Source organism: Asterias amurensis, chromosome 13 (assembly GCF_032118995.1).
Source record: "Asterias amurensis chromosome 13, ASM3211899v1".
Taxonomy (NCBI): domain Eukaryota; kingdom Metazoa; phylum Echinodermata; class Asteroidea; order Forcipulatida; family Asteriidae; genus Asterias; species Asterias amurensis.
Window position 1 is genome coordinate 15940031 of NC_092660.1, and position 61416 is coordinate 16001446.

Here is a 61416-nt window from a genome sequence, read left to right on the forward strand (position 1 = left end):
ATTGATTACTGGAAGTTATAAAAGTGAAACTGAGCTGTAAGAACACTCTTGTTAAATGTCTCTTAAATCATCGCACTGTTAGCGCAGATTTTGAAGAGAAAAAAAAAACATAGCTCAAACAAATAAAATTGTTTTCACACTAACGAAAAGAAAAACAAATGGGCTTTGAGGTCATATCATTGAAGGAGAGAACAAAATAGACACTGACAATATGCACTCAACTCAAAACACACGACACAGCATTACATCGAGTTTTACAAATAATACATACAACAACGGTCAACTTTTTATGTACAATAATAGACAACTTACCTTTTTCCGATAGAAAAACAAATCATACAATTTATGATTTCCAGGTTCTCAGTAGCAATGCTGTCACAAAACAGCGAAGCGCTTTTATAACAATCTGCTTTAAAAACTACCGCGTATAAACAGACCGTGTCCCAACACGTCGCGTGACGTCATCTGTTGACTATTAACCGTGAAAGCAAAGCTCGGTGACCGAAGGTCATCGCGGGTACTATACATTCCTTGCTCTATGATTGTACCATATGGACACTGGTCTTTTGTAAACAAACAGAGAAGGGAACACGGCACGGCAGGGGTAACGGATGAATTATTTATATTCCGAATCATATTTCTCGTACAACTCGCGACACTATTATGTCTACACACAAATAACGAGGATGTTTGATTACCCAGTGTGGCTCAAAACTTAATTTAATATCCGTATGAAAACTATTGAATCGGTGTTGAGCTGGATACACACATTTTGTCGTCTTACCGGTGTAAGCTTAATGGGGTTGTTTGTTTGTTTGTTTGTCTGTCTGTCTGTCTGTCTGTCTGTCTGTCTGTCTGTCTGTCTGTCTGTCGGTCGGTCGGTCGGTCGGTCGGTCGGTCGGTCGGTCGGTCGGTCGGTCGGTCGGTCGGTCGGTCGGTCGGTCGGTCGGTCGGTCGGTCGGTCGGTCGGTCGGTCGGTCGGTCGGTCGGTCGGTCGGTCGGTCGGTCGGTCGGTCGGTCGGTCGGTACGGTCGGTCGGTCGGTCGGTCGGTACGGTCGGTCGGTATCGAGGTCGGTCGGATCGGTCTGGTCGAGTCGGTCGGTCGGTTATCGGTCGGATCGGTCGGTCGGATCGGATCGGTCCGAGACTATCGGATCGGATATCGGTTTCGGTCGGATCGGTCGGTATCGGATCGAGATCGGTCGGATCGCGATCGGTCGAGTCGGTCGGTCGGTATCGGTCGGTTCGGTTCGGAATCGGATCGGTCGGATCGGTATCGGTCGATATCGTTAGTAATGGATCGAGTCGGTCGGATCGGTAGATCGGATATTCGAGTCGGATCGGTCGGTAGGTCGGATCGGTCGGTCGGTCGGATCTAGGTCGGTCGGTATCGGATCGGTCGATTCGGTCGGTCGGATTCGGTCGGATCGGTCGGTCTCGGTCGGTCGGTCTGTCTGTCTGTCTGTCTGTCTGTCTGTCTGTCTGTCTGTCTGTCTGTCTGTCTGTCTGTCTGTCTGTCTGTCTGTCTGTCTGTCTGTCTGTCTGTCTGTCTGTCTGTCTGTCTGTCTGTCTGTCTGTCTGTCTGTCTGTCTGTCTGTCTGTCTGTCTGTCTGTCTGTCTGTCTGTCTGTCTGTCTGTCTGTCTGTATGTCTGTCTGTCTGTCTGTCTGTCTGTCTGTCTGTCTGTCTGTCTGTCTGTCTGTCTGTCTGTCTGTCTGTCTGTCTGTCTGTCTGTCTGTCTGTCTGTCTGTCTGTTTGTTTGTTTGTTTGTTTGTTTGTTTGTTTGTTTGTTTGTTTTGTTTGTTTGTTTGTTTGTTTGTTTGTTTGTTTTTGTGAATGATCTTACAAAAACTAATTCAATATCTATTAAAACTAACGTTATTGGTGTTTAGTTTGAGAAACTCTTTGCCGTCGTATCGGTGTAGCGTTGAAGTAAGCTTATGGGTTTTCTTGTTTGTTCAACGTCGTATTAATAAACGCGTTCAATAGCGACGAGTTTTGGCTTTTTAAATTATCTTTTCAAAATAGACGAGGAAACCGTCCGCGTGTGTGTGGGTTGTATTAAGGTTGTAAATGAGAATAGAACATTATCTGTTTAATTAACCAAAATATAATTATGCAAAACTACCTGCCCAGCATTCGATCCTTTCTCGAAGACTACCTCGGTTGTACCAACACTTTGGGGCTCATATTATTTAAAATTTGTGTAGATCACTGGTGTTGTCATTAATTAAAAGTTTCAAATTGTTTGATGTTACTATACTGTTGCGTCGGTCTGTGGCTGCAAATTAAGATTGCTTCACCACCCTTTATTCGTGTGTTATTATCATTATTAGGTAGGCCTAAGTATATTAGTATTACAGTATTATTTATTTGACATTTCCAACACAATATTAAACTATAATTATTATTTAATATGTTACAATTACTCTAATATATGTATACTGTATTTAAACCTAAAAGGAGGGTGTACATTTAAAACTAAAATGAAAGTTTGTTGCGATATTCTCATGGAACATTTTTAGAAACCCTGGATGGAATCAACGCGGGGCAATTTGATTAGTCCGGTCGCTACGTACGTATAATTGGGCCTTCCGCTCGGGTCTTTGTTGGCCGGTCCGACAACTGAGGGCAAGTTCGAACACGATGAAAACGTAGCAGACTCCCGGACTCGTACACTCTTGGCCGAGGGGTGTTACTTACACTAGGTCTTTGGGTAAAAAAAAAAAATGTTAAACTCAAACTTGAAAAAGAAGAAGATAATATTAATAATAATATATCCAAGTTCTTTAATACAATGTATCGTCTTACTGTGATGTCTTTACACTTTGACCTCCCGCTTGCTGTCTGTGCTGGTAAAATAAGAAAGAAAAAGAAGGGGGGGGGTCTTCGTCACACCCCCATCAGGCATCCTACTTACAACAACCCATCCGAGCCATGATCCACAAGACCTGTGGATCATGATCCACCTCTCAAAAAGGAGGTCATATACGCCTCTCATACTACTAGTGGACTCTATTGGTAGTTACTGAAAACAATTATCATCATAAAACCTTTCTTGATTACGAGTAATGGGGAGAGGTTGATAAAATAAAACTTTGTGAGAAACGGCTCCCTCTGAAGTGACGTAGTTTTCGAGAAAGAAGTAATTTTCCACGAATTTGATGTCGAGACCTCAGATTTAGAATTTGAGGTCTCGAAATCAAGCATCTGAAAGCACACAAGTTTGTGTGACCATGGTGCGACAAGGGTGGTTTTTTCTTTCATTATTATCTCGCAACTTAGACAACCGATTGAGCTCAAATTTTCACAGGTTTGTTATTATATGTTTATGTTGAGATACATCAAGTGAGAAGACTGGTCTTTGACAATTACTACACGTGTTCAGTGGCTTTAACTATTAATTGTTTGATCTGTGTCACTAAACAACAAATTTTTCAAAATACAAAGAACAATATTGCATTCAAATAATAGTACACATTTTGAAAACTATTGTTGCTTTTTGGTCACGGTTTAACCTTGTTCTAATCGACAAAATATACTTTGTAGTGCCGTGTTTTTTTTGTTTTTATAAAACCTCGCAATACAAGCAGTTTACAAAATCCATGTTTAAAGGGAAGGTACACGTTTGGTAATTGTCAAAGACCAGTCTTCTCACTTAGTGTATCCTATCATACCTTTAAAATAACAAGCCTGTGAAAATGTGGGCTCAATCGGTCACTGAAGTTGCGAGAAAATATATGATAGAAAAAAAACACCCTTGTTGGACGAATTTGTGTGCTTTCAGATAAGAATAAAAGACTTCTAGCTAGAAGTATTTTATTATTTTAGTGAGAAATTACCCCTTTTTCAAAAACGAGGGAGTCGTTTCCAACAATGTTTTATACAATCAACAGCTCTCCAATGCTCGTTACCAAGTCAGTTTTTAAGTTAATATTTGTTTTGAGTAATTACCAAACATGTACTTTTCCTTTAACTTGTTTTCAGGCGTGTCAGCAGTGGTAGACTTTACCAGCGTGACAGCTTCTGGCCCTTCGGGTTTGCAGAACAACCTACACGTATTCATTGCAAGTTATTTGGTGACTGGTAATGAGACCACAGCAGACAACAATGAAGAGCTCGTTTTTTCTCGATACATACCAACGGGTGTCGGTAGCGATCTGCTTAACTGGACGAACGTTTCGTTGCCTTTAGCAACTGCATTACCAAACGGTGTTATGGGGAAGATGTTTAAAATTCCAAGTGACAATAAAGGTAGCGTCGGTGCGTTCGAATGGACGTATGGCGTGAACTCAGTGAATACGATACGGATGAGATCCACAGGTAAGTGATTCAAATGAACAAAACATATAATTATATCTAAAGTTGTGTCTTTGCCAGCAAGACGTTGCCTTCAAAATAATCAACTCTAGCCTTCATCAAGGAATCAAAATAGTAAACGTAAAATACATATCAAGTGACAGTTTGTACATTCATCTATCCGAATCTTTAGTTTTTCCTAACCTTTTTTTTTGTAGTCCATTCAGGGCGCAACAAGTAAAATACCCCTCAAATTTACCTATATATATTGACCTTTGTTTGACAGTGAATAATTAAGCTAAACTACATCGAAAACAGCACAATTTTTGTTTTATTTTTTTAAGAAAAAATTCACCTCGCCATCTTGGACACCAACTACTCGTGCGAAACGCTACGTTGGTATAAAAACAGACCCTCTCGAACTCCCGTTGTTTCTCGAACAAATCTCGCGCACTTGCTGCGGTTTTATCAGTGCAAAGAAAATTCGGGGTTTCAAATCATTAACTAGGGCGCTGCCGATGGACTGCCATAATTAGTTCGATCTCTTGAAATAAATGATGTTTCTATAGCAATCGAAATCAGTGCATGATTTCAGTGCAAGACGGACCATATTAATCCGTGTTGAGACTAACTAAATGAGCGTCATCTAACTTTCAAATAATATGACCTTTCACGTGTACAGACATCTACCTCTGCAATTGAAGAGGTCGGTAGAATCCGATTGATTTCCGATTGGTCACCGGTCAGCGAATCAGAATGAACCTTGTTTAAACGCTTTTATCGTGTACCTTTTTTGTCCTTTTCAACACTTAAACAAACACCCTTTATAATTTCGTTCGCTTCTGAATCGAAACAATCCTCATATCTAATTACGGTATTGCAGGCTTTGTAACTAATTATTCTCAAAACTTGATGATGTTGGATCCAAAAGTTTTCCAGAGAATTGGAGTGAATGTCGCCAATCATAATATATACGCTTTAATACAACTGTATGTGTCATTATCAGCTGCACCAACTAAAGGGACTTGCCACTGCTTCTGGCAAGCCATATGCCCAATAGTTCGATAAACACTGTTTATCATCGATAAACACTGTTTATCGCCGATTAACACTGTTTTTCGACCGATAAACACTGTTTTCGAGATAAACGTTGTTTATCGATTGATAAACACTGTTATCGAAAAACTATGTTTATCAAGCGATAAACACAGTTTTTCGAGGTGATAAACAAAGTTTTCGAGGTGATAAACAAAGTTTTTCGATTAACACTGTTTATCAACTAATAAACACTGTTTATCGAAATACTATGTTTATCAAGCGATAAATAGAGTTTTTCGAGGTGATAAACAGAGTGTTTCGATAAACACTGTTTATCAAGTGATAAACATGGTTTATCGAAAAACAGTGTTTATCGGTCGATAAACACAGTTTTACGACGACGCCAGATGCCCAATAATACGATAAACAGTGTTAATCAAGTGATAAACACTGTTTATCAAGTGATAAACTCTGTTTATCAAAAAACTCTGTTTATCGACTGATAAACACAGTCTTACGCCGACGCCAGATGCCCAATAATTCGATAAACAGTGTTTATCAAGTGATATAAACACTGATTATCCAAAAACTCTGTTTATCTACTGATAAACACAGTTTTACGCCGACGCCAGATGCCCAATAATTCGATAAACAGTGTTTATCAAGTGATAAACACTGTTTATCGAAAAACTATGTTTATCGACTGATAAACTCTCGACTGATAAACACAGTTTTACGCCGACGCCAGATGCCCAATAATTCGATAAACACTGTTTATCAAGTGATAAACACTGTTTATCGAAAAACTCTGTTTATCGACTGATAAACACAGTTTATCGAAAAACTCTGTTTATCGCCGAAACTGTGTTTATCGAGTGATAAACAGAGTTTATCGAAAAACTTTCATCAAGTGATAAACAGAGTTTATCGAATTATTGAGTATTTGGCGTTGGCGAATAACTGTGTTTAACAAAAAAAAAAACTATGTTTATCAAAAAACCTTGTTTATCAAGTGATGAACAGTGTTTATCGAAAAACTCTGTTTATCAACCCGATAAACACTGTTTTTCGGTAAACCGTGTTTATCACTTGATAAACAGTGTTTATCGAAAAACTCTGTTTATCACCTTGAAAAACTGTGTTTATCGCTCGATAAACAACGTTTATCAATTGATAAACTTTTAAACAAAGTTTATCAATCGATAAACAAAGTTTATCGCGAAAAACAGTGTTTATCGGTCGAAAAAGTGTGCTTATCGGCGATAAACAGTGTTTATCGAATTATTGGGCGTATGGCTTGCCATAACTGCTGGGTAGAACACCTTCATATTATTTAATTGCAAAATTTCATTTTCAGCTTTTGTTCTATTTTCTTTAGTCATCATAAAGTGTGAACTTTCCAAACAAAAAAAATAAAAAAAGTACAAAATAAATGCTTCAAACTGATTTGTACTTTTCGCGAAAACGTCTTAAAACTTAAAAGTTTGTGCTAAATTTCTAAGATTGTGTTGTTATAAAAAAGAATTGTTTGTTTAGCTTCCAAATTCAACTCCAGTTATGTGTTTTTGATGCCATCCTTTTTTTTCTTTGTAAAATATGTCTCGGCGGCACCCTGGCATCTGTATAATATGTAGCCCTCAATTGAAGTAAACCCTCAAGTAACCCTCAAGTAAAGTAAAACATGTAGCCCTCAAGTACGCAAACTAAACCCTCAACCTAAATAAAACCAAATAAACAATGCAATTCTTCGTCTAAAACAAAATGGTTCACTATAACGCACTAAATAATCATTATACATTAGGTTTAAATTAGTATTAAGCTACCAAACAAGTATGAGTCCATTCAATTATAGACACGATGTTTTTTTCTATTGTAGTAAATGGGTAATAGTTATCCTTAAAGGAACACGTTGCCTTGGATCGGACGAGTTGGTCAAAACAAAAGCGTTTGTAACCGTTTTTTATAAAATGCATATGGTTGGAAAGATGTTATAAAAGTAGAATACAATGATCCACACAAGTTCGCCTCGAAATTGCGTGGTTTTCCTTCTACTGTGCGAACTAACATGGTCGGCCATTTATGGGAGTCAAAATTTTGACCCCCATAAATGGCCGACGTGTTAGTCGACGAGGTAAAAGGAAAACCACGCAATTTCGAGGCATGTTTGTGTGGATCATTGTATTCTACTTTTACAACATCTTTCTACCCATATGCATTTTATAAAAAACGGCTACAAACGCTTTTCAAAGACCAACTCGACCGATCCAAGGCAACGTGTTCCTTTAAAATGTAATGTTTATTATGCCATTAGCAACGTGCCGTTAATGACAATGTGAGCTTAATCATTCCGTCTGTTTTGTTTATTTTTTTGTTTATTTTGTGATTAATTTGACATCCACAGCATCCCTTGTACCAGCCTTCGTAAGCCGTACTGTCAACATCGGCGATGATGTTGCTCTGACCGTTACCAGAAACACAGAGGATGGCGAGATTTCAAACAGCAAATGGAGGAAAGACAACAGTGGAGCGATGAACGCAAACATCCTGGACTTCAACATAACCAATGCTAGTACCAGCGACAGTGGTATTTATGAGTGCCATTATACACATGAACGTGGCAAAGGAAACCAGGCGCTACTGAGATTGATTGTTAGAGGTAAGCAAAATGATTCATTTATTTATTTATTTGTAATGAAAAAGAATATGTTGCTTCACATCTCTCCCATTCTACATAATCCCAACTGGATACCCGTTTATTTCATAATACAATATGAGATCATTCTTCTGACATTCAAGGTTCTCCATGGACTAGCCCCTATCTACATACAGAGCATGCTTCAGCCCTGTAGTGTCATCGGGCCGGGTCTGAAGTCATCGGGCAACATGCTCTATGTTCCTCTGACCCGTTTATCCAGCTATGTATGTCCTTTAGTAACATTTCAACCCATCTCTGGAACTCTCTCTGCCTCAACATCTCAAGGATACACATGACATCTCACGATTCCAATAATCTCTTAAGACCCATGTCTTCAGATTAGCCTATAAACATGAGTGAAATTGTATTATTGTTCTTGACCAGCGCCGTTGAATGTCATACAGATAAAGTGCGCTTTACAAATTATGTTTTATTATGATATTAGTATAACTGTCTATCTTGGAATACTTTCACTTAACTCTGCAATACAATACAGCAGACCAGAACACTGTGCATTAGGCAGTCTATGAAAATAATGGCTAATTAACACATTAATGCTGCATAAAATGGACTTTGTGCACCCCCAACACCTTTGAGATGGTATAGAGATACTAAAACAATTCCCCCATACCACGCTTGTCTGCAGAGTATCCATCATGTATTCTACATAGGGCATAGTCCCCACACTAAAAGGGCAATGGTCAACGCAAGTCAATGGGGGAAATCTCCATAATACTATGGACCAGTGCCAGGTAAACCAGATAAGCTAGGTTACTCAAACTCTCCATTATGTTTATCAATCGTATAATGGAGAGAGTCAAGAAAAAAATAGCTTTCTAATTTATTCATAAGAGGAGTAATTAACCAAAACTGTTAATTGTGCCATGTAATCCATGGTTAAACTAGAACCAGACTTCAATGGAAATATGTTAGCAACTTTTTATCTCTAAAACATCAGAGACACAAATAAATAGGCCTAACATCAGAGACACAAATAAACAGGCCTATAAATGCTCTATCTAACTGCATCCGAAGCCCAATGCGATCATCAGGCCTTGGTCAACATACCTTTAGCTTGAACTGCGACGGACGGAATCTTTCACAAAGTAAATGCGAATGTTTTTATAACTGGTAATTCGAGTGAACGTTTAGTCAGCCGTCACCCAAACAAACCCAAGCTCAAAACACCAAAATACGATCAGGGACGACACACCTGATTTTTAAAGACATGTCGTACGTTTCTACTAAAAGGTTCAAGCCAAACTATTTGTTTTACGTTTCGTTTGTTTTATTATGTTTAATAGATAGTGGCCTTGAACTTGTCGTTTGTGATTTAATTTGCTAGTAAGCCTATATTTAGTTGCTGCTTACTTTTGTTCGCACTCACTGATTGGTTTACAGACAATTATATGGGCGCACGACATTGCAAATCTACACAGGTCGACTGCGAATAAATTTCCGCCTAGTGGAAACACGTTGGCGTAATAATAGTTTTTTGCCCCCTCTGTTTTCGTTTAGAATGGCAACTAATGCCAATCGTCTTAACTTCACTCTAGTTATAAGTTATAACTTGAGGCCGGTAACAAACTGTAGCAGAATATTCCCGGCGGTCTAAGAAGCTCAGGCAAATCATCGATTGCTGACTATTCATGTGTCATCGTAAAGTTGATCGACCAGCTTGCGGATTAAATATGCGGAATGGAGGGTTAAATTTTAATAACAAAATAAAGAACAAGTATTTTTGTATGCTGGTTTGTATGCTAACGTATGCAATGTTTTTTAGTTTTTTGTTTTTTTGCTTTTTGAAAACAGGATGCCCACAACATAAATATGGCCTAACGGCTTGTAGCAGCGAGTGTCCGAGATGTCTGAATGGTGGTGTTTGTGATGACGTTGATGGTGACTGCATTTGTCCACCTGGGTTTGGTGGTAGACTTTGTGGAGAAGGTGAGCAGAAAAACAGATGAACATTTTATAGCAATTTTCTTTAAAAAAAACAAAAAACTAATACACCCTAGTGAAACAAAGTTCCGAAAGAAAAATCTTGCAACTTGAAAGGCTGAGCCATATCTATACAATGTTGGCATTTAGGCCTAGGTACCTATATATTAACCTTGGTTAATATACCGTTCATATGTTTCAGACCAAAGAGGTCATATTATGGTATTATGCTAATCAACCTGGTTGGACAACACCAAACTGCTTGCTAAAGTTGTGATTTTTGGGAGAGTTGTTGGAGCCACGTGTTTCCAATCTGGTTGTTTATTACCACCCTGTAAAAAGACCGCGTGATTACACTGTTCTTAAGAAGTGTCATCCATATCAAATAACCACAGTAATTAATTAGGTGTTCATTACGTTGCGTTCAACCGATCACCGTGTTTTTGTAATAAACAGAAACACTATGTCTAGTTGTTGTTGGTATCATGATGCATTAGTAAAAGGACCGAACCGCTTTGGCCAAAAAGGGAGCCTTCGCTGTGACGCTGTTGGGTTGCCTCACAATGGTTCTACCTGCAAAGGAATGCTGTTCTGTTTACCGGATCCATACGGATGCAGCTGTGCCGCTGGGTACCAGGGACTTGAGTGCAAGACAGGTACATTTTTAACCCAAACAATCGGAAAACATCATCAAAAATGTGCCGTTGATAAAATAACATATTCGTAAGCTAAACGCAAACAATATTTGAAACTGCTAAGGCACAACTATAGAATGCAGGTACACTTCGAAGCTTCCACTGCGCCTCCGCGGAGACGGAGTCGCGGTGACGTTCATACGTACACAGTACACTGGAGTTGAGGTCGCGCTCTGTTGCTTAACTATAAATATTTGGCAACCTAGGGGGCACTCTGAAAGATGCACAACAGCGCCCTCATTAGGCTCGAAAATACACAACTGCGCTGTGATGTCAATTTATTTTATACGATAACTCACAAGACCATTAGATGATTATTTAAATAATTATGGGAACTCCGTACAAATAATTAATAACTATTAATATTGCCGTACTACATATTACCCCAAAAGAGGATTATTTCCAAAAGGGAAAAAATTAAAGGCCGAATCCTAATACATTAGAGGATTATTTAAAAAAGGGAAAGAAAGCCCGAATTCCGTACAATAATTAATTATGCCCTAATACACTTGACCCCAATAGAGGATTATTTAAGAAAAGGGAAAGAAAGCCCGAATTCCGTACCATAATTAATATTGCCCTAATACACTTGACCCCAATAGAGGATTATTTAAAAAAGGGAAAGAAAGCCCGAATTCCGTACAATAATTAATATTGCCCTCATACATTTGACCTTATTAGAGGATTTAAACAAAAGGGAAATGGAAAGCCCGAATTACGTACAATTATTATTGCCCCAATACACTTGACCCCATTAGAGGATTATTTAAAAAAAGGGAAAGAAAGCCCGAATTCCGTACAATTATTAACATTGCCCTAATACACTTGACCCCATTAGAGGATTGTTTAAAAAAGGGAAAGAAAGCCCGAATTCCGTACAATTATTAACATTGCCCTAATACACTTGACCCCATTAGAGGATTATTTAAGAAAAGGGAAAGAAAGCCCGAATTCCGTACAATAATTAATATTGCCCTAATACACTTGACCCCAATAGAGGATTATTTAAGAAAAGGGAAAGAAAGCCCGAATTCCGTACCATAATTAATATTGCCCTAATACACTTGACCCCAATAGAGGATTATTTAAAAAAGGGAAAGAAAGCCCGAATTCCGTACAATAATTAATATTGCCCTCATACATTTGACCTTATTAGAGGATTTAAACAAAAGGGAAATGGAAAGCCCGAATTACGTACAATTATTATTGCCCCAATACACTTGACCCCATTAGAGGATTATTTAAAAAAAGGGAAAGAAAGCCCGAATTCCGTACAATTATTAACATTGCCCTAATACACTTGACCCCATTAGAGGATTATTTAAAAAAGGGAAAGAAAGCCCGAATTCCGTACAATTATTAACATTGCCCTAATACACTTGACCCCATTAGAGGATTATTTAAAAAAGGGAAAGAAAGCCCGAATTCCGTACAGTTATTAACATTGCCCTCATATACTTGACCCCATTAGAGGATTGTTTAAAAAAGGGAAAGAAAGCCCGACCGCGCCTCCGCGCCTCCGCGCCTCCACCTTCCCCTTCTTCACGATTGCATCATATGCTCGTCTTCCTAAAGACGCCCTCTATCGGCCATTGTCCACACCGCGTCTCCGCGCCTCCGCGCCTCCACCTTCCCCGTCTTCACGATTGCATCAAATGCCCGTCTTCCTAAAAACGCCCTCTATCGGCCATTGCCAACACCGCGACTCCGCGCCTCCACGCTTCCAGCTTCCCCGTCTTCACGATTGCATCAAATGCACGTCTTCCTAAAACGCCCTCTATCGGCTGCTTCACCTACCTCACCACTCACGTCACACTTTGACTCCCTACGACCCTAACATTTTATCTGCTGTATTCATCAATCGCACTCAATACAATCAAGTAGTAAAGAGCTATTTTCTTCCTCCATGCTACGACCAAGTTACTTAAAACGTTCGTGACCGCGACTCCGCCTCCGCGGAGGCGCAGATAGAGCTCCTAGTGTACCTGTATTCTATAGTTACTCCCTATGTTCAGATCAAGATAGTTGCGTGTATAGGACTTTTAAGGCGGCTTTAGGAGGATATCACTATACTGAGGTGGCACTGAATAAAAACATCGACTACATAATCGCCAGATCAAACCACGCGGACTTAATTACCATGGGTTTAGAATCCCTCCAGAATTTTTATTTTTTTTTATTCGGTGTACATTTTCTGGGCAAAAAGCTTCAATGTACCAGGCGTCGATAAACAGACAGTCAGAATTCGGTTTGTTTTTAGCACTTTTCTTTGGTTCTTTCTTAACTGGTTCAGATTGTGATGATGGAACATACGGTGCCAACTGTGCCCAGATATGTCACTGTGCCGAAGGGGTGTCATGTATTGGAACAACGGGTCAATGTGATGGAAACTGTACAGAGGGATACAAAGGAGATAACTGTCAAGGTACGGATTGTAGCTGGAAATTTGTAATTTAAGAAACAACCAATTTGATATTCAATGTCTACATTAATAATCATCATGTCTCTCTACCTTTTGTTTTCAGTACAATGTACCTCAGGCGAATTCGGTGAGAATTGTGCTCACACTTGCCACTGTGCAGACGGGGTGTCATGTGATGGAACAACGGGTCAATGTGATGGAAACTGTACAGAGGGATACAAAGGAGATAACTGTCAAGGTACGGATTGCAGCTGGAAATTTGTAATTTTAAGAAACAACCAATTTGATATTCAATGTCTACAATAATAATCATCATGTCTCTCTACCTTTTGTTTTCAGTACAATGTACCTCAGGCGAATTCGGTGAGAACTGTGCTCACACTTGTCACTGTGCAGACATGGAATCGTGTAATGGAACAACGGGTCAATGTGATGGAGACTGTGCAGCGGGATACAAAGGAGATAACTGTCAAGGTACGGATTGTAGCTGGAAATTTGTAATTTAAGAAACAACCAATTTGATATTCAATGTCTACATTAATAATCATCATGTCTCCCTACCTTTTGTTTTCAGTACAATGTACCTCAGGCGAATTCGGTGAGAACTGTGCTCACACTTGCCACTGTGCAGACGGGGTGTCATGTGATGAAACAACTGGTCAATGTGATGGAAACTGTACAGAGGGATACAAAGGAGATAACTGTCAAGGTAAGAGGACATGCGTTTTTATAAGTAAGACCTAAAGTCTAACTGCCCTATATATACCTCACGGTATACTAACCTCAAAGACACAAACCGTTGAGAAAAAGAGTATCACTGTTCTTAGTGTGCATAGAATGAGTGTGACGACTAGTTATATAAGATCTAGACATTGTACATACTCGGCACGAAAGGAAGAAAAATAAAAAAATATACGAAGCTAAGTTTTGGCCATTATGAAAAGTGTTTGCGGGGGGGATAAAGGAGAAATGATTTTAGATCGCGTAATTTGGCTAACGGCATAAAGCCTGACAAACTACACGAATCATGAGGCTCTGAGAGATATTTTAGAAAGGGAAATAGTTGAATAGACAATTTACAAGAGGGGGAGGGGGTTGGGGTGGGTTAGGTTATAAAAGGAATTTTCAAAAAAAAAATAATAACTTGAAAGACAACTTATACAAGGGGGAAGGGGGGTTGGGGTGGGTTAGTATGTTAAGCCGGCAACAAGTACTTAACTTCCTCTTTTAGAAAAATAAAAAATGTAAAAGCACGACTCATCAGGTGCAGTATGCTTTGAGGAAGGGCAGGTTTCGTCTCAGTGAGACTGCACGACCTGCCTGTTAAGTATTTTATAATAAATTTACTAGGTATGGAGGGGGTAGGGTTGGAATAAACTGTTGTTAAGTGAACATAAATTGTGAAAAAAAAACACAACGAACGCCAACACATGTTTGAAAACTAATTACGTACAAATCAATAAAAACAATTGTGATGGGCTTACCGTGGACGACTGAGATTAGGTGATACAAGACAGAGAAACGGAAAGATGACCATGACTAGTTGATGATAATTGAAAAGTAAAACATTATTTGAAAAGCGTATGTGCGTTTATTTATAGGGCACGCGTGAGATGTGTGTGCGTATATTTACCATTAATTAAACTTGGTACAAATCTTGGAATTTGTTCTGTTCCCAAAAGCATTTGGATTTCGGCAAACTGTAAATTGTAAGTAAGGGAGGACAAAAAAAGTACTTTGTAAATTTAAGTAAAGGGATGGATTAATATACGTGCCTTGTTCCTCAAACTCAGCCGACAAGAGGAATTGGTATTTTTTAAAGTTATTGTTCTTCAAGCCTAGCCCAAATGCATAGACTTTGCTTATGTGTATATATGCGAACGAGCGTTTTGCAAATGCACGATTCACGGTGTTGTTCTGCACCACTAAACTTTAACCGGTTTGATACTTAAAAACGAAATGCTTCAGCTTCCTAACCGTATACCCCCCCCCCCCCCCCGTTTAGTTGTTTGACGGTTTTCATTTTTGTTCCCCCCCCCTCCCCCCGCATTGGAACATGTCGCATTTCGCTTTACCGTCTGCAACTATCTACAAGCATGCATGCCATTGATATTGTTCGCCTACATAGTTACTTACGACCTTATTGCGGTATTCACATGTTTATATGTAAACCTCATTCAGCCTCCTCGAGTGTCAAAAACAAAAATATGTAAGTTCGCCTAGAAGCTGGTTAAAAGTGAATTGACAGAGTTAACATTTTGTTATTATTTGTTACTAAATATTAAGAGTATTTTATCGTATTTTTAAATATTCAGAAGAACACCACATTCGTAAAAATCTAATGAAATAAATTTAGAAAAGTGCAAACTGTTCACATTGAAGGTCACTGGAAAATAAACCATAAAGGTTCATTAAAGTCACCAGGAAATATAATTTGTTTTCTTTCAAACATAAGAGTATGTGCTTACGAACAATAAAACAATTTTTTTAGTAATTATTTGTCACGATTTATATGTTTAAAAAATATATAAAGTTGTCTGGGGGGCTGACTCCGCCTACCCCTTTTGTGACGTCAATCGAGGCAGACTTTGCCTGCAATGCGTATAGTAAACACACGTGCAAAGTACATGTACGTCCAAGTCGTGAGTTGGTACTTTTCAAAAAGTGTTTTTCTGCATTCAGCAGCAATACACCTGGTCGGCATTGCCGGAAAAAAAACATTATTTTATTTTTTTTGAAACGTACAAACTCACGACTTGGTCCGTACATGTACTTTGCAATTGTGTTTACTCTACGCATTACAGGCAAAGTCTGCCTCGATTGACGTCACGAACAGCGCCCTCTCGGGTCGGGGTCTACTCTTAAATTTGTAAATAACATAATAACTGATTGTTTAAAACTTTAGTTAACTGTTTGTTCACATTCCACTCATCAAAAAACATATATTAGTGACAGAAGCTTTATTTTGAAAAAAATACCACTTCCAGGTGAAGTTAAGGTGTGAGCGAGTTTGTACTAATATATCTCACCATTCCCCTTTTCACATCAATGTTGTTTTTAACAATGGGAACAAAATAATTAAAGTCATTAACTTGTTTGAATTTTTCCTTTTCGTTGCTCATACTTTTGTTTGGTAGGTGAGTCTGTTTTTTCTTCTTCTAATCAAACAAATCGCTTATTAAATTATGTTCCTCAGTCGTGTCATCAGCAGTGGTAGACTTTACCAGCGTGACAGCTACTGGCTCTTTGCAGAAAAACCTACACGTATTCTTTGCAAGTTATTTGGTGACTGGTGATGAGCCCACAGCAACCAACAACGAAGAGCTTGGTTTTACACGATTCATACAGATGGGTATAGATACCGACATCACTTGGTGGACGGATTCTTCTGGTTATTTCCCATCAACATTGCCAGACAATGTAAAGAGGAAGATGTATAAAGTTCCCAATGCCACTACAGGAAGCGTCGGTGCGTTCGAATGGACGTATGGCTCCAACACAGTGAAAACGATACGGATGAGATCCACAGGTGAGTGATTCAAATGTGAATCGAGCATGTGACTAAGTTTTGCATTTACCAGAGGGAAGAACATTGCATGTGAATATATTTTAATAGACTAGAGAATCACTGATATCGATTTTGGCTTTATTGTTATTTGTTCAGCAATTACAGACCCATTTATAATTTGAGTTTTCTAGATAAAACTATTGAACGAATAGTGTAATCTAGATTACAGGTATTTATGCGGGGCAACAATCTCACTGATTCATTTCAATCTGCCTACAGACCAAATCACAGCACCGAAACTGCCTTAATACGAGTTCACAATGACAGATAGTAACGTCATTGAGCAGACGTTGCATAGACGTCTTTTGTATGTCCCTTTGTAACCATAATTGTATTACCATAAGCCGACCATAAACAAACGTCATATTTTTGTTTGTATTACAACCAGTTAGTAGCGTCATTATATTTTGGTCAACCTGTGACATCAGTAGGACGTCATAATATGTACATCAGTATTTCGTCATATTATGGTCAGCTTGTGACGGCAATTTACCGTCACAACATTATTTGCATATTATGCAAATTTTGAGGTCAGGCTTAGATGTGGTTGCATACTGCAACAATTATAGAACAAATTAATCGGTAATAAGATACTACAAGCACATGCTTTGTTTTGTTTGTGTTAAATATCAACAGATTTTGTGATCAATCAAATGTGTGAACTAAATTTGACAGCTTAATTCCAAAATATTAATTAAAAGTACAAAGTTTTAATTACAATCTAACACCCATGACTGGAAAATTCTTGAAACCGATCGGTATATATACACTAGCTGTACCATTGGATAGTATATAGGTGTGGTGACTGGAGGTCAACGAAAGGAGATCTAGTGGATTGTATGTGTGCATTGTATTAGTTGATAATGTTAATAATTAAAAATTAATTAATGTGCCGACGTCGGTTTGTGGTCGGAAAAATTACGTTGTATCATGGTCGATAACAGACGTCCTACAAACCATAGAACCATGAGCCAATCGGGATTTGACGTCATGTTTTGGGAAATTTGCCGACGTCTAATTGACGTTCGTTTATTGACCGTCTGTCGACGTCGATTTGTGGTCGGAAAAATTACGTTGTATCATGGTCGGTTAGTGGTCGGAAAAATTACGTTGTATCATGGTCGATAACAGACGTCCTACAAACTTTCACATAGAACCATGAGCCGACCGTCATCCGACGTCGGGATTTGACGTCGATTTAACGTTACTATGACCATCTTGTGCCTGCTGGGTATAATTGAGTTGCTTTTTTAGGTACAATAACCATGATAGCAAGAATAGGTGCATCATAGCTTGAAATAGGCATTAAATTCCAACATCTGAGAGGGGGGGACATCACCCCTCAGATTCACTAGATTGCACCAGAGAGCATCTACGGGCTAAAAAAAATTCCGGGGCTCTAAAGCGGGCCCCGGACCCCACGCCGTAAATGTTATGTGTCCCCCCCCCCACACACTTCAAGACGGACACACTTCAAGACGGATTGACGCCCATGCTCATTGCCAGTCAATATGTGTATAGTATCCCCCTTAAAGCCATCCGATATTATATAAAGGGTAAACAGCAATGGAGAGATAATGATAGTGTAAACGACTCCCTCTGAAGTAACGTAGTTTTCGAGTAAGAAGTATCTTTCCACGAATTTGATTGCGATACCTCATAATTAGATTTCAAGGTCCCGAAATCAAGCATCTGAAAGCACAAAACTTCAAGGTGACAAGGGTGTGTTTTTGTTCCATTATTATTTCGCAACTTCAACGACCAATTCAATTCAAATTTTCACAGATTTGTTATTACGTCCATATGTTGAGACACACCAAGTGAAAAGACTGGTCTTTGACAATAACCAAGGTGTCCTATGCCTTAAAACGTGAATTCTTTTATTCTTGTTTTGTTGTGTCATGCCGTTGTAATTTTGAACTCCCCAGCAACCCTTCTACCCATTTTTGTCACCCGCACGGTGAACCTCAACGACAACGTAAGTCTGACAGTTAAACAAAAGACACCAGATGGACAGAATAAAGAGAGCAGATGGAGAAAGGATGGCGGTGATGTGGTAAAACAAAATACCTTTAACTTCGATATAAACAATGCCAATACCAACGACAGCGGTATTTATGAGTGTCACTATCAGCATGAACGTGGTGAAGGAAATCAAGCGCTACTGAGATTAATCGTCAGAGGTAAACCGAATAATTTTATATTTTTATTTAGTGACGATTGTATCTTATTAAGGTTCTTCGTGAGTTTTTGCTACAACGTTTTTGTTTAATTACTCACCGGATGTTCATCCACTACCATACATTCAAGAAACACAATACAGAAGCTGATACAACTAACTTTGAACATTGCAAAATAAATTCAAAGGTTGGGATCACCGTTTAGTTTTTCACTGTTTATGCTTTCGCTCAAATTCCAGTCTCGGCATGCACGAGCACTTCGACAACATACTATCCTGGTTTGAGGCTATGTGGATGAGACTTTTTTTTACCAGGGTCAGTCTATTAAATTTCGAACCCCACCCGAGTAACATGCCTGTGATATTTTTTTCACAGGACTCGGGAAAGTACTGAGTATACAGTGCTAACACACATCGGTGTACGGGTAAAACAAACCAAATTTAATATTCTTTATCCCCGATGCAAATTTAACATCTATTATAGGGTCAGTCTATCTAATGTCTTGTTTGTGGGAAGGGGGGGGGGGGCATTACTCTTGAAAAAAACCTCTTCATACCCCAGCTGTGTAATACATTGTAAAATACTTTTTGTAGGGGAGTTAACTTATAACAAAGAATACGTTACTCACTGAAATAATCATAAAGCAATCCCTTGGAGTTGGATCTTTTGTCTAAGATCACGATTACCGTTATACCGTCACTTCACAAAATAGACCATCTCGGTATAACATTGCTGCACATTCATATCAAGGGTGTTAACAACTTTTCCCCTATCAATTAGAACGCAAAAAAGGGAAAATAACGTCCTCCATACAACTCCATCCATTGACTCTGATCTGAATATCATCATAGTTCGATACAAATCTTGGTAAACCTAAAATATTTTTGTGTAACAACGTTTAGCGTGACGTATGATGATCATACGAGGTTTGTTTTCTTCTTTTCTTTTTTTACAGGTTGTCCGAAAAATAAACATGACCCTCCTGACTGTCGCGGCGAGTGCCCGAGATGTCTGAATGGTGGCATTTGTGATGACGTTGGGGGTGACTGCATTTGTCCGCCAGGGTTTGGTGGTAGACTCTGTGGAAGAAGTACGTATTTTTTTATAAAAGAGACGATATTGAACAGCGGTTGATATGACAAAAAAATCCCAAAGCACAACACAACATGAATTTTCAACTGAGTGTAATTGCAGAAGCATATCATAAACCACAGATCTTTACACAACCGTAAAAAGAACTATAGCCACATGTAACTCTTGAGTCAGTAGAGGTCTAACTTTTTAAATGAATTTAACTTAATATTGGACATTGGACATTCACATATATCGGTTTGCACAGCGAATATCAATGTTGTTTTTACGATGTTAGATATTGGACATATCAGCAGTGCGAGGACCCAATATTTATTGAGTGTAAATGATTCGAAGTACGGAAAACCGTGTTACCATGTTGCTTTATATGCATTATACGTAATACCACCATATATTCAATCATTGTTGATGTCTTGTGAATTGTACTTAGTTAAAGGACCGAACAGCTTTGGGCGTCATGAAAGCCTTCGCTGTGATGCTGTTGGGTTGCCACACGATGGTTCTACCTGCAAAGGAATGTTGTTCTGTTTACCAGATCCATACGGATGCAGCTGTGCCGCTGGGTACCAGGGACTTGAGTGCAAGACAGGTACACCTTTAACTCACACATTCAGTAACTATATAACTTATAATATGCCCTCAGAACACAAAATAATCCCTCAATCTTCAAACGGCAGCTCAAAACACACCCCTTCAAATAAATATCTTAAATCCTGGACTTTTGACTTTGGGAACCGGCACCCTTGAATGGCATTTCTTTGTCAGATACTGTGCGCTCTATACAAGTAAGTGCTGTGTATTATTATTCTGTATTATTATTATAAATTCATCAGTTAAACACACAACAGTGACGCCATTTCGGTGAAGAAAGAAAATGCACACTACAACATCTCTCCCCTCCCCGCTGTGTGCTTTAACTTTGTTCGTATCAAGGTGGTTGTGCGTCTAGGCCCATTGAAGCAGTACACGGATGACGTCTCTATAATTGGGTGGAACTGTAGGGGAACGTTAACAGTTCGCCAAAGTTATGTTTAGATAAAACCAGACGGACTTCATACCTTAAGCTGAGAACCGCTTTAAACAAAATGTTTGTAATGTGTAAAACAATATTTAAGTGGTAATAGATTCGATACGTGCGATATGAGCGTTACAAAGCGGTTATCATTAAATAATAATGCGCTCATTTGTTTAGAGCTTTATCTCTGACTCTTTTTTAACTGGTTCAGGTTGTACTGATGGAACATACGGTGCCAACTGTGCCCAGATATGTCACTGTGCCGAAGGGGTGTCATGTAATGGAACAACAGGTGAATGTTACAATGGAAACTGCGCAGCAGGATACAAAGGAGTTAACTGTCAAAGTAAGAGGACATACCTTCAGTTACAATTTGAAAATGTTGGGGAATTCAAACTATGATGTAATGATCTCTTTCCCATACTCTTCAGATTGTATCGATGGCAAATTTGGTGCCAACTGTGCCCAGAACTGTCACTGTGCCGACAGTGCGTCATGTGATGGAACAACGGGTCGGTGTAATGGAGACTGTGCAGCAGGATACAAAGGAGATAACTGTCAAGGTACGGACTACAGCTGTAAATTGGTTATTTAAGAACTACCAATTTGATATTCAATGTCTACATTAATAGTCATCATGTCTCTATTCCTATTTTCCAGTACAATGTGCCCCTGGCGAATTCGGTGCCAACTGTAACCAGACTTGTCACTGTGCGGACGTGGAATCGTGTGACTGCACAACAGGACAATGTGATGGAGACTGTGCAGCGGGATACAAAGGAGATAGCTGTCAAGGTACGGATTATAGCTGGAAATTGGAAATTCAAGAAACACCGAATTTGATTTTCAATTTCTACATTTTCTTAGGTTCAATATTAACTCGGATCCAAACAACTAAACATGACAATGTTTACTTCTTGCGTTACCATGGCTACATTTGTTACCTTTTTGGATTTAAAAAGAAAATTGATTAATTGTAGGCCTATGTATACATCGTATATACTTAACACTTAACACTGATAATTCATTTACAATATTTTGTTTTCGTTAAATGTCCCCCCCCCACCCAACTTTTGGAGGGTGGGGGACACATTATCAAATGTCCCCCCCCCCACCTTTTTGACCACCTTTATCATGAAGCCCAAGTTTTGCACTGTGTAAGACGAAACCCTGTGTCCCTATATGGGCATTAATTCTGTGGGCAAAGGATGACACAATATCCCCTCTCTAAATTGGCCCTAAATTGCATCACAGAGCATCTAAAATGCAAAATTGTCCCGGGCCCTTAATCGGACCCGCACCCCGAGCCGTAAAGGCTTCTCACACGCATGCTCTAAAGAGTGCACCACAGAGCATCTAAAAATACAAGATTTTCCCGGGCCCTTGAGCGGGCCAGGACCCATGCCGTAAAGGTTCTACACTCACGTGCTCACTATTTGACAGTATTTTCCCCAAAAACTTGGTTCATAGAGCCGCACTTGAAGATGCTGTCAACCCAAAAGGTTCTACTGCTGCTCACATTTTTACAGAAGTTGTGTTCCGTTCTGTATGCCTCTTATTGGCCTAAGGTTGCACCACAGAGCATCTAGAATGCAAAAAAATTCCGGGCCCTTCAGCGGGCCCGGACCCATGCCATAAAGGTTTCGCACTCGTGAGCTCACTCTTCGACAGATTTTCCCCATAAACTTGGTTCATATGTCCGCACCTGAAGATGCTGTCAACCCAAAAGGTTCTATACTGCTGCTCACATTTTACACATGTTCTGTTCCATTCTGACAGATTTGCCCCCATAAAGCTTGTGTCTTAGGTCTGGTGATGATAGGGATGAAACGCCGTCTGAGCATTAGAATGCAGAAACAATACTGATATAACGAAGCTATAATTTAGTTGCTTTTTAGGTACAATAACCATGATAGCAAGAATAGGTGCATCATAGTTTGAAATAGGCATCAAATTCCAACATCTGAGAGGGGGGGGGAACATCACCCCTCGGGTTTACTAGATTGCACCAGAGAGCATCCACGGGCAAAAAAATAAAATTCCCGGGGCCCTAAAGCGGGCCCCGAACCCCACGCCGTAAATGTTATGTCCCCCCACACTTCAAGACGGATTGACGCCCCTGATTGCCAGAGTGATTACCAATCGTATGCGTTCCTTTATAAGTTGTTATAACGGTGTTTTTTATTCAACAGAGCAATGTCTTCCCTACGAAGATAAGCTATCGTGCAGTACGACTTGTACAATATTAGGTAGGTTGCACTCATCTGCTGAACCCAGATATGTAGGCTTCTTTCCAACTCGATCTTCCCTATCTGTGATTCTTTTATGATTAAATTTAGATACTCATTGGTCTGATTAGTTTTCTTCCCAATGTGTCTTCCCTATTTTAAACTCTTGTTTTTGTCACATATTTGCTTATGTTTTTTGTTTGTTATAGCGAAATACTATGATTTACTGTTTATAATCTGTTTATATACTGCATTGCCTTTTGCATTATTCTTAATGTAGCTCCTGAGTCCTGTGTCTCTGCATGGATGTATATTAAAGTGAGGCGTGGTCTCCAAGGCCAATGTAATCATGGCATTTAAGGGATTAGTTCATACACTGGCTCATTTTCGCTTATTAAGCAGTGACTGTGTGAAGTGAATTGTATACGCTCTTTACGATCTTATATACACTCGGAATGTTCCAATTGATTTCAGATCCCAACATGATGCCACAACGTCTCAATGTGTCTTCTTATTCTGCTGATGATTCATTCACTCACACATTATCATGGGAACCGGTAATGTGCCCAGCAGAAGGCTTCAGTATAGTGAACTACGTGTACATGTTTGAGGTACTTGGTGGTCATGAGAGCGATGTGGAACCAGTTGCAGTGGAGGGTACATCGGTCAACCTTAACTTGTCTCTTTGCACAAGATATCAAATCAAAGTTGCTGCACAAACGAGTAAAGGCATCGGGAATAACAGTGAAGAATCCTACACGACTAAAACAACGGGTAAATAATCTCTTAAATAAGTCAGTTCGGTATATGTTATAATTATTGTGTGGTTAGTTGTGAGTTTAAGTTTGCGTTTAACCATAGTTTCATATTAATCCTCGCTGACACAATGGCGTGTATTTAGCCCTCAAGGCTCTGAAAGTTGTTCATGGACAAGTACGTAGTACTATAGTAGGCCTACTGAGCTACCTTGTGATCTACAAGCCTGATTATGATACGGTACACGGCAAAACACGAGACAAGACGCTTGATGTGCAAATAATTATTGCTTGTGTAAGTTCCGGCACAATTTTCAAAAAAATAGAAAGTGTAATATAAGTGAGCAGCACTAAGCTTAATATTTCTACAATTTGCAACTTCCAATTAAGCGCAAAATGTGGCTATAGTTTCATACATCTTCTACTCAGGTCAGTAATAATGTTTCAAAACAAAGAAGATTAACGTCGTAGCATATAATTGTCATGGGTGTTATTATAGCCTTCTTTTCTTGTTCTTGTTTGTACTTGAAGTTCCCAATCCTGTAGCCAGTGTAACCGTGTCTCCAACAAGCCATAATCAACTTACAGTATCATGGGATACCGACAATCAGAGTCCTTGTCCTGCCACTGAATACCTGGTGACATATGACCTTATACAACTTGAGCAGTGTGAGGTGGCAAGTAGAGGTATTGAAACATTGACCACAACCAAGACTACAATCACAATTGAGAGACTTGAAGCGTTCTCAACATACAGGGTGACTGTTACATCAATAAACCAAGCTGGGAGTAGTACCCCCGTCTCCAGAACTATGACAACGACACAATCAAGTAAGTAAGAGTTGATATTACTTTGGAAAGTTGTGTTTTCCTTTCTTTCCGTTCTGCAGAGTTTATTTAATCTATAAGGACTGTACCATTTTTCTAGAAAACTCCACTTGTACATTTTTGTTTGTTCTTATTATAATTAATTGTTTACGTGGTTTTCATATTAGTACCAGAAGCACCAACTGTAACTGTCGTCTCAGCATCTTCAAATCACATCGAGTTCGCATGGGAGCTTCCATGTGGAAGAACGGGTGGCAACATAGCAGAGTACCGATACAAGTATAAAAAAGCAACAGACAATGAGTTCATGCAGGCTATCACAACAACGGATAAACGTATAAGGATAACTTCCTTGACGCCATGCACTTCATATGTATTTCAAGTGAGAGCTTTCAACAGCATTGAAAGAGGACCGTGGTCCAATGAGACTAGGCAAAATACAACACAAAAGGGTAATACATGGTATATCCAACGTCATAACAGCATAACAACAATTAATAAAGCATTATTGCAATGCAAAACTATTTATTTTGTTACCAATAATGACGTTATTATAAAAAACCATGTTTATTGTGCGAGCTCTTTACATTCAAAGATTGAGTAGCTGTTCAAAAAAGTGATGTCATCATAACCGCAAAGGGATGCTAGCATTTTTAAAAAGTTATACCTTCTCATTTCCCTTATTCACACAATGCCACAAACAAAACTGTTCGAAAAATTATTTAGTGGAATTCATGTCGTTGAAAAATAAGTTTTGTTGCTTAATTAGTAAAACAGGTTAACCAATTAGTGTTAACCAATATAAATCTTGTTAATAGATTGTTAAAAGTCTTTCTGGATCTTTGGTACTTTTGGTTATTAATTGTGTGTTGCATTGCATTTTATACAGAACCTTTGGGTGTCAAGAATTTAACCGTTGAACCAGACAGCCAAGGTATACTAGTTGCGTCTTGGGAAGACAGAGGAGTTGGCCATAAAAATAAACCGTGCCTTGCTTCTAGTTATTATGTGACCTATGAACTCATCAATCTGGATCAATGTGGGGAGGATGATCAATCCGGTGGCTCATTGAACACTACAGACACAAAAACCACTGTCGAGGGTCTTCATCCATACTCTACATACAAGATAAGTGTAACATCGAGAAATGAAGCTGGTGATGGACCCACGAAATTCGAATCAGCGATTACAATGGAAAAAAGTAAGTCAAATACTTAATGCTTGTTGATGTGTCCATGCTTAGTGTATCTATTCCGTCAGCTCGTCGTAAGAGAGACGCAATGACATCTTTGTTGTTGAAAGATCTGCACATTTTCTGACTCCTCCTTATTATAAATGTGTTAATGGTCTCTTTCGACCAGGTTTCGGGATTGCGCCTACATTCAATAGCAGTAGAGTGACATCTGATACTATCAGCATCACCTGGAACCCCATCCCATGTGGTAGTAGAGGAGTTCGTATCACTGGTTACGGCGTGAGTTTGTCTCGACAAGACGGGCAGAGCAGGCGAGACAACCCAAAGCAAGTGCCAAACACTTCTGTATCTGCACAGTTTGACCAGTTATCCCCCTGTACAGCATACATTATCACCGTAAATACTATACAACTTAGGGGTGAAGGGACATCGTTTAGCCGTGAAATAGAAACTGACACAACCGGTACGTATGACACGGACAGTTCATCGAAACTGATGATTCATACACACAAAAATGAAATCTGCGCAAGCGACTTATGAATGTATCAATAATGAATAACTTAATTATTCGATCATATATATATTTTTGTTTGTTTTTTGGGTTGTTTTTATTTTTGTGCTCGATCCAACCAGTCATATTGAGTTTATTTTGATGTATTGATATTAGTCTCTCGCGTGCATTGACTGTTAATATTTATTATGTTCAATAACCATGTTCCACGCTTTTGTGCATGATCATTCCAAAGTTCCAGGTGTTGTTACTCGCTTGACCATCAGTCGCATTCAACATGATCAACTGAGAGTGGAATGGAGAGTCCCTGGTACCAACCCAGACACTCCATGCCTCGCCACCGACTACCTGGTGACCTATGAACTCACCAATCTGGAGCAATGTCAGGAGGTGGACCATGCCGGTATTTCATCACTGAACACTTCCGATACTTCAGTCATAATAGAAGGATTGAAAGCATACTCTAAATATAGGGTCAATGTTATCTCGCGAAATGAAGCTGGGAACGGAACAGCGACAGCTAAATCAAAGATTACCGGTGAAAGAAGTAAGTATTAATAATTGTCAGAGTGGATGCATTTTGTAAATGCAAGTGATATAATTGTTTGATTTACGTACAACATAAACGCACAAAAACGCAATGATTTATCTTGTACAGATAGTGGAATATACTCATATATATCTTTAATTATTTTAGAGCAATGCAAAGTACATTAAATGTTGGTGATTCCAGCCACACCATCTAGACCATGCAGATTATAGTGTATCATCGTCGTAATGTGACAGGCGCTTGATACCAATGCAATTCTTGTGAGTTGGTTGAGCCTCATCCGACCCTTGTGACTTGATAACATTTTAATTTTAGGTCGCTCATTATTTAAGTTTGGTTTGTTTTTCTGTACAAAGAAAAATCACAAAGAAATGAACGAAATAATAACATTAATGAACCATAAACGACTGCATTTTGATTATTTACATTAGGCCCCCAAGCTGCGCCTACGTTTAATGAAAGTGAAGTGACAGCAAGTAGCATCAGCATCACCTGGATTCCAATCCCATGTGGTAGCAGAGGAGGCATCATTACTGGTTACAGAGCTGAGTTGTATCTAACTGGATACGTAACTGGACACGCCCAACGTCAACAGGGGGTGGATGAAAGAGGAACGTCTGTACGGTTTGTCAACTTGTCTCCATGTACATCTTATACCATTATAGTAACTACCCGCGGATCAAGCGAAGGCACGTCATTTGAGCGGGAAGAGACCACAGATATTGTCGGTATGTACAAAATATAAACATAGATTTGTTTACCGAAATTAGTCTGAAACAAAAGGGAGTAGGAACATGTGAGAAAAGTATTTAAAAACGCATTCCAAACACAGCTTCACAAAAAGGCACTTTGGGAGAATGCCCGAGAATTGTGCTTACAAAGAAAGATACCCTTTGTTGGCTGCATTCGAGACAGAGTCAAACAAATATTCACCACCTACAAATTACGTTGCATGTTATTGTTCTTATAACAGCACCAGGACGACAATTAGGCCTTACGCTGCTTGATTATTTCAATAACTTTGAAAATTGCTTTAAATTTAATATTTCCAGTAGTTTATTTATGATTGTGTGTTATTTATTTTTCTTTCTGTATTGCATGTATTCAAATAGAGTCTCCTACATGGTGGGACAAATAAAATTGAATTGAATTGAATTGAATTGAAATGGCTGGGCTAATTTGCTGCTTCATTTTGCTCTAAATGATGCAATATTGTACAAACAACTTAAAGAAACGTATAACAACATCACCCATGTCTTTATACACTAGCTCCTGGACGAGTGACCATGCTGCAGGCAAACCCAACCTCAGACGCAACCCAGATACATGTTACTTGGCAGAACCCCAACGCTAACAACTGTCCAGTATCTAAATACACAGTGGAATATCAACTCGCCAACAGGTACGAGTTTATTATCACTAAAAACAAGCAAATTTGCAATGCTAAAAATGAGTCGTATATTACTACCAAGTATAACTATGCATTGTTTGTTTCATCTCGGATCTTGATGTATAACTTGAGTGAAAGAACATTTTTTTTTATATATATCATGTAATAACGGTTCCTCACGTACAAAAATGCGTCAGTTAATATAATAATAGTAACATGTGTCCAATAGCTTAAACTCGTCACTGTTCTTTTCTCTCGGAAATCGCAGACGCAACAACTATAAACAGGCGCAGGAACGATATTTCAGAGTAATGCCAGCTACTCAGATTTTTGTTTTCTTCGCACAAAATAACCGATGGCGTGAAATCCTTTATAACAATTTTCCTTTAGTTGTTGCACTAGGAATAAATCCTTTAAAATAATTGTTTTCTTTAAAGGGACCGGTGTGACAGTAAAGTTACCCATAATCGTCAGCAGTGGCTTGATGGCTCCCAGTCAACAACAACCATAGCTGGATTATACCCTCACTCTACATACAGCGTGTACGTCACGCCTTCTAACAGTGCAGGAGCAGGGGAAGAAGTATCAGTGACAGTCATCACCAACGACACTGGTAGGTATATTAAAACTGGTTTGTACGCCTTGATTAAAGGCAAGATGTGGGTTAATGGAGCCTTTACCAAGAAAACAAATCGCTTTCCTTTATTGAAGAATTGCAATTGTTAGTAAAAACAAAATAGCAAAAGGGATGCAAAGGTATGCATAGGGCACGTGACCCTGGAGTTTGTGCATTATAAATATTTTGTTTTTCTTATTTTCATCTTCATTGATCAAGGGAGGAAATTGGTAATGGTATAGTGTGTAAATAAATTATAACAAATGAATTGAACATGTTCAATGTTTACTTGAATGTATTGTTGGTAAATTCAAATGTCGTTCTGACTGAAGGATAAAATCGTTGATGCACTGCTGTATGTATACATTCACGACACTTAGTAATCAGACCATCGTTTGTTTATTTGTGTAAAAAATTGTTCCCAATTATAGCACCTTCCGGTCCTCCAAGAGATGTGGAGTCTACTGATGTTACCAACCAAACCATAGCATTATTGTGGAAACAACCAGAGTGTGGCCAGCGTAACGGAATCATAACCCAGTATCATTACACACTCATTGACAGTGAAGAAGGAGTATTCAAGGAAGATACAACCTCTAGTACGGGGGTAGAGTTCACTGGTCTAGTTCCCTTCACGTCGTACACACTGTCAGTATCTGCAGAGAATCAGTTTGGTTCAGGACCAGTTGCTTCATATACGACTCAAACAAAAGAAGGAAGTAAGTAGTGTAATATCGTTTAATGTCTACAGGCCTATAATGCACTACATAAGACAATGATTGTTTTTACTAGTTTCAGTCACCAACATGTATAATACAACTTTTATACATAGATTACTATGTTTTCTCTTATAAGACTAGATGTAACAACAAATAACATCTCACCCGACTGCCCCTTCCCAAACATTCAAGCCACCTGGAAATATATATTTGTTTTCAAACATTAGAGTATATGTTCCTGAACAACAAAATAATTGTTTTGAGTAATTGTTTTAACGACTTATTATATGTTGAAAACAAATAAATAAAGTTGTGTGGGGGTGACTCCGCCTACCCCTTTTGTGACGTCAATCGAGGCAGACTTTGCCTCGATCGAACATCGAACACACGTACGTGCAAGTACATTCAAGTCTTAGTCGTGAGTTTGTACGTTTCGAAAAAGTTTTTTTCTTGCATTTTTCCGGCAATGTCGACCCGGTGTATTGCTGCTGGATGCAGCAAAACAACTAAAGATGGGGGTCTGTTCGTCAAGTGGTCCGGTCCGACGTCTTTTCCAGCGCTGTGCAGCAGATACTTCGAGTCGTCGTCGTGCTTCGAGAATCCGGAATACACTACACACTTTGACATTAAGAGAAAAGTTCTTTTCTAAAACATAACGCCATCCCAATAATTTGTCCAGCTATAGTTGGGTAGTCGAAAAAGGTACCTGAAAGACGTAATGAACCTAAAGGAGCATTTGCCTAACATGAAAAAAATCATGTATTTCAATTTTGAGGGCATGTTTTTAGCTTGCGCGAATCGTCACTATGTTGTGTTGTCATCGCACCTCGATTGACGTCACAAACAGCGCCCTCTCGTCTCGGGTCGGGCTTATTTTCAAATTTGTAAATAACATGGAAACTAATTTTGTAAAACCTTAGTTAATTGTTAATTTTATAGTGACAAAAGCTTTATTTTGACAAAATACCACTTCCAAGTGACTTTCAGCTGAATGTGAACAAAATGATTTCCCCCAACATACCTGACCACAAGAAACACACAAACACTAATTAGTTACAAAACGATGGTGGCTCTGTCTTAATAGTTGAACCATCCTGGTGTACTTCATGTTTGCTTGGATATTTCTCTCACGTATTATTATAGTGTGTGTTTTATATTAGTATAGAAGTACTGGAAGTATTGTTAACATATTATTTCAGTTCCTCCGCCCCCAAGCAAAGTAACTTTTCCAGTTACGAGGAGCGACAGGATCACCGTAGCGTGGAATGCTCCTAGTCCTCCTCATGGCATCATCATTAGCTACGAGATCCGATATTGGAAGACGGGGAACCAGGCATTGGGAGATACAGTGAGAATCACTAAGCAGCTTGCTAGTCAGTACCAGACGAGGAAGATCTCGAATTTGGAAGGAAGTATAAGCTACTCATTCCAGGTAACACATTGTAAAATTATTAAAAACACAAAACACGATATTATTTTTGGATCCTGTTGAATATATATTTTTTTGTAAATGCAAGTGCAGATTTTGCTATGTCAGATTTTTGGCCGATTTGACACACAAAATTTGATTTAAAATTCAATAGGTATTTTGATGGGGGTCGAAAAAGTCCGCCTATTATTAGTAGCAGTGAAATAAAGTGCTCAAAATTAGTTTTTGTCGGGATCCCGACAATATATCACGTGACGAATTCTTATGTGTTTTATAAGAAACGTTTTAAATTTTTGTCATTTAAATTTCTGACCATTAAAAGTAAAAGTTACACTTTTTTTCGATAGAGCGGGTGATACTCTTTGAAATACCATTCACTCAAAACAATCTATTTTTAATGTTTGGGGCCAAAAAACTGACATAGCATCTTTACCTCTGCGGAGTGCCAGAAGTTTCGTAGCATTTTCACGAGTAAACATTAACCTCAGCAATCAACTTGTCGTGTTTGTCGTGGCGATAAGTCGACTTTGAGAAGCAACATTTTCATGAAAAACCGTCTTTGAGATACAAATTGTCTGGACAAGTTGACATCTTAGTGTCAGTAAGTTGACTTTGAGAGTTAAATTATCAACCCAAGTCGACATCATAGTATTCATGTAAGTCAATTTGCAGATTTAAATCATCTCTTAAGCTTAATATTACTCTTCTGCAAAGACACCTGTTAAATTATAACTTATCCAAGTTTAATATCAACTGCATTCAAACTGAAAAAAAAAAAATCGAAAATACATAGAAGACAAAAGAAGAAGAAGAAGAAAACAAAAATTATTCCTCCACAAAACAACCGTCAACAATTTAACAACCACAGCAAGACATGGACCTGTAAGACCTATCTTCAATATGTATTACGAAATTTAAGCCCATAGACCAGAAGAATGGACACAATCAAAACATGCCCTCATCACCAAATGAATACTGCCATGTCCAAGATTCAAGAAATATCATCTTGTATTTTATTTAAATTTTCACGTTTTGATAATTATCTTCCAGGTCCGAGCTGAGACAAGTGTTGGACATGGTCCATGGAGTGACATCGCAACCGTTACTACTGATCCTGGAGGTAATACTATTACTATTAATTTTGTTTTCGAATAATTTTTTTATTTAAACCCTACGAAATTAAATCGCGCAAAAGTAGTTAGGTCTTTGAAAACAATTTAATTGCTCTATCATGTTCCATAAATACACAAGTTTACCGAACCAACCATGGCCACACAGCATCAGAAAGCCCTAATAAATATGAGACTGTCGGTCAAAAAAGTGCAAGCAAAACAACCCATCACAATACAGTTAATGGGCCTAAAAACAAAGCGGGTCTATACTGACGTAAACGTATCATGCATATTGTTCAAATGGAAATGTATGAAATTACGGGCTCGATGGTGTTTCGTTATATCATGTGGTCCCTACTCATCCGGGTTATGTTCACCAACAACGAACGTATCGCACAGTGAGTTCACCACCCAGTGTTAAGGGTCTATGTACTTTTTGTAGGAAAAAAACACATTGTCTACAGATTTACATTAAACTAACACAGTTTGAAGATAATTATAGTAGAAAGCTTCCCTGAAAATATTACTTACTGAGGTGCTGTAGTTTTTGAGAAATTAGTAAAACAATGTCATAAAAATAATTTTCGTCTCGGTGCACCGATCATGAGACGAAAATTATTTTAGCATGTAAAAACGTACTTCCATAACATTGTTTTACTCACCTCAGCAACTAACATTTTAAGGTACGCTTTCTACTATAATTATCTTCAAACGGTGTAAGTTTAATAATGTAAATCTGTGGACATTGTGTTTTGTGTAACAAAAAGTACCCAAATCCTTTAAGAACAGAAACGGTTTGGAACATCTACATTGTATGGAACACAGACTTTATTAACGTATCCACAACCGGTTTGGTGCAGTTAACTTCCTTGTTTATACGGCTATATCCAATCATGACACAATGCCGACGTGTACAAACATTTGGAAATGAGGAACAAAGTAAAACAATTATCATCTTGACATGCGTTTCCTTTCCACACAGAGCCAAGTCAACCGCGATCTCTGATCGCTACAGAGATAACCCAGACGAGCATCACCCTCAGTTGGGAAAAGCCACAATATCCGAATGGGAAGATCGTACATTATATTGTATGTATACGGTGTTTTACTGTTTTTAGAACCTTCAGACACTGTCCAAATAATACAAATGATCACAGCAGCAGTGGAGGTTGGCGACCAAAGTATATAGTTTAAACGGAATATTTGTCTCGACGCAGTGCTTCATCTCGAAATTAAGTCCTATAAATGCACGCTTAAGAAGACATTATGAGGAACCCCCTTAATATTGCTGTTTTAGATCCTGGTTTGTACTAGACTTGATTCAAGTCCCGTCCTCGTGCGAGAGGCCTCTAAAAGCATACATGCCGCCGTAAAAATGTAGCTACTGGGGTCCCGAGAACAGGTTGGGAATGCAGAACATCAAAAAAAATATTAGTTTTATGAGATTGGCACGGGATTGGGTCTTGAGTCAAGTCTGGTTTGTACCTAATTTAACATCGTTGCTGCTTACCTTTGCATACGTTTGATGGAAACCAGATTTCAATGTCAACACCCTGTTTTACACTTATTATGGAATGTCAAATAGATTTTGTGGATAGTTAATATTTTATTTCAAATAATCATTTTGAAAACCCAAAATCGTTTTATGATAAAAAAGGACCCGATCTTCACTTTCGTTCGTTTGTACTCACACAGTCTACTCATTAAACCACAGGTTGAGCACCGTGTATATGCCCGCCCATACGACCGTAGCTTCAACTTCTACAGTGACTCAGAATTTTGGAGTTCAAAAGTATTGGCTGCGCCTTTAATTACAGTTATCGGCGATTTAGAGCCTTCCACACAGTATGAGGTTCGGGTTCAGGCAGTGAACAATGCCAATATAACTGGAAATATTACACAACTGGAAGTCTTCACTGAATTACCAACAGGTAAATAGTATGGTAGATATTGTTATGTAATGTTTTCACGTTAGAATATTATGAGCATAACATTTTTACACTGTTTGTTTAGTGTTTTGTCTGTGTGTTGTTGCTGTTGCTGTTGCTGTTGATGTTGCTGTTGCTGTTGCTGTTGCTGTTGCTGTTGCTGTTGCTGTTGCTGTTGCTGTTGCTGTTGCTGTTGCTGTTGCTGTTGCTGTTGCTGTTGCTGTTGCTGCTGCTGCTGCTGTTGCTGTTGCTGTTGCTGTTGTTGGTGTTGTGTTGTTGTTGATGTTGATGTTGATGTTGCTGTTGCTGTTGTTGTTGTTGTTGTTGCTGTTGCTGTTGCTGTTGCTGTTGCTGTTGCTGTTGCTGTTGTTGTTGTTGCTGTTGCTGTTGATGTTGTTGTTTCTGTTGCTGTTGTTGTTTTTGGTTATTGTTGGTTTGTTTGTTTGTTGTTGTTTGTGGTTTGTTTGTTGTTGTTATTGTTGTTGTTTTTTCGTTTTTTTTAAGGGGGGGGGGTGGTTGGGTTGTGAGGGGCCATACAAAAGTCTTCGAGCTGAACACGATTGTTTTGTATTTCTGCCTATTTCTCGATCCTAGATCTTACTCCACCTGATAAGCCGGCTCTCATCGGGGCGGAGTCAAGTGTCACACATCTGACCCTCCGACTAGCTAGTACCAACGCCTCTAAATATACCAGGTAAATTGCTTATAAATGGTTATGTCATGAGAGGGGTAAGTTTAAAGGTATCATCATCATTGAAATCTGCGAAAAATGCCGGGAACTCTACCGATGCTTTAAAATGTTTTGCAGGGAATGTGTACTTATCCATGCAGTGACTCAAAGGAGGCCAATGATCAGAACACACTGACATTATTCCACTATAAATAAGGGAATAAAAGTTTAGCGACGAGTTCTTAAACGGCCGTTTAAAGCCGACAGGGTCGTTGCCGTGTGAAATGTCTAAACGGACGTGTTTAAACGGACGTTTAAGAACGAGCCACTACTCTTTCATTCCCATTCATAAATGCCCTTTTGTTAAAAAACGTTGAACAACAAAATTACAGACACTTTGACAGTTGAAAATTTGAAGATTGAACACGCGGAAGCCAGCCGGTTATAAACACTGGTCATTATCAACCGTTTAAACACCCCCACGTGACGCGCTCTCCACCAATAGGAGTAGAGAAACTGTCTGGGGTATTTATGAATGTTGTTCTATACACACTTGCTGGCTCATATGCTACGATATCCTAAGCTGGACCACGGCATTCGTCATTTAGGGGTGTCACTCAACGTGCGCGTCCGTGATTTGGTAAAGAGGGGGCACAACAAATCTGTGTACACATCCTTTGTTTCCAAAACTCGTATGTCAAAATGACAATGGTGGATGAAACAAGATTATTCGAGGTTGTATTACCTAAAGATGTAAACAGCACAAACAAATCGTTTAAAAATGGCAAAACGAACCATCTTAAACATGATAGGCACAATCGTGGACTCATATGCCTGATCTCGAACCGGCCCAGGGTATGTCATCATTGTTTCAAACTATTCTTCATGCTCATGTTTTTTTTTTTTTTTTTTTTTAAGTTCTTACCAGATTGGTGTGAAGAGCATTGCTGGTGATTCGACCTTGACTGGCAAAATATCCAAACGATCTGCGCCTGAATTTCTGCACCACGACAACAATCCATCTGCTTATGTTGCTGCTGAATTACCTGGAAGACTCCCAGAAAAGTTTGTCGTTGGTGACAACAAAACCTACGGCGGGTACTGGAACCCTCCGCTGCAAGAGGGCGCTGTGTACGAGATCTACGTCGGTGCTGTCAGCAGAATAAATGAAACGGTATGCCAAAGCAAGTTACTAAACTATCGAAAAAACAAGATATAGCATTGTGTCTAGCTTTAAAAAAAAAATAATAATAATAATACCTGTTAAGTATTGTTATTGCATGTATTTTAACTTGCATACTTTGTTTTCAACCCAAACCAATTGACAATGTGTACTGACCTTTTTTTATTTTATTTTTACTGTTAACTGTTTATTTATTCTGTTAAATCAACTGTTTATTTATTTTATTTATTCTGCCACAGAAAGCGAGCGTGGTTTGGAATGACGAACCATTGACAGTTGAAGGTGGGTTTGATTTTAATTTAGTTTAAAACAGTGTAAGATTGATCTCTGGTCAAGACAGTTGCTCCTAAATAAGATCGTGTGTTACACAATCATCACGTTTTAAGAAATCAAGATTATGTAACTACTGGTGACTCTACCTGGCTAAACAAATCACATTCCGTGATGGCAATTCTTAAGATATCGTTCACTCCGAAAGTGGATTCAACAAGTAAAGTGTTGAATCCGTAATAAACGTATATAAATCAGAAACTGTTAGCACCCGGGAAAAAAACATGTTGGTTTGCCATTATAGGGGCAAGAGGTACCCCACATGTTTCCATACTGTATTACACATTAAGGTAACACTTTTAGGGCCAACCCCTAAAAGTCATCTAAAGTTTGTGTATGAAATTCCACGGACACACTAAAGACACAACATAGGGGCGCGGGGCACCATGCATCTTGCTCCAAGTCAAGCACAACATGGAGTAAAAAGAAAGATGTCCTCTATAACAAATATACAGTATAATCCGAACGAAGGTGCAATAAGTATGTCATCTGCTATTCTTCGTATTGAAATATCATGCTCTTATTATTATCTATCGTAGTGGATGGAGATTACTTGGAGCCTAACGCTGCTGGATCGGTTGTTGCCGTTATACTCATTCTTCTGGTGTTAGTCACCATGGTTTTGCTCGCCGCTGTTTTCTTGTAAGTTTTGTTGTGGTTGTCTTCAAGCAAAAGTCAAAGTGTGTACGAAAAAGATTGTTACGAATAATTATTCTTACCCTACTGTGTCGTTGGTGAAAACTGGCCTCCTTTGTGTTGATGGTCTGTATTACTACAGTCGGATAACATGTAAAGCTGCCTATAAGTAAGGGCAAAACCAAAATGAATGCTAATTAGTTTCACGACAAAATGAATGTGACGTCCTCTAGCGAGAATGTTGTTGTCTTTAGGAGTTGTATAACTTTCAATTCAGTTCCCATCCAGCCTTTGTACGACATTTTACTAAATGCTAACCCTTTGTAGAACAACTATAGTAACAATATCAGATTAAGACGTGTCTCTGTTGGAATGTACAACAAATGATTATGGTGTAGGCCTATTCCGGGCATGCACAAAAGAAGTTAACTAAATGCAAAATTCCATTATATTAAGTTCTTTGGATATACGTGTAATAGTCCAAAGTGACTATTCACAGGTGGCATTCCATAACAGTTACACAAAGGGGGAAGGCAACAGCCTCTTAATGTAAATTCCGATGAATAAGTATGACCGCTGTTAAAGGAGCTTCGCTACTTTGTATGTGAGGTCCTCATAAATATGTTTATAATAAAGTGAAGTTTGCGCAGACTCCGTGTAATTAAAATTTCCTTTGAGAAGATGGATTAAGCATTTGTAAACTGCTTACCCAACCAATAGGACCTAAGCAAAACAAATAGTTAAATTATTGGTCTGACTTTTGGACCCTATACTAGCAGAGTCTTTCTCGAAGATAAAATAAAATAGTAGCAAATAATTTAATAACAAAAATATGTAAGTTATCAAACAACAACTTGTTTGGCATAAACATTCTTGAGAGTCTCAAGTAAGTCATTAAATCCTTTAATTAATTTGATTTCGTCAACTAAGCTTTGTATTTTACAAATTTAGATTCAGGCCTCTTTATGTGTACGAGTAGGCCACCTACTCTCCACATTGCTATTACATAAAAGCTCCTAGATGTCCCACCAAATGTATTATTTAAACTATGTGCTCAATTAACTCGTTGTATACTTGTTTTCATTCGAAGACGCAAGTGGAAAGAAGGAAAGGCAGTGGATGGACATAATGGTGTGAATGCAGCTTCTCTCAACCCACCAGACTATGAAGGTATGACGTAAACACAAATATACACAAATATATATTGTTCATTTTTGTCGAGGCAAAGTTTCGGTGGCATATATGCCTACACAATTTTGCCACAGTTATCTTTAAAGATAATTACTCCCACCGAAAGGCTTTATGAGTATAGAGATAAAACTCGGAAAAGTATGAGAATGATCGAACAAATATTGTTCGTAATTTGTTTTTGTTGACTTATAGGCACGTATACAAACCACTTAATCTGAAGAAAAAAAATGTTATGTTATTTGTAACTCTTAAGTAAAAAAATAAAATAAAAATAACTCCAAGAGTAACTTTACTTCTTCAGACATTGAGCTTTTAAACCGTGGCTGTGATGCATCCGCTGACAAAGTCTCCCGTTCATCTACCGACCATTCCTCCGGACAGTCGGCCAGTATTCCCGGCCCATCTGCACCGAAATCACCCACTAAGGATCAGTCTGGTGCCGGTCCGTCAACACCAACCAAGCCGGCTATCAAACAGAAGCCGAATATTAGGTCCAGACCCAAGTCAAAGAGTGCTGTTAAGGGTGCATCTGGCTCATCAACTACGGGAGCAGTGACCATGACTGATCTAGCACGGTTCATCAAAGCGAGAAAGTCTGGAAAGATCAATGCATTTCAGCAAGATTTTGAGGTACATTTAACCGGTGTCTAACATTAAAAGGGGTCGCTAAGTTGAAATTCAGTTCTGTTATGCAAAGATTTTCTACTAGATAGATTCACTAAGAAGGTAGGGGAAGTTACGCAAGTCTCTATAAACATTATGTTGAAAACCATCGTATTTAATTTAGTGCCCCAAGACTGCAAAATTGTTTATCATCCAAAATCACCAAACGACGTCACACTTCAAAAATATAGATGTATTTGTTTGATTGAATATAGGAACATTGAAATTGAAATTCGATCAAAACAACTAGCGACTGTAAGACCGTTTGACTCTTAAAAACTTCCTAAATGACTGTAAGAACCCACTTTTGTCTACCATATAATGCTTTAAATTTCGCTCCGAAAGAATGAGTTTGAACAAAAACGCGTATTAATTCCCTCAAAATATTACAATTTGTTCTGTTACTATTCGTTTCTATAAGACGCTCCCACCTGCACCCAACCATCCCCAGACGGTCGCATTGGATGATGCGAACAAGAAGAAGAACAGATACAAAAATATCTCTGCATGTAAGTAAAAGTTTTAATCCAGAGGTCTTTGGTTAAAAACAAGCTCTAGGTCTTTGTTCAACCCAACCTATTAAAAATTGGCCCAATCACTTTCCACTGAGACATATTAGTTACTATATTTAAATAGTATGTTTGATAGATCCTTATTCAAATAAAAATAAAATATAAAGCATGTATTGAATAATAAACAAACAACATCACGTCACATTGATCATACTTTTCTTTACAAATTTAACATTTAAATTTGAGTTTGCTGGTGACCTAATCAAAACAAATATTGACTAATATTGTGGTAGCTTTGGAAGGCCAGTGTCAGTGACACCAGTGTCAGTGACACTCTGCTTCAACTTACTGCACAGATTGCAAAATTTGATGTCAAAGTTTACAATTAATTAGTTATTCACTTCTTATGTGCAATAATGACTAACGGTAGGTAATTTTGTAAAATGTCTCATTGACATGTATAGCAAAATTATTAAAGTCATCTGGAAGTGGTATTTTTTCAAAATAAAGCTTTTGTTACTAATATATGTGTTTCGATGAGTGGAATGTGAATAAACAGTAAACTAAGGTTTACAACAATCAGTTCTTGTGTTATTTACAAATTTAAGAGTAGACCCCGACCCGAGAGGGCGCTGTTCGTGACATCAATCGAGGCAGACTTTGCCTGTAATGCGTAGAGTAAACACAACTGCAAAGTACATGTACGGACCAAGTCGTGAGTTTGTACGTTTCAAAAACATGTTTTTTGTTAATTTCCGGCAATGCCGACCAGGTGTATTGCTGCTGAATGCAGAAAAACACTTTTTGAAATGTACCAACTCACGACTTGGACGTACATGTACTTTGCACGTGTGTTTACTATACGCATTGCAGGCAAAGTCTGCCTCGATTGACGTCACAAAAGGGGTAGGCGGAGTCAGCCCCCAAACAACTTTATGTATTTGTTAAACATATAAATCGTGACCAACAATTACTAAAAAAAATTGTTTTATTGTTCGTAAGCATATACTCTTATGTTTGAAAGAAAACAAAATATATTACCAGGTGACTTTAAAAACATCGACCACTGTTTTGTTTGGCTTTTCCTCAAGTCATTTCAACGTCACTGTTTTTTATATATATATTATTCCTTCTTCAGATGACCACTCACGTGTTGTGCTCGAGCCACTTGAAGGACATCCACATTCGGACTACATCAATGCATGTTACATTGACGTATGTGTTAAGTTATTATTTTACGTTTTAGCAATAAATAAATGACTATGTAAATTTATTATTGAAAACTCAATTGATGTTTACTTTGAACTCTTGACAGGGATACAAGTACGATGCCAAGTATATTGCATGCCAAGGTGAGTCAAATTTAGATTTACAAACTACGAGTTGTCAGTTCGGGGGTAAAATACTCCTAAGTGCTATTTTGTGAGAGCATGAATCGCCAAGATCCGTCAAAGTAGCATTACAATGAACTGAAACGGTAGGGTTTGAAACTTCTACATCAGTCGTAAGTTAAAACCGTATTATATATCTTGAAGTAAAGCTGAGCACAAAGTGGTTTTAATGTTAAAATGGGCATGGTTTACGGTGATACGCTGGTCAAATTTGTTATTCAACTTTTCCAAGCCCTGGAAGCAACTTCTTACATAAGTGTTGATGAGTTTTATGAGGAAACAAAAACCTTATTTTGTTTATTCAGGTCCCAATCAGACGACCGTGAACGACATGTGGCGCATGGTATGGCAGGAACGTGTCGGAAAGATCATCATGCTCACAAACCTCGTAGAGAATGGAAAGGTTACAACATTTGTCATACGTCATAACCTAGTAACTAGTTTGAATTGAATATGTAATCCACCATTAAACATAAACTGACAAACCTGTAGAAGTTTTGGGATCGATCGGCCATCTGGGTCACGAGAAAATAGTGAAAACCAATTACACATGTTGCATGACATCGATTGGAAAAAAAAATAAATGAATAAGTCCCTTAAATACAAACTATCGCAGTTATGTTTCTAGAACAACGTTACTAAAAACCATAGTCAAATCATTTCACGGACTTTTGTTGATGAGCTTGTACATGTCACAATTGTTGTGAGTTATAAGAAGCACATGTGCTCTACTGAGAAGTGAGTATTTTTAGGCGGGGTGGTTAAAGGCAGGCCATTTAGACAGACAACAACAGTGTCTGGAGTCAGTACAAGGGATCGATACATTAAATAAGTGAATGTTAATACGTTTTTCTATAATGCAGGATAAATGTGAGAAATACTGGCCAGACGAAAAATTGTTCAATGATTATGGTGAAGTTTTTGTCAGAAATGTTGAAGAAAAGAAAAGTCCGACCTTCATCTTGAGGACTTTCCACTTGTCAAAGGTAAAGTATTGTTTTCTAAAGACACTGAACACCTTTGGTAACTGTCAAAGACCAGTCTTCTCACTTGATGTATATCAAATATGCACAAAATAAAAAACCTGTGAAAATTTGAACTCAATTGGTTGTCAAAGTTGCGAGATAATAGTGGAAGAAAAAAATTCTTGTCAACACGAAATTGTTCAATGATTATGGTGAAGTTTTTGTCAGAAATGTTGAAGAAAAGAAAAGTCCGACCTTCATCTTGAGGACTTTCCACTTATCAAAAGTAAAGTATTGTTTTATAAAGACACTGAACACCTTTGGTAACTGTCAAAGACCAGTCTTCTCACTTGATGTATATCAAATATGCACAAAATAAAAAACCTGTGAAAATTTGAACTCAATTGGTAAAAGTTGCGAGATAATAGTGCAAGAAAAAACCCTTGTCACCACGAAGTTCGGTTTTTCAGATGCTTGATTACGGGACCAGAAAATATAATTATGAGGTCCGATATCAAATTTAAATAACATTTTAGTGGAGTATTACTTCTTTCTCGAGAACTACGTTTCTTGAGAGCGAGCCGTTTCTCACAATGTTTCATACTATCAACAGTTTTCCATCGTTTCAAAGTTGTATGCTTACAGTTATTTGAGAACCAATTGATTGCTTATCGAAACTCACAATCGGTGTAATTGTACCGTCTCGCACTTGAACTTCTTTAGTAAATGAGTTTGATTGTTCTCATTATACAATGTTCGTCGTTTTCCAAACTTGTTTCGAAAACTACAGGCTCCTTGTATCGTGTTTCTGTGTCTTTTATGTTTGAAGCTAATGTAGTCATTATAATAAATGGTACCTTATTTCCACTGTATACAGAGCAGCGAGCCTGAGGGGGAATACCGTGAGGTTCTGCAGTATCATTACATCACATGGCCTGATATGAAGCCACCCGAGTCTTCATCCCTTCTACAGTTTATTGGACGAGTACACGCCTCAGAAACAACCCAACATGGTCCTACTATCGTGCACTGCAGGTATACTCACATCTAAAGACCTTTAGCATTATGCCACCATCTTTGTCATGTTATCTGTATCCAATAACGTAATGTATTTCAATATTCATTTTGCGAAAAGAAACCAGACTACTTTTTTCATCCCAGCCTCGGTTTGGATACATTGAGTTGAATTTGAGGATACCAAGATGGCCTACCATGATAAAGGTCTGTTGTTTTGTCCCTGCTGCCGTTTCAACAAAGTGAGTGAAAACTATTTGCCTCTTCTGACTGTTTAGTTACTTTTGAACCTACTGTTGCAAACTGGGTTTTTTTTATGTAATAACTAGTGCTGGAGTTGGCCGAACTGGAACCTACATAGCATTGGATGCCATGATGGAACAGGCTCAGGCAGAAGGACAGGTCGATGTACTCAGTTTTGTGCGTAACATGAGGGACAAGCGCTACTTGATGGTTCAAACTGTGGTATGGGCACAACTTTTAATAATGCTTTGACATATATGCTTTGTTTAGATTAATCATGTGTTCAAAATCCAACGAAAACCCCGGTCATGACACTTGTGTCCTTGAGCAAGATGCCGTTCGGCACCGGGAGGGTATTACCGGTGTCAGATGCAATTGTGTCCGCCATGCAATACTGTCCGTTCCGGACACTTTTGCATATGCAATCGTGTCTGGGGCTATGCAAAAACCGTCCGGTGGACATGTACATGACTGTGCGCGCGTAAGCAAGCGTGCGTGCACTGAACCTACGTATGCAACATGAATATTCACGTGTTTTATGATTGCAACGAATACAATAACCAACGGCCGAACATTTCCCATGTCAATCATGACATGCACTTAGCTTGTAATTTAGCTTAGCTTAGCTTGTAATTTACTGCAAGGACGGTTTTGCACGGGGCGGACACAACTGCATATGCACATGTGTCCGGGCGGACACAACTGCATTATGCAGCAGCGTCCGGGCAGACACGATTGCATATGTCAAACCGTCCGGCGGACATTATTGCATATGCAATACTGTCCTCCGGATAGTATTGCATAGAGGACATAATTGCATGCGACACCGGTACTAGCTATTGCCGAACGCAACTGTTAACATAAACTAATTGAACTTACTACTGACTAGCAAAAATGCAACAAAAGTTATATTAAAAATTAACTGCTCTTTCACGCGGTCAGTGCCTCTTTCGTGTTTAACCAGAACTTTTTGCCAAAGTTGCCGATGAGGAAACAAATTTAATATGTTGATTATTTCTTTATTCATGTTAATTAGCACAATAAGTGATCAACCCCTGTCCTACTGGGAGAATTATTGACACTCCCCTTGAGATGTAATTATCGTAATCATACGCAGTTTGTTATACATTGTTTCGACTTATAGTACACCAATTGCCGCAATTCTTTTTTTTTTTTTTTTTTTTTTTTGGGGGGGGGGGGGGTGGAAGGATTGACACTCCCATTGAGTTGCAATTAATTCTTATCCTTATCCTATTCAGTTCGTTATACAAATTGTGTTCGACTTGTAATACAATCGCTGCACGCACAAGGCAAGTCGCCCGTGGCGTGAGTTGTCTTGGTGGTTTCGTGACCTGGTTTTGTGATCCTTAGGAGTCAGAGTAAAGAGCTTTTTTAATCTTGAAAGTGACTTAAAAGAATACGGTATTATTTGAACTATTCAAATTCTCATTTGTACAGAGTCAGTTCAAGTTCATCTACGAGGCTTTGTTGGAGTCCAGTCTGTCCGAGAACACCGCCATCTCAGTGGATCGATTCCCACAAGATCTCATCAAACTGAAAAAGCGTGATAAGAAAACTGGAACAAACGGCATGGAAGACCAATTCCAGGTATACTAGAAGTTTCAACGTATGAAGTTGTTCATCTGACATAGACACCAAACTATATTCTGTACATCCATGTGGAGAACGGTTATTTTTTCTTTGTTTGTTTTCCTGTGTTTATTATCCTTTAAATATAATTTGTACTCAAAGTTCCTTGGAGAGCACCATATAGTATTTACAATGCGCCTAATGTGAGCTTTGTGTGGTCATATTTTGTCGTTTAAATGACTCATATTGTGTTTAAAGGCAGTGGACACTATTGGTAATTACTCAAAATAATTATCAGCATAAAACCTTTCTTGGTGACGAGTAATGGGGAGAGGTTGATGGTATAAAACATTGTGAGAAACGGCGCCCTCTGAAGTGCCATAGTTTTCGAGAAAAAAAAAGTAATTTTCCACAAATTTGATTTCGAGACCTCAGGTTTAGAACTTGAGGTCTCGATATCGACCATCTAAACGTACACAACTTCGTGTGACAAGGGTGTTTTCTTCTTTTATTATTATCTCGCACTTTTGATGACGGATTGAGCTCAAATGTTCACAGGTTAGTTATTTTATGCATATGTTGTGATACACAAACTGTAAAGTCTAGTCTTTGACAATTACAAATGTGACCCTTGGAATAAGTACGGGCATGAAACGGCAAGTCTGATCATATAGTAGCTCTTTAGTTTTATTGAGATCTGTAAACGGTGAATCTGTTGGGTGAAGACACGCAAAGACGTCAGTTAAGGTCTTCGGCCCAAAACAGAATGCTCATACAAAATATACAATAATAATTACATAAACTAAACTTTAAAAGAATAAACAATGAAACGATAAAACAATCTTGGATTTAAGGCAAATTAACGGTGAAATGCAATATAAACAGGTTATTTCCAATCCCAGAAGCAATGATAAAATAAACTAAAGGATCTCCAAAATGTTACATTCAGTAACACTGCTAAGATTATTAGGAAAGGCTCTAGAGGTAATAAATATATCTAAACACCGCAAATCAATAAATAGCTAGCGTGATGTTGCAAAAGCAACCAGATATCCACTAAAGTCAACAACATTCTATAAACAAATTGAGACTTGAGGATAGTGCTTATTACATACTATTTAATCTAAGTAGTAATTAGGAAAACATTTAAATGCAAAATATAACAAGATCTTTACCTGTTGGGTGAAGACACGCAAAGACGTCAGTTAAGGTCTTCGGCCCAAAACAGAATGCTCTTGAACCGGAAAGCAGCCCGCAGAGGGCGCTAGCCATGCAAGTAAAGCAAATGATTACGTAACATAAAAATAAACGTGGGGGGGGGGGGGGGGTCGCATCGCACCCGTGACATTATTCCCCCTGGAGAAAAATGTCGTCCTCGGCATGCAACTAACATAACCTATGTTACATATTTACACAATGGAAATTTTACAACTTATGAAAACAAAATGGTGGCAAATGTCTTCCATACCATCCAACCTTTAAACAAAACTCTGGTGTTCCAAGCATTTAGTTAGAACAACAAAAAGGTAAGTATTCTATAACTAAGGAGCAGAACACCAGTAATTTAAATACATCTCTAAATGGTTCCTTCAAAAAAGACTCTGTCATTTTGGTAGACAAAACTTAATGCAGAAGTTAATTACATTACAACTTCAATATCTTGACACATTGAAAGTAACAATTATAACGAAATGAACATAACTCAGAGAGATTTTTTGTTTCTTTCTCTCTATAACAGTATTATTTAAATAATACTTCGTTATCTTCATTGAGTTACAATCAATAATAATACAGTGTATATACAATTGGGGGGGGTTATTAGATGGAACTGTGTTCTTGCAGAAGGAGACGCAGACAAGCTTTTCTTCTTGTCTTAGCCATAGTAGGCTCTTTCCACTTGTCGAACAGTCGTCGTCCATTGCATATCTTTTCTTGGCGTGATGTATCTCGTGCTTGCAGTTGTTTGGTTTGACCTATGAAGTCATAGGTAAACCTTGTGGGCGGCTGTCTGTTTCTGATAGGTCTAGGGCTCGGTGGCGAAAGATATACCGTACTTTCAGTGTCGTTCGACTCATCTGTAACATCAATAGTTTGGGTTTCCAGTAAATCAGGGGTAAGTTGCGGTGGTGCGACAGGAGGGGAAACTTCAACGACATTGCTTGGCTCAAGATCTATGATTGGTGTGAGGACAGGAGGTGATAGTGACGGAGATAGTGAAGGAGACATTGACGAAGATTCAGTTTCTACTGGGATGAAGTCTATGTCTATCTCTTCGTCGCTAGTTTCACTATGATCCATGATAGTTGGAACTTTCTCACTCTCCTGATGTTCGTCTGACTCTAACTGGGTTTCCTGATGTGGTTCATCGGCTGTTGTGTTGTTCTCTTCTAGTGGGAGAAACATGCATGGAGTCAGCATGTTTCTGTGCACAGTTCTTTCTCTACCGTCACCGAGGGAGCGGAGGCTGTACACAGGTAGATCTTTGTGCTTTGAAATCACAATATAGGGCTGTGATTCCCATCTATCGGCTAATTTGCATGTGCCAATGAGGTTCTTGTTTTGGATGAGGACTCTGTCACCTAGACGTAGAGGAGCGATGGAGGAACCTCTGTCATACAGGCGTTTCTGCTTCGACTGCGCTTGTTTGACGTAGTCGCTGGCCCTTGTGTATGATTTCTGTAGTCTTTCTCTCAGCTGCTCTACATAGTCCGCATAGTTTGAAGTAGACTCTCTCTGAGTGGAATTGAGTCCAAACATCAAGTCGACTGGTAGATTTGGGTGTCTACCAAACATCAGGTAGAACGGAGCATAACCGGTGGAGTCGTGACGTGTGGAGTTGTATGCGTGTGTCATTATTTCGACGTATTGCTTCCAGTCTTTCTTCTGATTTTCTTCTAATGTCCCAAGCATGTTAAGGAGCGTATGGTTAAAACGCTCTGTGACGCCATTTCCTTGAGGGTGATACGGGGTAGTTCGGCTCTTTTTGATGCCACAGATCTTGCATAATTCTCGGATGAGGTGGCTTTCAAAGTTGCGACCCTGATCAGCGTGTAGTCGTACAGGAAATCCGTAGTGCTGTATTATCTTTTCCCAGAGTATCTTAGCAACTGTGCCTGCCTTCTGATCGCGAGATGGAAACGCCTGGGCATACTTGGTGAAATGATCTGTGATTACCAAAATGTTTTCATAGCCACCTTTGCTTCTTTCCAGCTTGAGGTAATCGATGCAGAGTAATTCCATAGGCTCAGTTGTGGTGATGCTGACCAAAGGTACACGCGTTTTTGTAGACGGAGTTTTTCTTAGGCAGCATCGCTTGCATTGTTCACACCAAGTTTTGATGTCACTTGCCATCTTGGACCAAAAGAAGCGGGTTCTTGCGATGTCGAGCGTTCTTTCGTAGCCCAAGTGACCGAAATCATTGTGGAGTGATGTCATTACTGTGTGTCGAAATTGTTCAGGGAGAACAAGCTGTTCGGCTGTTGATCCGTCATGGGTCTTTCTGAGACGATAGAGTACGCCGTTTTTCATGTGAAGCTTTTCCCATTGTCTTAGGTACATGAGGCATCCGAGCTTTTCACAACTCCTCTCTGCTCTGGTTGGTTTTCTTCCTTTCTCTAGATAGTGTATGACTCTGGATATGTCCGTGTCACTTCTCTGAGCGGATACGATGTCTTTCTCTTGTAGTCTCGGCAACTCATTTGATGGGAGTGACGTGTGACTCTGTGTCATGACATCGCATCTTGCAATTGGAGGTTCGATGAAGGGAGTTGTTTCGGGTGGGTGACTGTTGCAGATAGCTTGCACGATGTGGGGAGGAATTGTGATTGCATCCTTTTGGAATGACAAGAGACTTCTTGAAGTATCAGCTTGCGATTTGCGAGAGAGTGCATCAGCCGCTCCGTTGTTCTTTCCGGGCTTGTATTTAACAGTGAAATTGAACTGAGATAGTGCCGCAATCCATCTTTGGCCTGTCGCATCTAGTTTGGCAGATGTAGTGACATAAAGGAGAGGATTGTTGTCTGTCAGCACGGTACATTGGTTGCCCAGAAGATAGTCTCGTAGCTTGTCAGTAATCGCCCACTTCATGGCTAGGAATTCTAACTTATGTGCTGCGTAGCGAGATTCGGCGGGGTTGAGTCCTCTGCTTGCGTAAGCGATGACTCTCTCTGTTCCATTTTGGACTTGGCTGAGGACAGCTCCGAGCCCTACTCCTGATGCATCGGTCTGGAGTATAAACGGGAGTGAATAGTCGGCGTAGGCGAGGATCGGTGGAGATGTCAAGTACTGCTTTAACATGTCCATCGCGTTCTGACACTCTTCTGTCCAGATGAAAGGTGGGGTTACAGATGGAGAGGAGTTTTTGGTATTCTTCTTCTTTCGTCTTGGGTCACCAGCAGTGAGCTTGTAGAGAGGTGAGACAACGTGTGAGTATCCTTTAATAAATCTTCTATAGTAGCCAGTGAAGCCGAGGAAGCGTTGTAGTTCCTTGCGATTAGTGGGGGTTGGCCAGTGCTCTACTTGTTGCGTCTTCTCTGGATCAGTACTAATGCCTTTGTTCGAAACGATGTGTCCGAGGTATCTAACTTCTTCTTGGAGGAGGTTACACTTGGACGGCTTCAGTTTCAGACCGTGTTGCCTCAAACAGGAGAACACTTTAGAGAGGCGGTCGAGATGGTCTTCGAAGTTGGCAGAGAATATGATGATGTCATCGAGGTAGAGAAGACACGTGACGTAGTTTTGCTCTCCGAGACAAGTCATCATCAGACGTTGGAATGTAGCTGGGGCATTTGCTAAGCCGAAGGGCATCCGATTACATTCAAATAGTCCCATGGGGGTAGTGAACGCTGTCTTAGGTATGTCTTCGTCTTCCATTTGAACCTGCCAGTAGCCTGATGTGAGATCTAGAGTGGTGAAGAGTTGAGCATTTCCAAGAGCGTCCAGTGCTTCATCGATGCGAGGGAGAGGATATGCATCACGTACAGTTTTGCTGTTCAGGCGACGATAGTCAATACATATCCGCAGTGAACCATCCTTCTTATGGGCTATCACTATCGGTGAGGCGAATGGACTGTTACTTCTGCGGATGACACCTGCTTCTTCCATGGCCTTGAGATGATCTTTGACAGCTTGGTATTGTGAAGGAGGAATTCGGCGGTGAGGAAGTCGAAAGGGTTGATTGTCTATGAGTGGGATGGAGTGCTTCATCGTCGACGTACATCCAAAGTCCAGGGGACTGGATGAGAATACGTCAGAGTAATTCTGAAGGAGACTCTCTAGCTGCTGCTTTTGTGACTCGCTGTCTAACTTCGCTTTGGATAGGTCAACAAGTGGTGTATGTTTAACATCTCCTGGACTTTCATGGACTTGGCTCAGCTGATAAGAAGGAGAAACATCTTCGTCTTCCTGTCTAGCTTGTAACGTTTCGTAGTCTTCATTGAGTGGTAGATCATCAATGCGCTGGATGTATGCTAGCTGTGCGAGTTTGCAGTTGCGTTTGATGGTTATGGGCTTGGCGGAGATGTTGCAAAGTCTCACGGGTACTTGGCAGTTAGATTCAACATCTGTGACCAGGTTGCTAACTTTTAAAGATGAAGAGCTTCGAGGAAAGTTTTCAACTACTGCAGTGTACGGACCTTTGCCAGGGGGTGCCTGACAAATGATGTCTACTTCTTGGCCTGCTGGTATCACTCGGGGGTATCGGCCGATGTACCTAGCGTAGCCGATGGTACCGTCGCTGTGGCTACCAGGTTCTGAAGCAGAAATACTGTTGAAGGCTGCATACCATGCAGAGCTCTTCGGAGGCAGGAACTTATTACTCTTTGTCACTTGATGGTCTCTCTTCACTGCTCTGATGACATTAGTACCAATGAGGACTGGAACGTTTCTACGGTAACTGTCTGCTTGTACAACAAATGTAGGAACATCCTTGTAGACGACGTCCATTATAGTGATGGTTAAAGGGATGACACCTCGGTGAGGAACGCTGTGCCCACTAGCACTTTCGATGGAGACTTCTGAAGGAGAAATTTCCATGTTCTGGAGCTCAGGGTTTTGCCTCAAGATGTCTTCCGTTATCGACGTGATCTGGGAGCCAGAGTCTATTAGGGCAGTGTAGTTCACACCATTAACGTTGACGACGTCTTCGTTTGTTGGACCAATCAATTGCTGGTGATGGAGAGGTATGTTACCACCGTGGCATATTGAAGACAGACGTGGTGCAGTGTTTGAAGGAGAACTTACTACTGGGCTCGCTGATTCCCGGCCTCTGACGGCTTGCCCATTGGCCGTGGGCCGTTGGAGTTTAAAGGGGCACTTCTGCATCCTTTGGCAATATGACCTTCATTGCCGCATCTGTGGCAGTAGAACACTCGTTGACCAGAGGCATGTTGGTCTGTTCTTGGTTGCTGAGGTCCACGTGGAGTTTGATGAGAGATATGATCTACCCTCAGAGCTAGTTGATGGACAGTGGCGAGAAGTTCTTGTAACACATCATGATCGGTAGTTGGTTTGGGGCTCTTGACATCTGGCACTTTCGGTGAGGATTGCTGATATGGAGGACGAATCTGCTGCAATTGTTGAGCTTGAAGCTTGGTTCCTGTCTTTGCAGCTGCTGCAATCCTAGACTCTCGTTCCAGTTGACGAAGTTCAATTTGAAGTTCCCGAAACGTCATATCTCTGGGCTTCATCGGTGCGAGTCTCTGTGTAACTTTCTCGTCTTTGACGCCTCTCATAAATTGTTGCGTCAGCATACTGTTTCTATTAGGAAAAGGGCGACTTAGGGTTGACTTTTCCTCTATGGTTCTCAGCGTTGCCTCTAGTTCGACGGCGTAGATGCTCGGTAGTTCGGTGGGATGTTTCACACGCTCATAGAAGCTGGCTAATGGATCACCAGTCAGGAATACATCTCCGAACTGTGCTTTGAGTTCTGCAAAGGCGTGGCTTGGGGTCTGATGTGTTGGATGGAGATTGAGTACAAGTTTTCTTGCAGCGCCACCAAGATATCTCACGATGGTAGAAAACTGGATTTCTTCAGGCATCGAAGTAGTTTCGATGAGATAATTCACGTCTCGGACCCAATCTTCAATGGCGATTGTTGCACCTTGGTCACGCCCTGTAAACATAGGTACACTTTTCACTTGATGTGATGGAAGTAAACGGTGATGAGATGAAAGCGTAGTGGAGTTGCGGTCAGGTAGGTGGTGATTCTGAGGTGTGAGAACTGGATAGTCGGTTGAAGAAGAACCTTGCCTCGGCGCTTGGCTAGACCTCAAAGGATAGTCATTTGAAGAAGACCCTTGCCTTGGCAATGTGGTAGACATCATTGGAGTTGACCGTTGTGCATGAGTACCTGGAACTGATTGATGCAGTGAGCCTCGGGATAGTCTTCGCTCGATGTTTCCCAGTTGCGAAAGCATGCGATCGGTTGTTTGCTGGATGTCGCCTAGTTCTTCTTGGAAGGGAGAGGTATGTTGAGGTCTGTTCGGAAGAGTTCGACGAGATGATCTGTGACCAAATGCTGCTGTGGACGATGGGAATTCTTCCTCGTCAGACATGCTTCCAAGAACACAGTCCAAAGATAAAATACAGAGTGACAAAGTATGCAAAAGAACACAATTCAAAAGTATCAAAAATGGTCATCAATGCAATACCTTCACAAAATGTAAAATGGCTGTCAGAAAAAATGATAATATCAATCCAACTGAAGCAATCATGAAATGCAATCAATGTAACCAATGCAAAAACAAATCAGCAATAGCAAAATATAATCTTTGAATGCAAATTGGAACACATCAATATTCAGAAGAAGAAAAAATTCTGTACACAATTGAAGTACCAGAAACAATGGAATTTTCGTGCGACAATTCTGAAGGAAATGACTTCAATTATCTCTACCCAATTGAGGTAATAAAGAGAAACTTTCACACAGCTGGACAATCAAAATGTCTCAAATACAATACAAAAGAATTTACAGGTGTTCTTTTACACCCCAGGAGTTTAGCATCGCCAAAGGCAAACAACAATGTATGGATTAAAGTTCTTTTCAGCTGAATGAGAACTTTAAGTACCTACTCCCATTAAGTGGACACCTGTCTAAATGCCAGACAAGATTAATGACTCCTAACAATACCAACAATACCAAATCCGAATCCAAAATACAATTGAGACTTGATTCAATCAAATTCCAATAATGTCAATGTTCATAATGGGAATTGTTCATCAGCTGCTTGTCTGGTGGTAACAACCGAACGCACTCTTAATCGGCACAGTGGAAGAGTACAAAGGAGGTCTTTAGTCCGTGTGACAATGCTATTGTGTTTATTGTCCTGATGATGGTGCTTTCCCGATCGTATGAGTTTAAACAACTATGAGTTTGTCCAAAATGGAGGCGATCGAATTCTTTGCGAGAGTTCGTGAAATCTGCAAATTTTTATTATTGGCAAAATGTTCAAGAACACCGCGATAAACTTGTTCTTGATGTTGGCGAAAATGTTCAACAGTTCCGATCGTGAAGAAAAAACATCCGGCACTCAGGGGCGTTGAAGAGGCTGGATAAGGTTGCTCAATCACGGGTGATCCAAGTCCGATGGTAAGGATACGGCGGTCCAAAATTCTTCACGTCTGGAGTGTTGAGGGTCTCTCCGATCCGCGGGGCAGGGTTCAGGGGGGAAGGCCGCTCTGCCCGCTGGAACCCGGCTGTCCTGGCTGGGGATGCCTTCAACGTCTTGATGGGGTAATCTGTACCGGTCACAAGATTGACGGGTATAATGTACTCTGACGATCAAGTGATGCTTGATGCCGTCGTCGATATGCCCGTACCCGGATTCTCCACCAAATGTGACCCTTGGAATAAGTACGGGCATGAAACGGCAAGTCTGATCATATAGTAGCTCTTTAGTTTTATTGAGATCTGTAAACGGTGAATCTGTTGGGTGAAGACACGCAAAGACGTCAGTTAAGGTCTTCGGCCCAAAACAGAATGCTCATACAAAATATACAATAATAATTACATAAACTAAACTTTAAAAGAATAAACAATGAAACGATAAAACAATCTTGGATTTAAGGCAAATTAACGGTGAAATGCAATATAAACAGGTTATTTCCAATCCCAGAAGCAATGATAAAATAAACTAAAGGATCTCCAAAATGTTACATTCAGTAACACTGCTAAGATTATTAGGAAAGGCTCTAGAGGTAATAAATATATCTAAACACCGCAAATCAATAAATAGCTAGCGTGATGTTGCAAAAGCAACCAGATATCCACTAAAGTCAACAACATTCTATAAACAAATTGAGACTTGAGGATAGTGCTTATTACATACTATTTAATCTAAGTAGTAATTAGGAAAACATTTAAATGCAAAATATAACAAGATCTTTACCTGTTGGGTGAAGACACGCAAAGACGTCAGTTAAGGTCTTCGGCCCAAAACAGAATGCTCTTGAACCGGAAAGCAGCCCGCAGAGGGCGCTAGCCATGCAAGTAAAGCAAATGATTACGTAACATAAAAATAAACGTGGGGGGGGGGGTCGCATCGCACCCGTGACACAAATAGTGTCCACTGCCTTTAATGATCAACCAAACTACTCTCGTTTTCGTAACAGATGTTAGATACTTTCACTGCATCAATGAGTGACGACCAGTGCTACGGAGGGAGGCAGCCTGACAACGCAGACAAGAACAGATTTGAGGATTGCATTCCAAGTATAATTTTTCTTTATAATAATTTGTTTTTCTGTTAGTATAGTAAACCAAGAAACACGAACCGTCTAAAAAAAAAAGACAAATTCAGCTCTAAATCTAGTGGACACTATTGGTTATTACTCAAAATAATTATTAGCATAAATCCTTTCTTGGTGACGAGTAGCGGGGAGAGGTTGATGGTATAAAACATTGTGAGAAACGGCTCCCTCTGAAGAGCCATAGTTTTTGAGAAAGAAGTAATTTTCCACGAATTTGATTTCGAGACCTCAGAATTAGAAACTGAGGTCTCGATATCGACCATCTAAACGTACACAACTTCGTGTGACAACTTTGATGACCAATAGAGCTCAAATTTTCACATGTTAGTTATTATTTGCATATGTTGAGATACACCAACTGTGAAGGCTAGTCTTTGACAATAACCAATAGTGTCCACTGCTTTAAACATTAAGGTAGTTTATATCTGGATTCAGAGGTGAAGCTTCACACAACATAGTCATTGTGTTCACCTATAGTATACAATTTAACATTGGTATCCGAGGCAGACGAGGCATCACTTCAACCTCGCATTATGTAAATCAAATTGTTAAGAAACATCATCGAGCAGTAATACAAACTTGTGATTAGACTAGAATACATATCCATGGCCAGTCGCGAGACATTATGCCCTGACTTATTGACAACGTAACAACAGGTGAGCAGGAAAGTAGCTAATCCAACAACTTCTGAACTTTGATGTCCGTATCGCATTTTCTTTGAAAATTATAAAGCTGGGTAATAGAAAGTGTTAAAAAAGTTACAAAGGAAAAGCTACATTTTGTGAACCTTACCCTGCTTTTTGTTTCCCCATCTACGCAACAACTTTTTCAAATATCGGTCAAATTAATTAACCCATCATTAAGATACAATATAAGCTAACATGTAGTCTGATATCTTGCCAGGGGACAGCACCAGACCATACCTGATGACAACAGGTGACGAAGGTAGTACTAACTACATCAATGCTACGTTCTTAGAGGTAAGTTAAAACCAAAAGTCTCATGACATCGACGGTGTCTGGCAAACTGGCTGGAGCAACCCAATTACTCCATTGATTGATCAGTTTGTATTTTGCTGATTGTCTTAAACCAAAAGTGTGATTTTACACCATTGCTTCGTTCTTAGAGGTAAGAACCAAAAAACATGCCAGTGACATCGATGGTATCCATCCAACTGACTGGAGCAGTTCGATTATTTTCACTTATATGATCAGATTGTACTTTGCTGAGTTCTAAGACGATATTTTATAAGGTCCAGTGATGCCAACTTGCTTGCCGTTCCACCTTCCAGGTTGAAAGCTTATGGGGATAGAAGTTTCTCGGTTGCAGCCCCCGCCTGTGGAACGGCTTGCCTCTCACCCTTAGATCACAACCGTAAATTTCTTAATTCAAATCCAATCTCAAAACTTACTTCTTCAGTCAAGACTACCATTAATGTTTCCATTGGTCAAATATGAATAGTTTTTGTTTATAGATACCAGCGCTTTATAAGATTTATTTATATAATTATTTATTATTAAATATTATTCAAATGTTTAATTTAACTTTGGCTATTCAGGGTTCTAGAGGCAAGCACTCCTACCTGGCCACACAAGCTCCTCTACCCAGCACGATGGGTGACATCTGGCGTCTCGTATTTGACTATAAATCTTACTGTATTATCATGCTCAACTCCATGGACAATGACCCGGTGTGTGAACAAACATAAAAAAAAATTCTTATAAATGTATTGTTAAATTTAGTTTATTTCGAACAGTAGTACTTCACAAAAAGATTTCACTCCATTGACAAGGTGACACATAATTTACTATCATTTCTTTTTCAACACAATAACTTCGTTCTGGAAACAAACTGGAACAAATGTTATCTTTGAATAGCTTTGCCACATAATGCAATATTGTTTTACTGTTGAATAAATTTGAATCGTGACATTATTAAATAAGCGTAATTTAAGTTGACTTTGAAGTTTATTATTGCATTATTATTCCGAAAATCTATGCGTATACTTACACTAAAAGGAACGTTACAGAATTTGTATAAAACAAAAAATCGTGAAGATTACAGATTTACTCAAAACTTATTGATGATGATAGTAGAAAACATCACTTGAAATATATCTGTCTGAAATGTAATATTTGATGATAAATAAATAATCTAACTTCGCGTTTGAAGTTGATCGCCCAGTGATCGTTTTATTCATTTTTATTTTGGCTTTCAACTAAAGTAATTTGTAATCGTTTTTTTTACTATTTTCTCGTGACCCAGATGGCCGATCGATCTTAAACTTCTACAGGTTTTTCAGTTTTTGTATATTGTTGATTACATAGAGTGCTTTTACTGCCAGCAACTGTTTTGTTAACAAAAAACAATTCTGTATTGTTCCTTTAAGATAATGTGGGCTAGACTTTAATACCAGGTTGAAGTTATTATTGTATTATATAAGTAGTTTTTTACTTATGAAATAAGTAAACAGAAATGACTCATCTATTGTTTTTGTTTGCCCTACTCATCAGCAGACCATCCCACAGTACTGGCCGGAGGAGGGCAGCTTGAGCTTCGGACCACTGACTGTCAAGTTACTGAGTGTGGATCAACGCGACGAGGACATGGTCGTGCGACAGTTCGGCATCACGTACCCACTAAGAAATGTCAGTATTTGTTGCAACAAACAATTGTAGCTATGTTACTGTTGTTTGTCTATTTTTTGTAAATTAACCTCTGCTTAGACTATTTCCGTGTGCTGTGTGAACACACGTAAAATAACCCAGAGCACTTTCATTTATTCATTCATTTATTTTATTTTTACCACACACAAAGAAACGGTTATCGAAATGATTGGCAGCATAATGCGCCACTGTTAATCATTACATTGTGCTATGTAAAAGGATTACTTAGGATTTGAAACTTTGCATGGTGGAAATAAAATATAGAAGAGTTTGCGGTAACACCATGTAATGACTATCTCTAAATGAGTTGGGGTGGTTCTGAAAAGAATCATTGGCTTAACTCGACGTTTCGAGAGAAAGGAATACGTATCACAATCCAGTCCAATCGTTGCATGAAAATACTGTATGACTTAAAAATGTAAACCCAGTGACAGATGTGCACGCTATGTTATAAGAAGTCACTCTTATTCAAACTATTTAAAATGAAAACCCCCCATTTGGCTGGAAAAATTTATATATACTTATGAGAAATAGTTATGTTGGAAAAAATATTTCTCCTATTTGTGTAAAAACATAAAATAAAACTGTGGCTTTCCATCTGGTTTCTTAATTAAATTTTAAGTAGGCCTACATTTGTTTTGACCTAATCTTGCACAAAAGTCCTCGTGTAATTATTTTGTTTCATTCTAATTGAAAACATTAATTAGCAGAAAGAGGTGCAGACTGTATGCCATATCCAGTTCCTGCAGTGGCCCCAAAAGAAGGACCTCCCAAGCTCGCCGTCTAGTCTCCTTAAATTGATTGAGGCTGTCAACGCGTCGACGGAGGAGCATCCTGATGGACCACTCACAGTCCACTGCATGTAAGTCTCGCTTAAAGGCAGTGGAAACTATTGGTAGCTATAGTTACTAAAAACAGTTATTAGCATGAAACCTTACTTGGTAACGAGTAATGGGGAGAGGTTGGTAGGATAAAAAAACATTGTGAGAAACGGCTCTCTCTGCAGTGAGATAGTTTTCGAAAAAGAAGTAGTTTTCCACGAATTTGATTTCGAGACCTCAGAATAAGATTTTGAGGTCTCGAAATCAAGCATCTGAAAGCACAAAACTTCGTGTGACAAGGATGTTTTTCTTTCATAGTTGTCTCGCAACTTCCACGACCAATTTAGCTCCAATTTTCACAGGTTGTTGTTACTATACACATATGTTGAGATACAGCAGGTGAGAAGACTGGTCTTTGACAGTTACCAATAGTGTCTATTGTCTTTAACACCAGATTGGTTTAAAGTGTTTGGCTGGTGGCAAATGTGAACGATAAAACCAAATTACCTTTTGGGTAGCAACAAAAATCACGTTTAAACCCAAAGGGAAACGGAATGGGTAATTTTAATAAGTAAATATTTTTTTAATACAGGTTCAAAAAATGAAAATGTACTAAAATTGTATCGTCAAATTGGGTGTGACCCCTGGCTACAGCAGCTAAGGGTCTAGTGCTTCTGAATGTCACACAGAACAAAGTAATTTACAACAGGTAAAACCCATCCATATGGCTAGATAGCTCAGTAACTTAAACCTGAGGTCGTTGGTTCTAATTCCGTATTTGTCTTAGTTCAATCTTAAATCATGTTTTCTAGAGTTCTAGAGTTGTTTGATAAATTGCTACTATATTGTTCTCTTTATCAGTGACGGAGAGGGTTGCAGTGGGACATTCTGCACCCTGGTCACCCTCTTAGATCGACTAGAGCAGGATGGGGTCATTGACGTCTTCCAGGCAGTTAAGAAACTCCGCTCAACTCGAGCTGGAATGGTCAAGACATTGGTAAGAATATTCAAAATATTACGGTCCTGCATAAAACAGTACAACAACAACAATTGACCTAGCTGAAGAAAATCAATAACTCTCAAATTTTGTTCGACTGTATTTTTTTGAGAAAACAAAAAGAGGTTGCTGTTGCAAAGATTGAAGTAAACTTTGTAAAATAACTACACAAAAAACATTATACACTTTCGGTACAGACAAAAAAAAAGTTCACAGATTTACAAATAATTTACAGGGTTTGCAGAAGGTAATGGTGAAAGACTTCTCTTAAAATATTATTCCATGAAATGCTTTACTTTTTGAGAAAACATTAAAACAATATCAATTCTCGATATCGAGAATTACGGATTTATAGTAAACACATGTCATGACACGGCGTAACGCGCGGAAACAAGGGTGGGTTTCCCCGTTTTTTTCTTCTCCCGACTCCGTAGACCGATTGAGCCTAAATTTTGACAGTTTGTTATTTTATATACCAGTTGTGATACACAAAGTGTGGGACTTGGACAATACTGTTTACCGAAAATGTATAATGGCTTTAAGTTGTCCTGTTTAATTGAACTGGGTCAAGAGTGGTACTTGCTAAAGAGCCAGACGGTAGCCAACAACAAACATTGTTCACCACATTCTGTTTATACTAAAAAATAATGTTTGCCTTGAAATTACTGGAAGGCGCGAGAACAATCTAACCGTCAAAATTTGTTGTTGAAATGCATTTTTATGTTAAGTTAGTTATTTTGTTTTTCTGTGGTTCTTTATTTCAGGCTCAGTACCAGCTGTGCTATCAAGTGGTCAAGTCGTATCTAGATGAAGCTTCATCGTCAACTATCTATGAGAACGTACACCGTTAAACGGGATCACATTGCATGCATTAAAGTATCGGTTTGGCTGCGTAAATTGCTCATATCCTTATCAAGTATTGTCTATGCATATAACTAGTTTTTTTTATATAATTAAGTGTATTGATTGAAAAGTATACACATTTGCATATTCAAGATTGGTTAGTTACAATAAGTTAAAGTCATGTGCTTATTGCTATAATAACCATGACATCTTTCTATGTTGACCATTACACAAATAATGACTAAGGAATTGTTCTGAATTATGAGGAGTCAGTCCATTTCCCCTACCGAAAAACCGAAATGGTTGTGCCAAGGCAAAACAGTGTATGCCAGTCTATGGTATGCATTGATAAGCTGAAATGTCAAGTATCAGCAGTGTGAACAATTTTCATAGAAAAGTAATTTGTCTCAATACTGAAAACTAAGGTCACAACTGTGTTATACTCATATACTTATTGTCGTCACAGCGCTGCAATTATTCAAGTTTCCAGGGGGAATAGAACCGCGTGTGTATACAACCAACGGAGGAATCTTTAGTCAATCTAAAGTGACAGTCCAACAAAATCACAATGAAATGATTGTTTATTCGTAGACGATTATTGCTTGGCGGATCATAGTGATAGTACACACACAAAAAATGATTCAAATGATTTGAGCAAAATCACATTAGGTTAGACTACGATGATGACATTATGACCTAGGCATAATTTCGAATTTTGAATGTACTCTCGTTTAATTAAGAACACATAAGATTAAAGTCACCTGGAAGTTGTATTTTTTCAAAATAAAGCTTTTGTCACTAATATATGTGTTTTGATGAGTGGAATGTGAATAAACGGTTAACTAAGGTTTTTAAAAAAAGTTCTTATGTTATTTACAAATTTAAGAGTAGGTTCCGACCAGAGAGGGCGCTGTTCGTGACGTCAATCGAGGCAGACTTTGCCTGCAATGCGTAGAGTAAACACACTTGCAAAGTACATGAACGGTTCAAGTCGTTATAGTTTGTACGTTTCAATTTTATTTATTTTTTTTCATTTTTTCGGCAATGCCGACCAGGTGTATTGCTGCTGAATGCAGAAAAACACTCATTGAAACGTACAAACTCACGACCTGGACCGTACATGCACTTTGCAAGTGTGGTTACTCTACGCATGGCAGGCAAAGTCTGCCTCGATTGACGTCACAAAAGGGGTAGGCGGAGTCAGCCCCCATAAAACTCTATATATTTTTTTCAACATATAAATCGGGACAAACAATTACTAAAACAAATGTTGTTATTGTTCATATACTCTTATGTTTGAAAGAAAAAAATATATATATTTCCAAATGACTTTAAAGAATGAAATTGCATGTAAATGCCGTGCACAATCACAGCTAAACAACTTTAAAGATTGAGTTGGGTGATTGTGTTAAACACAAACAAGACAATTGAGGGCGGTATGCTTACGGGGAGTTTCGCAAAACAAAAGGGGAAGATGAACATATTTTCGGGGTGATTTAAAATTTATAATAGTGGATATAATATACTTGCATGAACAACTTTATTTCGTATGCTTTAAGACATGTTTGAATGTATAATACGCAGACGCATTGAGTTAAATCATATGTAAATCATAACTCGGCTTTAAATTGTTTCTTTCTTAGCAATACTTCTTTGATTGTTCTTGAGCGTTTTACTTATTTTATTTAACTATTATTATTATTTTTAATTTTTTTTTCTCTTGATGTGGAGTTATATTACTCCGTTTA

The 61416-nt window shown here is 39.0% G+C and overlaps 1 protein-coding gene across 1 annotated transcript; it reads left to right on the top strand.

The window, feature by feature from the left end:
- Positions 1-4226: 4226 nt before the first annotated feature.
- Positions 4227-60596, top strand: LOC139945878 (receptor-type tyrosine-protein phosphatase F-like). Its single transcript, XM_071943378.1, has 45 exons — positions 4227-4323; positions 7739-7993; positions 9845-9979; positions 10471-10629; positions 12962-13093; positions 13194-13328; positions 13430-13564; positions 13665-13799; positions 21377-21508; positions 23138-23194; positions 23648-23947; positions 24460-24759; positions 24924-25208; positions 25646-25957; positions 26118-26414; positions 26698-27009; positions 27444-27740; positions 28282-28414; positions 28840-29015; positions 29450-29737; positions 30937-31169; positions 32217-32286; positions 33261-33367; positions 33993-34209; positions 34801-34900; positions 35795-36050; positions 36299-36341; positions 36929-37031; positions 38116-38195; positions 38518-38846; positions 39301-39388; positions 40530-40606; positions 40707-40743; positions 41088-41185; positions 41646-41768; positions 42625-42782; positions 43091-43226; positions 44463-44612; positions 54204-54303; positions 55245-55321; positions 55900-56031; positions 56855-56989; positions 57715-57869; positions 58690-58825; positions 59590-60596. Exons 1-45 carry the CDS (start codon positions 4227-4229, stop codon positions 59674-59676), a joined length of 7299 nt encoding a protein of 2432 aa, XP_071799479.1. The 3' UTR covers positions 59677-60596.
- The last annotated feature ends 820 nt before the right edge of the window (positions 60597-61416 follow it).

Excerpts from the sequence above, each read along its gene's own strand:
- LOC139945878 (XM_071943378.1), top strand. The coding sequence starts at position 4,227 with ATGTTTAAAATTCCAAGTGACAATAAAGGTAGCGTCGGTGCGTTCGAA. Across the intron at positions 29,016-29,449 it reads AGTCATCACCAACGACACTG|CACCTTCCGGTCCTCCAAGA; the intron begins GTAGGTATATTA and ends TCCCAATTATAG. Across the intron at positions 44,613-54,203 it reads GCATGGAAGACCAATTCCAG|ATGTTAGATACTTTCACTGC; the intron begins GTATACTAGAAG and ends TTTTCGTAACAG.